At 39.3% G+C, this 72089-nt stretch overlaps 4 protein-coding genes and 2 long non-coding RNA genes across 28 annotated transcripts; 4 read left to right on the top strand and 2 right to left on the bottom strand.

Annotated features, from left to right (window-relative positions):
- The first annotated feature begins 18639 nt into the window (after positions 1-18639).
- Positions 18640-21947, top strand: LOC121975831 (receptor-like protein EIX2). The gene has a single exon (XM_042527718.1). The coding sequence runs from the start codon at positions 18665-18667 to the stop codon at positions 21755-21757; it is 3093 nt and encodes a 1030-aa protein (XP_042383652.1). The 5' UTR covers positions 18640-18664; the 3' UTR covers positions 21758-21947.
- Positions 21948-31838: 9891 nt separating this feature from the next.
- LOC121975829 (receptor-like protein 35) lies at positions 31839-33593 on the top strand. The gene is made up of 2 exons (XM_042527716.1): positions 31839-32160; positions 32764-33593. Exons 1-2 carry the CDS (start codon positions 31839-31841, stop codon positions 33591-33593), a joined length of 1152 nt encoding a protein of 383 aa, XP_042383650.1.
- A 244-nt stretch (positions 33594-33837) lies between these two features.
- LOC121975830 (putative receptor like protein 25) lies at positions 33838-35121 on the top strand. The gene has a single exon (XM_042527717.1). It carries the CDS (start codon positions 33973-33975, stop codon positions 34924-34926), a length of 954 nt encoding a protein of 317 aa, XP_042383651.1. The 5' UTR covers positions 33838-33972; the 3' UTR covers positions 34927-35121.
- A 3468-nt stretch (positions 35122-38589) lies between these two features.
- Positions 38590-40709, bottom strand: LOC121975827. 2 transcript variants are annotated; one of them, XR_006110443.1, is made up of 3 exons: positions 40412-40709; positions 39785-39928; positions 38590-38883 (listed from the first exon to the last, which is right to left on the bottom strand). It is a non-coding gene; the product is annotated as an uncharacterized LOC121975827 (long non-coding RNA). The 2 variants fall into 2 exon arrangements; XR_006110442.1 differs by having other exon boundaries at positions 40522-40709.
- A 225-nt stretch (positions 40710-40934) lies between these two features.
- LOC121975828 lies at positions 40935-46504 on the bottom strand. Its single transcript, XR_006110444.1, has 3 exons — positions 46250-46504; positions 45810-46179; positions 40935-45690 (listed from the first exon to the last, which is right to left on the bottom strand). It is a non-coding gene; the product is annotated as an uncharacterized LOC121975828 (long non-coding RNA).
- A 9284-nt stretch (positions 46505-55788) lies between these two features.
- On the top strand, positions 55789-65490 carry LOC121975826 (putative HVA22-like protein g). Of its 22 annotated transcripts, XR_006110440.1 has the most exons (11): positions 61722-62108; positions 62195-62252; positions 62498-62547; positions 62654-62726; positions 62797-62852; positions 62929-62992; positions 63354-63474; positions 63845-64045; positions 64140-64501; positions 64587-64796; positions 65220-65490. XR_006110440.1 is itself a non-coding variant. In XM_042527713.1 (9 exons), the coding sequence occupies exons 1-6, from the start codon at positions 55953-55955 to the stop codon at positions 63869-63871; spliced, it is 642 nt and encodes a 213-aa protein (XP_042383647.1). In that variant the 5' UTR covers positions 55789-55952; the 3' UTR covers positions 63872-64045; positions 64140-64501; positions 64599-64796; positions 65220-65490. The 22 variants fall into 22 exon arrangements, 3 of the variants coding, with proteins under 3 accessions (XP_042383647.1, XP_042383645.1, XP_042383646.1); XR_006110436.1 differs by lacking the exons at positions 61722-62108; positions 62195-62252 and adding an exon at positions 55790-56166; XR_006110439.1 differs by lacking the exons at positions 61722-62108; positions 62195-62252 and adding an exon at positions 55790-56171.
- Positions 65491-72089: the final 6599 nt, after the last annotated feature.

Genomic DNA, 72089 nt, shown 5'->3' with positions numbered 1-72089 from the left:
GGGGTGTTGTATTTTGGTGACAGACTCTGTATTCCAGATCAGGAGGAGCTACGGAGACAGATTTTAGATGAGGCTCACAGGACTCCCTATGCAATGCATCCAGGTTCCACCAAAATGTATCAAGACCTGAAGAAGCGTTTTTGGTGGCCCGGGATGAAGCGAGACATCGCCAGATATGTTAGCATCTGCCTCACTTGTCAGAGGGTCAAGGCAGAACATCAACGACCAGGAGGAGTTCTGCAGCCTATACAGATTCCAGAATGGAAGTGGGAGGATATCTCTATGGATTTCATAGTGGGACTGCCCAGAACCACGAATGGTTTTGATGCCATCTGGGTAATAGTCGACAGGTTAATTAAATCAGCCCACTTTTTAGTTATCAAGATATCCTACTCCATGGAGAAGCTAGCTCAGTTGTATCTCCGGGAGATCGTCAGACTTCATGGAATCCCACGTACCATTATTTCAGACAGAGATAGCAGATTCACATCACACTTCTGGGAGTGTGTACAGTCAGCGTTGGGCACTAAGCTAAAGTTCAGCACAGCATTCCATCCTCAGACAGATGGTCAGACGGAGTGAGTAAATCAGGTACTCGAAGATATGCTCCGAGCGTGTGCCTTAGACTTCAAGGGAAGTTGGTGCAAATATCTGAGCTTAGCAGAATTTGCATACAACAACAGCTATCAGGCCACTATCGGCATGACACCTTACGAGGCTCTCTATGGGCGGAGGTGTAGATCTCCAATCTGCTGGTATGAGAGTGGTGAACAGAAGGAACTAGAGCTCAGATGATCTAGTCGCAGATACCACCGCACCTATACTGAGATCCGAGAGGATAGAGACACTGAGCCTTGAGAAAAGCTATCTTGATACAGTGCAGACCCTTAGAGTTTTCACTTGGGGATGTGTTCCTCAGAGTAGCTCCCATGAAGGGAGTAATGCGTTTTGGGAAGAAGGGCAAGCTAAGTCCCAGATATGTGGGACCATACCTTATCAGCAGAAGAGTGGGCAAGGTAGCATATGAGCTAGAGCTACCCCAGGAAATGTCAGTTGTCCACAACGTATTTCATGTCTCTATGCTGAAGAAGCATACCCCAGATGCCACCCAGGTGATTGAGCCCCAGTCGGTACAAATTCGCGAAGACCTCAGCTATGATAGTCGGCCTATTCAGATAATAGACCGAGCAATTAAGAAATTGCGGAACAAGGAAGTACCATTAGTCAAAGTCATATGGCACAGTCACACAGCAGAAGAGGCAACTTGGGAGACAGAAGCCAGCATGAGACAGAAGTACCCAGAATTGTTCTAAATTCGAGGATGAACTTTTTATAAGGTATGGGGGATTGTAATGCCCGAAAATTCTCAAACTTGCATTATAAATATTCTATGATTTTTCTGGATTTTTTAGATATTTTTCCGGAATTTTCCGAGTAGCGGAAGTAGTAAAAATAATTAGAAGAATAAAAAGGCTTAAGCGAGAATCGAACCCGGGACCTCTCGGGTCCGCTAAACCTTTAGTTAGCCTTAGTAACCGGTGAACCCAGCAGGGCCGTGCTGAGAGAAAGGAGAATCAAATAAATTTATAATTTAGTTGGGCCGAAATACTCACTTAATATAAATAGGAAACTTAAAGAGGGTTTGGTTTATTTTAGATTTTGGTTCGGCAAAATCCCTCTCCACCGAAGCCCTCACGCCAACTCTTCTCCTCTTCCTCCTTCTTTCGGCGCCACACCAAGGAAACCCTAGGGTTCCTTCCCTAGGGCCCCAAGGATATTCTCCGGCGACGATTTCAGCACGAGGACGTTCCCTTCGCGAGTAGAGCACGTGGACGCGAGTAAATCGTCGAAAGGGTCATCTCCACCGGAATTTCAGCGACTAGAACCGTAAGGAAATTAGCGTACGAGGTAAGAAACCCCTCACCTGCAGTATAATAGCTTCCGTTTGAGTTTTTATGCTTTAGTTAGGATGTATGCGGATTTTTATCGATATCTAGGGTGTATTTAACTCTCTTCGCAGATTAGGGACTTAGTTGAGCACCTTTAGATGGGCCGGGCATGTCTTCCCTCTTCAGATAGGAGGTTAGACGTTGTCGGGTGCCTAGAGGTGGTCTCCCTAATAGGGAGAAGAGTTAGAGCATCCCAGGTGTTCGATAAAATAGCTAGTTTAGTAAAAATGCACCATAGGCATTTTTAACAGCTCAGTTGGATACTTTAGAGGTATCTATTCAGTATTCTCAGTTTATTACAGCTTATATGGATCAGATATCCAATGGGTGGACTCCCACAGTCGCCTCTAGGTTTAGATAACCTAGCTCTAGGTTCAGATAACCTAGAAACAATAGAATAAGCAGGTATTAGCTAATTCAGTATTTTATTTTCAGTGGCATTGTACTGGATCAGATATCTATTGGGTTGGACTCCCACAGTCGTCCCTAGGTTTAGATAACCTAGTTAACCCTACTAAATTCGGGACTTGCAAACCCGGGTCTAGCTAGGGATGCGCGCACAGCAAGTACAGTTGCCGGGCCCAAACAGCATGATTATGTATTTTCACTTATTATGAATTAGTTTTCAAAACTCAAAATTAATTATGTTAGTTGAGTTTGAATTCAGTATCAGTTTAGCTTCAGTTTAGCTTATTATATGTTCAGCCAGTTTTTCTATGATTGGGTATGATAGCTCTATGTTCAGTTCATGCTCACATGCTTTAGATGATAGTATGCCATGACTAGCTTTGATTGCTATGTATTGTATGATAGTATGCCATGTTTTAGTTCAATCAGTACATATTCCAAACAGCATGTTTTAAAAGCATATTGCATCGAATGCATGTTTTTGTGAGGTAGATGGTTTCTTACTAAGCTTTAAGCTTACAGATCCTACTTTTCCTTATACTGCAGATAAAGGTAAAGGAAAGATGGACTAACAGAGGAAGCTGGAGGGCAATGTAAAGATGGTGTGTGTGGCAGGAACTGGAATCAAAGATCTTTAGGGGATCTAAGACTTAAACATTCTAGCTTAGAAATATGAACTTATAGTATTTTGCTTTTTATGCATTTTAAGTTGTTCAATGCTAGAAATTAAAGAACCATGCACTATAACAAGTTAGATTGCTAGTCTTATGTTATTAGAATGTTTGTTATGCATTAGATAGTTGTAGTGTGAGATTTTGGCATGAACAAGTGCTGAAATCAGAGTTTCAGTGCGAAATCAGAAACTCCGATCGATCCATGGATCGATCTGGGGTCCTCGATCGATCCATGGATCGATTGAGGGCTGATTCCGCGAACAGAGGGCTCTGGATCGATCATCCGATCGATCCAGTCACATTCTGTCACGAACAGAAGGCCTCTGGATCGATCGGCCGATCGATCCAAGCTATCCCTAGCGAACAGAAAGATTTTTGATCGATCATGGGATCGATTGACTAAGTTTGATCGACCAGCCGATCGATCCAAATAAAGTCCCGTGCACAGAAGCACGCGGGATCGATCACGGGATCGATCCGTGATCCTGGATCTTTCAGCCGATCGATCCAGATTACTGCCCGAGCACAGTAGCGGTCGGGATCGATCCAATAGAGAGCAATCGATCCAGTTCGGTCTGGATCGATTGGGAAGTGCGGTTTCGACCAGGAAACTTAGCAGATCAGTTTCTAGTCCACAGGAAATGTTGGATACGCCTGGTATCCTTTAGATTATACCCTTCAGCACATGTAGAACCAAGAATAGTTATCAGATAGCAACCAAAATTTAAATTAGATCAGTTTTCCGCATAGTTAGCACAGCATAACTGTAGCGATCGGCCTTACAGCCTAGTAGTAGAAGGTGGGTCGTTACATTATAAACCTTATTATGATGTGTTGCAGTGAAATTTTTGCAGATATCATTATGGCAAAGCAGCAGCCTGTAGCACCCCATGGCTACAAGGTCCTTAGAGTTGTTGGAGACTTGTAAGTATTTTTTCTTATTAATAATTCAAGTTCATATATAATATATTTCTCATAACTTTATATTATTTTGTGCAGGTTTACTCCTGATGACCACCAAGTTACCACATATATCACAGGAAAATTCAAGGAATGAGTTTGTGCGTCTGGTACGATATGGAGGCATGTAGACCAGGAGATGAAACTATTTTATTATAATGAATTTGTGGTAAGCTAACTAAATTTAATATATTTGATATTCTATAATATAGTTTTCATTTAAAATAAATGTTTAACTTATAATTGCAGAAAAGATATACATGGGAGGACGGGCAAAAATAGCAATTTAAAGCTACATGGATTACTTACTGTGTCAAACTGTATAGAGAGGATATGTACTATATGAGAAAGAAGGGCACTAGGCCTTCGTATGTTTTTGAGACGATATGGAGTGCATGGACGACCACCTGGGCTGCAGAAAGGTGGCAAGCAAACGCTGAAAAGGCAAAAGTAAATAGAAATACAGAGCTAGGTGGCCCGAGCACTGGAACTGCTCGACATATGTTAGGATCTAGATCTATCGTTGAGCATACCATGAATCTGGTGAGTATAATTTATCCAAACTTTGTATTTATTACCAAACTTGTATAATTTTATCCAAAATTATTTTGAATGTAGGAATGTGAGCTTGCCCGACAGCCCACATATATGGAGGTCTTTCTCAAGATCCACAAGAAGAAGGATGAGTCATTTGTTGAATCTCGATCTCAGACTATATATGTAAGACTATTAACTTTATTACATTTGTTCATTTCTATCTTGGTTAGTATTTAGTAATACTAATTAAATTTGTTATTATATTTTTGTATACAACAACGAATGACAGAAAGGGTGGCTCAGGGATCTCAGCCATTAGTAGAGAGGGGAGAGTCACAGTCTTTATCCATCGACGCTCTAAATGAGATTTATTATGATGTTATCAGTGGAAGGACAAAAAACTCTACCCTCTATGGCCTTGGCTCTCAGGCCAAAGTTGCATTTGATTGTCTGAAAAATCTGGCAGACCGTACTAGTGCCTCTTCTTCTAGTGAGATGCAGTCTTTAAGACGTGAAAATCAAGAACTGCGCGCTCAATTGAAATCAATGGTTAGAGGATGACCAATATGGATTAGTGGAGAGCTGATGAGGAGAAGAAGAGAGCCGAACGTGACAAGAGTAATGAAGATCTTATGGCCCAGATGCGAGTGGTCGTGGCAAATTTCACCCAGGCATCACATGGTTTTGAGTCACAGGAGACTCAAGATCCATCCGGCGGTGATGATTAACTTTTTCTGAGACATGTTCAACTACATTGGTATGTTCAACTACTCTTTAGTTTTTTATTTATCATATATAGACCGTGGTAATATATTTATTCTGTTTTGATATTATAATAAACTCATTTCTAAATATTTTATTATTATGTGTTTCAGGAGTCACGTTCGGTTCTATTTACATATTGGCTCTTGACATCATCATATGCTCATTTTTTGTTGAAGTATCATTTTATTATAAATAAAATTCATTATACATTTATACAAAAATGTTTATTTATACATCAACATGATCATTTGATATTTGTCTTTTGACAGGATTTTCTCTATTATCTTGTTTCTTGTATTATTTGAGTACTTTCTATTACGGTATGTATTCTATAAACTTGGATTTATATATGGATATTTGTATTCTGCAGAATTGTTTAGTTTAGATGATTTGGATTGTATGTGTGATTGTTTGTATGTGTACGTCGATTATATTTTTGTATGTGTGGATTGTATGTAATAGATTATAATGCCATTGTCTGTGATGGTTTTGGATATTTGAAAATTGTAAATAGGGAAAACGAGAAAATATATATGTTTTGTAAAATTTTTTTCCCTTTATCGACGGATTACCGACGGAGACTCAACTTTCGTTGGAAATTATCAAAAAATCACCGACGATTTATTTTGATAAATTGCCCACGTAACTCATATTTCCGTCGGTATTTACCGACGGAAGTGCGTGTTCTGTAGACAAATACTGACGGAACTCGCATTTCCGTCTGTAATTTGCGGCGATTCGTTCCGGCGTTATTACCGACGAACTAATTTTCAATCGGTAGAATTTTACTGACAGAATAAACTATTCCGTCGGTAATCCCGTTCCGACAAATCAGCTACCGACAGCTATAATTCCGTCGGAAATCCGTCGGTGATTATATACCGACAGATAATTCTGTCGGTAATCTTGATTATTTTTGTAGTGTTGAATCGTCCAATAAGTGTTTCCACAACCAAGTGTAAATCAAGTAGATGCATTTGTTCCAAGTTTAAATTTTCAATTTTTTTAAGGGAAAAAAACACTGAATTCATCAGTAGCTATCATCACTCATAAGCCATATATATCACATGCCATAGAAGAATCAACTAGGAAGATGTCTCCTCCATATTCCACTGTATTTTAGTTCAACCTTAAGTGCCTAGAGCTCTCTAAGATCTTTTATAATAAGCATCCAAACAATTCTATTTTGGCCACTTTTAGTGTTCTAAAAAGCGCTAGATGATAGACAATAGGCGGGCAGACACCCGCCACCTAGTCACTAGGCGGTCCTAGGCGGCACTTTTTAAAATACTGTTTGCAAGTAGTGTTCAAAAAGCACTAGGTGGTAGGCGGACGGACATCCGCCGCCTGGTGCTTAGGCGACGCCTAGACGGTCCTAGACGAGGCCGTTTAGAACGCTGATTTTAATGGATCGATTGAATAATACATTTAGTTGATTGAAAGACCAAAAATAATTTCTAAAAGCTAATATGTCAATAGACTGATCTACCTTCACGTCGTTTGGAATCATATCTAATTGATTACTGTCAAAACAAAATGACTTTGCTCAAACCTACGCCTAACCAACTAATTAGTTAATTGACATATCCAGTTGACAACTTGAGCAATCCCTTCTTTAATTTACTAGCTAACACTCCAGCATAATCTTATGCAATGGTCTAGGATAGCTCTAGTCGACATGCTATAATTTGGGACCTGTCTTTTTTTTCCCTTAAATTGTTATCTTAGTTTGAAGATGTCAAGAATAAAAATAAAAATAATAATAAAATTGAAGAAGCTGAATCAACAACACTTTAGTATGTAATGCATCTCTATATATATTGTATATCTTATAGATAAATCAATCAAGAAGTTTATTTTATTATTTCTTCTCTCTCGTCTAGTCAATTTTAACAAAGGTGATCGTATACTCGTAGGGAGACCCGAAACATATCAAGGTGACTGAATACTTGTGGGAGGCCCAGAGCAAAGTCAAGATGATCGGATGATTGCAGAGAAGACCTAAAGCATGCTAAAAGTGACCTAATGCTCACGGGGAGGTCAGACCATGAGAATAATGATGATCCTTCATTTAAGGAGAGGATTGTTAGGATTCAATCAAAATCTCACGTTGGAAAGATTTGGAAAAAATCATGGGTTCAAAAGGATGTAAAATATCTCCATTAGTACGAGACATGTTGGATAAAATCCAAAAGTAAAGCCGTGAGAACTTAGCTCCAAAGTAAATAATATCATGTTATTATTGAGATATGTGAATATCCTTTGGGAATGACATCTTGATTAACCAATTGTGATAGTTGTGTTGTAATCTTTTGTTGCTTTGGAATCCCATAATGAGATGGTCTTCCTGGTCTCAGGTTCAAGTTGTTAGGACTTAGGGTCACCAAGAGCGTGCGTGAATGAGGCTTACTTTGCTCAGCTGAAATCTATACTACAGTTCATGACTTCTGTAAGTAACATCCTCCTCTTTTGCATATAGAGAATGGAACACAAACTATTATCTTTGATTTACGACCTTCCTTCGGATGCCATCAACTTGGCTGTTCGACGCAAGGTTTGTTCTAGCTCCCGAAATAGCTTGCATTTTGCTGCACCCTCTTCTAAATTTAAAAAAACTTTGGACCAAATGCTTAGTTATCAAACTCGAGAAGCTCTAAAATCATCACGCTAGTTGGATTCTTATTGTAGGTAAAGGAAAATACGAAAGGAAATCAGCTTGGCTGAATAGATGCTAATACGATGCACCAGATTGACATAAGAAGGTTAGGTTTAAGTCAAGCCCGTGAACCACCACACTTCTGGTCACGACCTCATGCGCGGTGATGAAAAGGAAGAAGAAAGTTTGGAATTTGCCCAAGAAGGAGGATGGAGACTTCCTGTTCACGCTGGGAGATGGAGACTTCCTGTTCACGCTGGCAGATGGAGACTTCCTGTTCACGCTGGCAGGGGATGTGCATCGAGTTAAGTACTAAGTTCTTCATCCGTCTATACGTTCAACCTCTACGCCGATACTCACCGCCGGCCTTCCAAACCCTTTCCTCTTCTCCATCCGCTTCTGTTCTCCCGCCTCTTCATCTACGGGTCTATTTGATAATTAAACTAAGGAAGATGAGCAAACAGAAAAATTGCAAAATCTGCCCAAGTGTTCATTCAAAAGTCTTGCAGTGTGTCGACATGCCCACTTAACCCCTCGACATTTGTAATTTATTGTCAAATCTAATATAGTTTAGGAAAGTAAGTGTTAAGGTCAAATATTCTCTATTTGTCTATCCCTACTCTCACTGTAATTTTTTTACTCCAATAAAAAAAATTAAAAAAAAAGTGCAATTGTTTGATATCTTGAAAACATAGATCCGTTTTTTAAATACTTTTTGCATTTTGGTGCATTTAATAATTATAATTTCTTTTTTTTTTAAGTGTCAACTTTTGAGTCTTCATATAAAATTTAAATTGAATTTATGTTATCTGATTATCTTAACTGATATATCCAATTGACAACTTGAATAATCCCTCCTTTATCGGCTAACGCTCCACCCTAATCTTTTGCAATGATCTAGGATTGAACTAGTCGACATGTTATAATTTTGGACCAGTTTTTTTCCCCCTAAATCGTTATCTTAATTTTAAAATGTCAAAATACTACTACTACTAATAAATAAATAAATAAATAAAGAAGTTATATCAACAAGTACTTAAGCAAAGCAAAAGCAAAATCATGATAGTAAGCAAATCATTTGAACAACACTTAATTATTAAGTGTTTAGTTATTTATTGTATTTTTATTTTTTTTAAATAAAATTTATTGGGAGTGAAATTTTCAGTGGAGATAAGATACATCTGATGTCACAGCATAAAGATGCACGATATAGTTTTTTTGGGACGGTCTAATAGTTAGCGCATGAGGTGTTGTCAGTATGAGGTTTGGGGTTTAAATCTCGATAAAATCGAGATAAAATTGTCTCCCTTATGTACTAGTTACTATTTTAAAGGCTAGTAGTCCGGCTAGTAGGCGTCCGTGATTTAACTCTTTCATGTTAGTTCTGAGACAGATTGACAGGATGCTGAGGACAAATATATTCACTTTTGTTTTTTGCCACCGTAAAGATGCACGATATAAAACATATTCAAAGTGGAATGGCGGTCGATTTCCACTCAAAGACTCGTAGTCTCCTTGTGAGGGAATAAAGCATGTTTGACAGATTTTGATGTAAAGACTTGTGATGATGACTTGCATTCTCATTTCACGAGGGAATAAAGCATGTTTGATAGATTTTGGTGCAAAGATTTGTGACGATGACATGAGAGAGGAGTTGCTTGTAACAACACCACTAGCCATGTCATTAGGAAAATTTCTTATGCATATCTATTAATTGTAAAAGTTGTGTGGAAGTTAAGCAAACCCCTTCTTCACCGTATTGTCAGCGTGTGTGTCATGGTCATAGCGACAAAGTCATACAATTCGTTTTTCAACAACAATAACAACAACAAAAACAAAATCTAACTTACTTTCATACAAATGAATGGACCTTGTGGGTACAGATTTGATATGCTGGGCGATGCTTTGTACACGATCGTGAGTAACGTGCAGACGTGACTTTGCCAGCTCGATTTCCCTACAAATAAAATATTACATTTATTCTCTCTTCCCTCCCGCCTGCTGTTCAAACTCACGTCGCTCTCCAAATTAAAATTAAAATCTCCCTCGCCGCTCTCCCACTCTCGCTCCGTCCCTCCGTCTCCGTCATCCGTCGTCCGACTGACGTCGGGCTCCCGCCGGGAAAGTTTAATATTAAAATCTCTCCCTTGCCGCTCTCTCTCTCTCCCTCGCTCGCTGCCTCCATCAACGTCCTCCGTCATCTGTCGGTCGTCGTCCCTCGTCCCTCGCGCTCCCGGCGGGAAAGTCTCACCGGCGTCTTCAATCGCACAGCTGCTGCGAGAGCATACCACCTCTCTCCATTCGCAATGGTAAGTCGTTTCATTTTAATTTGATAACCACACCGTTATGACCTATAAATATTAGAAGGATTATTGCTATAACGTTCAAGGACGACGCCGACTACAAACGGTTGCAGGCTACAACTATGTGGGCTGCAGCGTAGCTGCTACATGTTGGAGTAGTCACTTGGTAAGTCATTTTGTTGGCAGCTACAATTTCTAGCATATATTACCCCTAGAAATATATCAGCTTGGTAAAAAAATAGTTGACATTATTGTTTAAAGATGCAACGTCTTTGCTTCGCTTATAAACGTTTCATCAACTATTGCGCAGGAAACCATCCTTGTAGCTGCTACAACTTGTAGCAGCAAACTTGGATTGGTCGTCGTCGAAGGTCAGATGGATTTATGCTACGACGTGGAAGGCCAACGGCTGCAACAAGCGCCTGCAACCACTTGGGCTTTCCTTTACTGCGACAAGTTGTAGCAACTACATAGAGAGGTAGCTGCTACAACGTGTACTGTTAACTGCTACACCTTGTAGCAGCTAACTCTCCATATAGCTACAGCACCTTGTAGCAACTAACTGGAAAAGACGTTTTTCTAGTAGCCCTATTGTCTCGCAGAGATTAATCCAGTAGACATATTTTTGATATGATGTATATCAACTTGCTAAAAAAATAAATTAAAAATATTTCCACTGCTGCAGCACCCATGGTTTGCTTTGCTGGTACATGTTGAAGCAGCTACTTCGACTAACAACTGTTACACCTTGTTGCAGCAAACTCTACATGTAGTTGCCACAACTTGTCGCAGCTAACTATGTAAGTCCTTTACTTAGTAGCTATATTTTTGTACAAAAAATAACCCTAAAAATATTTAATTGTCTCTCTATATCAACTTGCTAAACAAATGATTATAAATTATTTCCGCCGCTGCAACGCCTCAGCCTTGATTTGTTGCAACGCGTTGTAGCAGCTACTTCGACTAAAAACTGCTACACCTTGTAGCAGCTATCTCTACAAATAGCTGCCAAAACCTGTGGCTGCTAACTCCGTAAGTCCTTTTTTTAGTAGCCATATTTTTGTTCAAATAGTAACCCTAAAAATATTTAATTGTCTTTCTATATTAACTTGCTAAAAAAATGATTATAAATTATGTCCGCTGCTGCAGCGCCTTTGTTTTGGTTTGTTGCGACGCATTGTAGCAGCTACTTCGACTAATCACTGCTACACCTTGTAGCAACAAACCCTACATGTCGCTGGCACAACCTGTGGCAGCTAACTAGGTAAGTCCTTTTTTTAGTAGCTATATTTTTGTAAAAAGATTTACCCTAAAACTATTTAATTGTCTCTCTATATCAACTTGCTAAAAAAATGATTATAAATTATTTCTGCTGCTGCAGCACCTTTGACACCTTGTAGCAGCTACCTCTACATGTAGCTGTCACAACCTGTGGCAGCTAACTCGGTAAGTCCTTTTTTTAGTAGCCAAATTTTTGTAACTGTATATCAACATACTAAAAAAATGATTTAAAATTATTTCCTTTGCTGCAGCGCCTTTGCTTTGCTTTGCTCCTACATGTTGAAGCAGCTACTTCGACTCATAACTGCTACACTTTGTAGTAGCTACTTTGACTCATAACTGCTACACCTTGTAGTAGCTAACTCCCCATGTAGCTGCCACAACTTGGGGCAGCTAACTCATTCAGTCTTTTTTTAGTAGACATAATTTGATATGTCGTATATCAACTTGCTAAAAAATTATTTAAAATTATATCCGCTGCTGTAGTGCCTTTGCTTTAACCCCTAAACTCACCAGCCAAAGTTTTAACCCCTAAACTCGCCGTGTGACAAATATTTCAAAGGAATTTCATTGATAGTTGATCGGTGCCCCACGGAGTCTTCCTCAATCAAACTCACCGCGACGATTTGTTTCTCATCCAATGTTGTGCCTCCATCATAAGTATTGTGGTAGGGTTTCTCATCCAAATCTTCGCCTCTATTGATAGGTTGAATCTTTAGGGTTTTGATTCGTCTCCTAGCTGCTACAATGGGGTTTAATGTTGTTAGGTCTTAATGATTGAGTGTTTACTTTGAGCGAATCAAGGGTTTAAAAAATATGTTTATCTTTGCTGTCGCAGCTACTGTAGTTGAACTGCTACAACGTTGGTAAACCCTATTGATTGATACGTTGTGGTTAAATCCCACACTCCCGATTGGCTTCTCATTATTGTAGCAGCTATTTGACCCTAACTGCTACAACGTGATTAGTACCAATGTTGTATAATCTACTAATTGCGTTGTAATACCTAAGAGAAATTATAGACATTGTATTGTATCTAATTATGGTATAAAAATAACAGTTCCATGTATTTGGTTGACAGAACTAAATGGTGACCCAAAGAACTGTTGCTTTCCGTGCATATCACAAGAAAGTGCATTGGAAAAGTAACTACCTTCACTTCAAGGGGTTTATATCATCACTACATATAAACGACCGGTAGATGGAGATGATCAATGGAAGCCCATTTGCTTGGGCAGTAGTCATGGCTGAAATTGTAAATATTCGAAGCCTTATACAAAATATGTTTGACAATTGGGGCGTGCAAGCCAGATGCTTTATCTTTCATAATAAGGAGATTAGCTTCACTAGGAAAGATGCTTCATTGATTTTGGGACTCCTAGACCAAGGCGATGAAGTAAATTTACAACAATATGTAGCCACTGCCCCACTATTTTTTCAACACTTCAATAATGTGGAGTGTACATAGAAGGAGCTAGAGAACAAGATGATTATCCTCATCAAACAACCTCTAACTGCTGAATTCGATACTCTATTTTGCCAATTTTTAATATTGTATTTCTTTGTTTCTATGTTATTTACTACTACTAACAGTATATCTAGATTACTAGTACAATCACTAATAAATTGTGTAGATGATTTTGCTAATTTAGGTAGGTATAATTGGTGTAAGGCTGTATATGACTATATCAGCCCACAGCTGGGGGGCATTCGTCCGATGCTTTCATAGAGGCCGAAACCAGAGGGCCTTGTCGGAAATCAAGCTCCCATGCTCAAAGGGTTCGCACATCTCCTTGCTGTAAGTACCTAAATATAATGATTGTCTCATAAGATTTTTTGCAGAAAGTATTATATTTTAACAATTTTATTGTATTGTAGGTCTGGATGTGTGAACATGTCAGAATAATAGATCCTTACAGACAACATGTGCTTCCAAGAATATGCAGATGGAAGTGGTCAGGCTCCTGGGTGGAGACAATAAAGTCTAGGATCGCTGAATTACCTTCTGCAAAAATAATTGTTGATTTAAGTCCATCGGACCTAGAGACACATCTGCTCTCAAATGATTCCCTAGAAGATCTTGTAGAGCATATAGATCAATAAATTGCAGAGGGGGTTTTTACAATTAGCTGCTGAGGGAAATTATGAACAAATTCCAGAGCAATTTACTGAATAGGCAGCCGATGTTTAGGAAATTCCCCACCAAGTGCCTGAACAGGCAACCGAAGCTCTGGAAAATCTTGAACAAGATCCTGAGCAATTAACTCTAGAATTTATTCAGGAGAAAGAGGCTTGTAAAAATCGTAGAGTAAGGGAGTGCAAAATTTCTCATTTGGAGGCTGTGGTTGAGGGCAAGGACCAGATCATTGCCCAGATGGAGGCCACAATTAGTGAGTTAATTGTTGAGAATAAAATAGTTGTCAGTGATTCAGAAACTTCAATAGATTGCAAGGATAAAATGATTGAGGAAAAGAACATAATTATAATTGTAAAAGATAAAATTATAGCAGAGCAAGAGAGAAAAATCAAAGATCTTCAAAGTTAGTTGCTTGCTAAGGATATAGTGGCATTATTTGCCAAACGACCAATAACATGGCCAAAAAGGAGTGCTACAAAGAGAATCACACCCCCAACTACAAAATCCATTAAGGTAGTGCCCTTGGCCAAAAGAATTTAAAAAGTCACTTTCTAAGATGAGCATGAGCTAGAGATAGGCAAGGGCGACAGAGAGGAAAATATTGAAGTTCCTGTTAAAGTTCAAGAGGCCCGTGACTCATCTACCGATGTAGCGGCCACATCTTCATCATCTAAACGCTTGCATACGCTTGTCAAACACAATTATAAAATCATGAAGGTACGATTTAGGTTGGTTTAATCTTTTAGCTTTTATTCCTATATTACATATAATTAGTCTTTCGCTGAAAAATATTCTGCATGTATTTGTTCAGCAAGCGAAGTCATATTTTAAGAAAAATAAAGATGATATGGTGGTAGAGGCATTGTTGAAACTGAGTTAACTCAAGTGAGCTGAAAGTTTTTGAGTTATACATTTACCGTAATGCAATTATACGATGGATTATATGTGTATACTTATATTGGTAACACAAGGATAAATTACTTTGGAAGTGTATTCTTATTGAATAGGAAAAGAAACATTTCATTTTGTTGAATAAAATCAACCATGGTAGATATAGAAGTTGGTATAACACATATAATTTCCGTAACTGCTCCAATTGTAGCAGCAATAGACACTATTGTTGTAAAACATAATTTATGGACATGTTTTATTTTTTGTTTATGTAGGGCTATGACAAAGGCAATATGGTCCAACGGAACGATTTCATTGGATATGTCATCTTTCCTGTGTGTTTTTTATTGGACTATAGGCACAGATGACGATTGCATCAACGCATATTTTGCAATCATTACAGAGGAAGCCAAAACCTTTGGCATACTATATTGGTCATCTATATTTTGTGCTGCTGGTTTTGTTGTGAGTATAATGCCAACTCCTACTACCCAGTTTTTTATTCTCCATATATTCCTCTAACAATATTTGTTTGGATACACAGAAATTGTTTGAAATGTTATCTTATGAGGCATTTATTCTATCAGCAAGCACTGACAATGACAAACCTATCAGATATATATTCTGTCCATTAAATAATACAGATGGTCACTGGCACCTATTGATCATAGACCTCCAAGAATCTTGCTATATGCATTATAACTCCCTTGGAGCCTCAGAACTCTACACATTTAAGTTTTAAAGTTTTGTATGTGCCTGCCATATTCTAGAAATCATAAGGTATTGTAGTTATGTGTGTATTGGTAACAAACCTCATCCTAATACAGGTGGATTTTTTTTTAAAAATATGGACCCATCTTACTACAAAATATGGTATCCAGGGCTACATTCCTTAATGTCAAGAGACTTTGAGGTATCTACGATCTCGAGTCCAACACAAGTAAAATCGTAAGTACATATATTTATTCATAATTTTTATACATCTTCATACTTCCGCTAGCAATTATAATATTAATAGAGTGAAATCAACTCTATCTTTCAGGTTAGATTGTACATTTTTTGTGATGTGATACGTCGAGAGTTTAATGTACTGAAGGCCAATAGATTTTAGACAAGTTGGAATGAGATAATTTAATTTTCATGTTGGTCATAAAATTTTTAATAGCAAACACTAGACTAATGACAAGGTTGGGGTGTAAACATATTGCTAAACTGATTGTAAAGGTATTCTAAATCCCATAAAATTAGCCTAGGTGGTGTAAATGTTTTGTAATACTGCTGTCAATGCCTTGCGAAGCTAATAGGGTATAACAGCTAAAGATTAAGTATCTGCTCACACATATTATGTATATCAACTTGGTATAAATTAATTGTATCTTTTTTTATTGGCAGTAGGTACTACTACAACGTGTAGCAGCTAAGCTACAGTAATTGATACACGTTGTAGCAGCTAGTAAATAAAATAGCTACTATAGAGGAAATGTTACATGTTGTAGCAGCTAATATTCATAAGCTGCTATACGTTGTAGTATAAGTCTCAAGAAGCTGCTACAATTTGTAGCAGCTAATCCGATCTAGCTGCTACAGAGTGTAGCATCTATTCTTGAGAAGCTGCTACAATTTGTAGGAGATCACTTTAATATTGTATCTTGATAAATTATAATTATATTTCACCACCCAATCCGGTTGCCTTTAATGTGGTATATGGAAATGATGGTTCAGTTACTACAAGGGTGTAGCAGTTACTATATGTATTGTGAAGCTAGCGAGTCCACTTTGTAGTAGTACATCTAGAGTTGGTAAAAATAATATTGTTATGTATATTAACTTGGTAATAAAAATGTCAAATTATTTTAATCAGCAGTAGCTACTACAACGCTGTAGCAGGTATTGCACTAGTTGTCGCATGTTGTAGCAGCTACATTATAAAGTATAACACTAGAGTAAATGCTACATGTTGTAACAACTAATCCTAAGTAGCTACTACAATGTGTAGTAGTTTACCGCCAGTAACTACTACACGTTGTAGCAGCTAGTCTTTTGTTGCTTCTATCTGTCCTTGCAGCACTACTGCTGCATGATGGCGCAGCTAGTCAGTATGTACAGAATGTAGGTCTATTAAAATTTTCAATTTAAACATTTTAAGTTGCGACATGTTGTAGCAGCTTTTGTACATTAAATGCACGGTAGAATTCAATACCCGACGGTTGGTTAATCCTTGTCTTTACTACCTGTCTTATGATCTTTATCTTTTCCCAGGTCATAATGGGTTGTAGTGAGTCTTTTGATGACCCATGGACTCAAAAAGACGCGTCCATTTGATTTGTCTTTATCAAGCGGTAGGATTTGCTAGCGCCTTTTTTCCTATAAATAGGCGATTAACATAACTGACGCTTTCACGTTGCCTTGCCTTTAGTCCACATTATAGCTCTTTCATGATCATGTCTTGCTTTAGCAGGAAGACGAAACCCAATCTGGGTGGTATTAAAGAACCCCATATCGAAGAGGATTCAAACTCTACGTCTTCTTCACTTGAAAGATCATCTGTATTAGTACACTAGTCTTCTTCCCGATTTATATTATTCATTCTTTTAGTATTTTATATATATCTTTCTTTCCTTGGAATCATGAATTTTCTAAAATATTCGTAACAAGTATCTCAGTCTAGCAATGGAACATCATGTTGTTTGTGGCTATATTAAGATTTTCACAAAAAAACGGAACCAGGCAAGGAAGGATTTAGAAGTTGCCCTTTTCGAGAGAACAAGAATCAAACTAAACTTGTGCAGCTACAACAACTACTGTCCCAAGTCAATGGGGCATTAGAGGATGCTATAAATCAGAAGCATGAGTGAAATATCAGTCTTTGTGAAGCTCAGTCTCACATCTCCCTAGCGATGATTTTTTTCTACGAGAGAAAAAAATAAAACTATATTTGTCCAAGTGCGATGATATCTATGTCAATTTAATGTATCATTGGAGAATGCTATAAAGCAAATGATTTAAGCAGTAGTATTTGTATTAACTATTTGGTTTAAGATATTGTTTGTCTTATGTTATTATCAAATCCAACTATAGTCTCCAAGTGTTCTTTTTTTACGCTAAACAAGAGTTGTAGTCCCTCAATCTCAGTTTTGTATTTAGGTCACATAATTGAGCTTCTATACGTTTTATCAATTTGGCTATAAATAGGCAGAAGCTGCTACATGTTGTAGCAGCTACTACAACACATTGTTGCATTAACATCTATTTGTTTGAAGATGCACAACGTGTAGCAACTTCTAAAGAGTAGCTGCTACACTGTGTAGCAGTTACTAGGGATTAGCTACTACACATTTGCTGCGAAACTCCAGACACGTAGCTCCCACATCGTGTAGCAGCACATTGTAGCATTAGCATCTAGTTGTCCGACGATACTACCACATGTAGCAGCTTCTAACGAGTATAATTAGCTTTGGTATTACACGTTCAAAATGAATATATTTATCCTATTTAAAATTTAAATTCATCCATTTATTATAAGGTTGCTCGTCGGTTTCCAAATCAATATATTTATCCTATTTAAAATTTAAATTCATCCACTTATTATAAGGTTGCTGGTAGGTTTCCAAATCAATAAATAACATCTATATTTTTAATTTCCTTGGAATAAATCTTACAAAAAGACTTGACTAAACAAAGGACTCAAGGAGACTTTGACTACACATTTCTGGGCTTTGTAGACCAAGACAACGGCATGTCCTATTCATACTTAAATGTGCTATAGAGAAATATTAAATTATAAATCAAATGAATAATTATAGCAAAATATATTTTTAATCCCTACCAAAATCATAATTAAGACATTTGAATTAAAGTTTGTTATGCATATCTGATATCTACCAATTTATATATATTTCGTGGAAGTTAAAGCAAACCCCTTCTTCACGGTATAATCAACCTATCATGGTCATATCAACAAAGTCATCTAATTCATTTAAAAAAAAAAAAATCTAACTTAGTCCACACACAATTGAAAGGACCTTGTGTGTGTATATATATATATGCTAGGTACGTTTTTTTTTGTTCAACTTATGATTCAATCTAGCTACTCGTCCATAACTATGTCTATTAGTTGCGGTTGTAAGGGCAGCTATGATTCCTCTAAGCATGCTACTCTCTTCCTAGTCATCTTATTATTTAGCACGAGAGCATGCTGTGATGATCATCCACATGCATCTAAGAGGATCAGTTGCTTGGAGAGTGAAAGGAGTGCTTTACTTGCCATCAAGTCTGATTTGTATAACTCTGACCACTGGCTTTCTTCTTGGAGCGGTTATGACTGTTGCAACTGGAGTGGAGTAGCCTGTGACAACACCACTAGCCATGTCATTAGGCTTGATGTTCACTACCCATTGGACCCATATGTTTCATATCCAGAGAAAAGTAAGGTAAATCCTTCTTTGTTTGAACTGAAGCATTTAAAATACCTGGATTTAAGCTTCAACAACTTCGACTCAACTCACATGCCTAGTATGATTTCCTCGCTTGTCCATTTGGAGCATCTTAACCTTTCCAATGCCAACTTTAATGGATTAATTCCACAACAACTGGGGAATCTTTCTAACCTACGCTACCTCAACCTTAGTTGTTGTGATTATTGGTATTCTCCACTATGGTCAAATGACCTGAGTTGGCTTTTCCACTTAACTTCTCTAGAATATCTAGACATGAGTTGTGTCAATCTCTCTACGACAACTAATTGGCTTCACCAAATTAATTATAATAGCCTAGAACAACTTGCTTTATCAAATTGTGGGCTACAAGATGCAACAGGAGGAGCTGGCACAGATAATTTATCAAGTAATCAAATAGAAGGAAATATTTCAGTGAATGCCACTGGAAAGTTGAAGCATTTGAAATTAGATGGTAATTCTTTAACAAAAGTTCCACTAAATATGGGAAGTCTTTTTCATCTTGAGTATCTAGATTTATCTTTGAATCATATAACTGATATGATACTTTTGAGCATGGTCAACCTTAGTTGCTTGGAGCATTTAGATTTGCAGGGTAATCATATCACTGGAGAGATACTTCTGAGCTTGGGCAATTTTATCCACTTAAAGTATTTAGATTTGTCTCATAATCGAATCACTGGAGAGATACCTCTGAGCATGGGCAACCTCACTAGCTTGATACATTTGGATGTGTCATCTAATGAGTTTTATGGATGTATACCAGATGTTTTGGGTAATCTCATCAATTTGGAGGAATTAGTTCTATCTGATAATAATATATCTTGTCAAATACCTGGAAACATGGGCAAACTTCACAACTTAAGGTATTTTAATGCATCAATGAATTACTTGATGGGGCAAATTCCAATGAGCTTGGGTGATCTATGCAACTTGGAGGATTTGGATTTGTCAAAGAATAATATTGGTGGAGAACTAACAAATCTACTTGATGGTTTGTCTAAATGTCCACAAGGATCCAAGTTACAGTCCTTTGTAGTGAGTCACAATAACTTCACTGGGTCAATCTCTACCGGTCTTGGACAATTAACTCAACTGCAAGACTTGTATGTCTCATCAAATTCATTACAAGGCAACATGACAGATGCTCACTTTTCCCAGCTCACCAACTTATGGGGTTTGGATATATCTTATAACTCCTTGAATTTGATTTTATTAGATGATTGGCTTCCTCCTTTTCATGCTTACAAGATTGATATGAGCTATTGTCATTTGGGAACTAGATTTCCTTCTTGGATTCGAACGCAAACAACTTTGCAAGAATTATCTTTATCTGGAGTTGGACTTTATGGAAATATTCCAAGTTGGTTCTCAGATTTCATTTTCAATAATTCACAACTTCACCTTGACATAAGCTCAAATTTTTTGAATGGTCAATTACCTTCTAGTTTATCTACCTATATGGATCTATCAAATAACTCTTTTGAAGGAACAATTCCATCGAATTATAGAAATCCGGAAGCTGTTCAAATATTATTGTTGTCTAATAACCAAATCAATGGTTGTTTGCCTGCCTTCTTTTGCAATTTTAATATATTAATGGTACTGCACCTATCCAACAATTACTTGTCGGGTGAGGTCCCAAATTGCAATGGCTCATATCCAATTAGTTTGAACTTCCTTCATTTGAATAATAATAATTTGTCAGGACCATTTCCTTCTGCCTTAAGAAATTCTGATGAATTAGTAAGTCTTGATCTTGGTGGGAATAAATTTTTCGGTGAAATACCAAATTGGGTGGGAAGGAGCTTTCCGTTATTAAAGTTTCTTCGTTTGAGCTCAAACTCATTCGATCATGCTATTCCTGCAAGTATAGGAAATCTTACTTCGCTCCAAGTTTTGGATCTTTCGTTCAACAATCTTATTGGCAGTATACCTTCCTCTATCTCAAATTTCAGTTCTATGGTTGTGAAGCAAAACTATACTGATCTATTGTATGCTAGGAGCGACCACCAAGCAATTTGTGAATCTTATGCAAATCAGTTATATCGGTGTGAGGCTGTGGTAAATAGCTTCAAGGATAACATTATAATAACTGCAAAAGGGTTAACCAATGAATACACTAATGCTCTTAGTGCAGTGGCAAGCATAGACTTATCAAACAATAATATTTCTGGTGAGATTCCGAAAGAAATCACGAAGCTGCATGGATTGGACTTCCTTAACTTATCCAACAACCATTTGATAGGAAGGATTCCAGAAAATCTTGGTGCCATGAAGGAATTGGAGTCTCTTGATTTGTCAATGAACTATCTCATGGGAGAAATTCCTGTCGAACTATCTGCTTTAAGCTTTTTAGGATCCTTGAATCTCTCTCACAACAATTTGTCAGGAAGAATCCCAACAGGCGGTCAATTGTCAACCTTCAATGACTCGATCTATGTTGGCAATGAGGGCCTTTGTGGTGTGCCACTTCCAGAATGTCCCGGTGATGAAGCTAATCATTCACCATATCAAGCAGAAGATGATGACAAGCTTGAAAGAGTTCTAGATTATGCTATTATTGTTATAGGATTTATAGTTGGATTCTGGACATATTTGGGCGTAATATTCATTAAAAAGACCGCAAGGATTACTCTCTTTCGGATGGTGGACGATATGTATGACTGGATGTATGTGCATCTCTCATTGACCTTTACAAAGCTGAAGTTGAAATGGCAAGAAAAGAGTTTAAGCACTTGAATTTTCGAGGAGTGAAGAGGGATTGCTTCCCAATATAGTTTGTCATATTGAGTTGTGAATGTTATTGTGTACGATGAAAGTGTGGTGCGAAATTGTGGTGCAGGTCACATGGTGGGGTGATGTTATCCTATATATGATGTAATTTAAGATTTTGAACATCTTTATGTAAGGGTCATTTTGGTAATCAACAATCAGGCAACATATTATGTATTATATACAGTACCTTGGTCTGATTCCAAAGGGTAACCCAGAAATCTGGTCTGATTCCATTGGAAAAACTGAGGATCTATGTAGCAAATAAAACCCAGACTTCAAAAGATCCAGTCCTATTACATGAGTTCAATTTGAATACTGACGTAGCTTAAGACATGGGAAAATGTTCAGTTCTTTATCCCTTTGCAGAATATACACATCCAAATAATTTATTATAACAACCAGATGCCCATAAATTTAACTACAGCAAAAGCAAACAAGAAATACAACAAAAGTTGCATAAAAGCCCAGAAAGAACTGCATCCATTCATCACTTTGTTGCCTCAAACTCTATATCGACCATTGGTCTTCAAGAAACAAGCCCAAGGTTCTGCATTACTAAAAACGCATTGCATAAGATACAACAATACTAAAACAAACTGGATTTTTAGAAAAAACCTTAAAAGGAACAACAACACCGGAACCATCAACCTGGAGTGTCGGAGTGTCGGTGCTTGAATTTGTGTTAAAAGGGTTATGTCTCACACGCAACTCAATTTTGCCCATAGAATCATCACAAGAATTTTGAAGAAGTATCAATATCTTATATATAAAGCACTTACCTTAAATCTACGTGGTTAGTGACAAATTTATTAATTATCAGCACATTGTTAACATGGAGTTATTAATATTTGTACTGTGCGGAAACCATGTTGGAGACCACATTCTAGAATTATATACAATATTAGTAGAATGAATAACATTTCCGAAGCTAACATCAATGTGTATACAAAGTAGTGAACCCTCCTTTTTGTGCAATTGATGCTTAATTTTAGCCACAAAAGAAAAAGAACTATATGTCAATCCTTTATTGTTTTTGTCCAATATGTTGATCCATCCATTATATTATCATTTGGCCATCAACCAATTAAGGGAGCACAAACAACACTTAGGCCACATCATGAATACGTATTTGCTCTTAGGCCAAACTAATGTGTCATCTTTGTTCAGTTTTTCGCTACCACATATAGAATAGTATACTACTGATGGAGAATGGCTTAAAAAAAAACAGAAGCCAAATATGTACTCCATATTCACTTTATCTTAGACAAATAACAAAGCTTTCAAGAACAGATGGCAGTAACTGAACAACTGTTGGTTACTACTCGAAAAATCTAATGGTTTCACTATATAAATATTTTGTACATGATCTGAACCTTTCCTATCTACCGTGTGTTCTTTTAAGTTAAACTTGTATCGCCTGCGGAACTTAACACGTTTGATTTCAAGTTTAACTTATATGTTCTTTTATGTTTAGATTAGGATCTCATGCGGAACTTAACACGTTCGACCCAAATCACCTAGGTCACAAAGTCGATTAAATATCTATTTCCAAAAATTGACTTCCAGTACTGCATAGCGAGGCACTTGGCCTTCTTGGATATGGGAGCAACTACCACCTACTAGATAAAGCCTTTTAGGGAAATTGGATATTTAACCTTCCCATAGTAACCCTAGGCTAACCACAAAGAACAATCGAATCACAAGGAAAAAGAAAAAGAACACAACATCTAAAACTAATTCGAAAAACAAGAATAGCATGCCTCCTGTATTTGGTATTTATACAAAGGAAAAATAACTAGCATGATGTGGAAATTAAATACTACTTATACCTCTTCCTTGTATGCTAATAACCTCGAGATCTTCTGTCGGATCCCTCGCCTCACCTTGGATGTCGTGTGGGCGACGATCCTCCAAGATGAACTCCACCCAAAGAGCTTCTCCTCCTTCTCTAAGTTTCGACCACCACCACCACAAAGGAATCAGAGAGAGCAAAGGGAAAAGAGAGGGAGAGGGGGTCGGCCACAATAGAGGTCTCCAACAAAACAATATGAATTGTTATCACATGAGGCCTCAACTCCCCTTCTTTTATATTACTTGCTCGAAGAAAATAAGGAAAGACTTTTAAAATTTTCCTCTTGATTTTCCTTTTCCCTTTTATTTTTCCTTTTTCTTTCATCTTGATTAAATCAATCAATCCTTGATTGACTAATTGATTGAATCATCAATCAATTAAGACATTGATTGGTCGGCCCCTTGCTTGGGCACCAAGCAAGGGTGGCCGACCCTTAATAAGAGAAAAAAAAAACTTTGTAAAATAAATTTACAAGCTCTCCCTTAATTTCCTAATGTGGATGTTAAAAAGGAAGGTTTTAAAATTTAAAACCAAGTTTTTAAAATTTAAAACATCTCTTTATAAAATTTCCTTTTTAACATTATTACATAAAAGATAGTTTTATAAATTTTATAACTCTCTTTTAAAACCATGATGGTTACTAAAAAAGAAAGTTTAATAAAATTTACAACTCTCTTTTAAAACATGTGATCTAATTCAAATAAGGAAAGTTTTTGTAAATTTTAAAATCTCTTTTTTACAAATTGTAAATATCTGAGAAGATTTTAAAAATTCAAAAACACCCCTCCCAATTTGAAATTGTGGTCAGCCCCCTTGCACAAAGCAAGGGTCGCCCACCTTAAGGAGTAATGTGGTCGGCCCTAGGCTTGGTCACCAAGCCTTGGGTCGGCCCCCTCTTGGACACCAAGATGGACTTTTCCTTTGGGTAGACTTAAGGCTATAATGAGGCTACAACAGGGACCTAGAGAAGAAATTGATTTTAGTCTCCCGACGAACTTAAGTATCCCGTGTTCGTCCCGAATACACAACTTAAGTTCATCAATAATAACTCATTCCACTAGAGAGTTATTATTGCACTACCGCACCAATCCCCTATTACATTTTTGGGCTCCTACTTATCATAAGTGTGTTAGTCTCCCTGTCTTTAAGATATCAGATGTCCATTAATTAAATGAGTTACTGACAACTCACTTAATTAATATCTAGTTCCAAGAGTAGTACCATTCATCCTTATCGTCATGCCGAACTAAGTCCACCTGCAGGGTTTACATGATAATCTTTATGAGCTCCTCTTGGGGACATTATCAACCTATGTCACTAGGACACAGTTTCCTTCTATAATCAACAACACACACTATAAGTAATATCATTTCCCAATTTATCGGGCATATTGATTTATCGAACTAAATCTCACCCTTTGATAAATTAAAGAAATAAATATTAAACATATGTGCTTGTTATTATAGAAGGATTAAGAGCACACACTTCCATAATAACTGAGGTCATATTCTTTTATTTAATCAGTATAAAAAGAAAATATCTCAATGGTCCTGCTCAATATAGTACTCTAAGTATATTAGTGTAATTATTTAGTCAAGATAAACTAATACCTAATTACACTACGATTGTTCTGATGGTTTGTTCCTTTCCATCTTAGTCGTGAGCAACTGTTTATAATTTATAAAGAACTGATAACATGATATTCTGTGTGTGACACCACACACCATGTTATTTTCAATATAAATTAAGTGAACAACTACATTTATCATAAATGTAGTCATTTGACCAACGTGATTCTTATTTCTAAATAAATACTTATACCAAAAGCTAGACTTTTAGTATACATCCTAACAACAACTACATTTCTTACACCAATATGACAAACAAACTTAACATAGCACAAGATGAATTCTTCAAAGCTTGGCATTCTACTGAGAAGGTAGTAGATTGCATTTACCTTGTTTAGTTTATCTCCCTGAACCGCAAAGAAGTCTAGCAATTCACAGCAACTCCACCATGTCGTCGGACGAACTACCACCGGAGAGTAAGCTACACGTAACAACAAGCCATTCGCTCCTAATCAGATACTAATTAAGAGGGTGTAATAACTTATTCTATGATGTATTCTTGCTCTACCATAAAATAAAAGATGAACATACTTTAATATTAACACGTAGAATGGTTTGGTATGTCATCAATTAATTACTTGTGAAATTTATTATTATTTTCGTACTCACAAGAATATAAATATTATTATTTGTTTTTCTTAAAAGAAAAAAAAAGAAGACAAACGGTAGGAGACACTCCTACCATAATATTATTACATTAAGTCTAGTCCAAATTACAAAGTATCAAACGAAAATAAGAAGCTGAACTTAAAACAGGAACAATGGAAAGAGTATTTCTGACCATTACCAACTTGAATCGTCTGATAAGTGTTTCCACAACCAAGTGTAAATCAATTAGATGCATTTGTTCCAAGTTTAAATTTTCAATTTTTTTAAGGAAAAAAAAAACACTGAATTCATTAGCAGCCATCATCACTGTTAAGCCATATATATCACATGCAATAGAAGAATCAACTAGGAAGATGTCTCCTCCATATTACACTGTATTTTAGTTCAACCTTAAGTGCCTAGAGCTCTCTAAGATCTTATATAATAAGCATCCAAAAAATTATATTTTGGCCACTTTTAATGGATAGATTGAATAATACATTTAGTTGATTGAAAGATCAAATATAATTACTGAAAGGTAACATGTCAATAGACTAATCTACCTTCATGTCGTTTGGAATCATATCTAATTGATTACTGTCAAAACAAAATGACTTTGTTTGCTCAAACCCTATGCCTAATCAACTAATTAGTTAATTAACATGTCCAATTGACAACTTGAGCAATCCCTTCTTTACTGGCTAGCACTCCTCCATAATCTTATGCAATAGTCTAGTATAGATTGTTGGTCCCTTGTCGACCAGTTAGAAGTGGTGAATAGTCTACACAATAAAAACAAACAAAACACCTTTCTCGATCTTTACAGCTTGATTAAAATTAATACTTGCATAAAAGAATTAAGAAGCTAAAAAAAATGGCACAAAAAGATTTACTTGGTTTACGGCAGATTGCTAATCCAAGGAAATTAAAGTTCACTAAAGTTTCCTTTAGGCGGAGAAGCCTCTTACAGCAGTCAAAGCTTACAATTATAAAGCAAAACTCAAATGGAATCAATTACAAGTGTTGTTTTTAGCTTCTGGGATTAGGGTTGTATTTATAGCCCTGATCGGAGCGCCTGGAAGGGTTCCAAGCGCCTAGGTGAGGATAAAGTTTTATCCTCATTGCAATGGATCGCGACAGCTACATTTTCGATAACTTTTCTGGTCCTGCGGTCCGACAGTCTGGGCGCTCGGAGCACAGTCAACCTCCGGTTGACTTTTCCTCTAGGTCTTCCGCTTCAGCTCCGCTTGGGTTATTTCGGCCATCCGGAATAGGACTCACCTGAACGCATTTTCCGACCTTCTCTAACAACCTTCCACTCCAGCTTCTCGTCCCTCGTAAACGTTGTGCGCCTCATTCTCGTCCGCCAACGTACTCTTCCGCAGCACCTCGTCCCTCGAACACACCGAGCCTGTCGAGTTTCTCCTGTGTCGTTCTTCTCGCTAGCTGCGTCTTTCGCTTGATTTCCTGTGCTCCTAAGTCCCTGCACACTTAGACACGGGGCATCAAAACATAACAGGATCTAACTTGACTTGGTTGATTACATCAAAACTACCACGGGGTACTTACAATTTCCTCCTTTTAATATGAGCAACTCAAGTTAAGTTAGGATAAATCAAGAAATAGATAAACAGTAAGGTAATAAATTTTGCAAGTACAAAATGTACAAAAAATATGATAATTAGATAACATACCCTCCCCTAGACTTAATCTCCACTTTGGAATTGCAACTACAAAATGTGCAAAAAAATGATAATTAGATAAAGTACCCTCCCCCTATACTTAATCTCTACTTCTCTACTTTGGTCACATTAAAAATAGGGGTTGTTCAGGAAAATAACTTGAAATAAATGTAAAATAGAGTCTAAGGGTTAAAAAAAACTGACAACATAAAAATTAGGAAGTTTAAGTTTCGATAATCTGGATTTTTCAATTTATAAATTTATATTATTTTAAGCAGAAATAAATTCTTTTCGGCATAAATACATATTTTCCAAAAAAAATAGTTATTAACTTCAAAAAATCTTGAAATATTTTCTGAGAATGTATATAGTAAGTGATTTTTCAGAAAAAATAAATTTTAAAGAATAGAATTTTCAAAAAAATTTAATGTTAAAAATTTGCATTTGGATAAATAATTTATAGAAAATTCACCAACAGTAAAAAATTTCAAGAAAATTGTCTTAGATAGAGAAAAGGATAAAGTTTCACAAAAAAATAAACTTTACAAAAAATAACACTACAAGATATTTTTATATCGAAGAATACAAATTTTGTTAAAAAATTCATAGAAAAATAATACAACAGTCAAAAAATTTGGAAATTTTCCTATTAATGAGTAGTGAAATTTTCTTTCTCGGAAAAATTTAATTTTAATTAATTTCTAACAGAAATTATGCAGAATAATTTATTTGATAATTCTAAGCAAGAATATGAAATCAAATTAAAAATAAAATATGCATAATGATTTTTTAATTTAAATATGATTTTAAAACCCAATATAGATTCCTTCCAACTGGGTTAATCAAAACTTTCTTAGGAATATATTTTGTTGACAATTTTCTGATCTGGCCTTTGTGATATCTAAAGTGTCAGTTTAGTCCTTGATAATTTTTGAAATTAGAAATAGCTATATTCGAACATGCAGAATTTTTTAGATTCTCTATTTCTATTTTTAATTTCTCATTTTTAATTTTTATCTTGTCGAAATCCTCTAGTCGACAAGATGTTGCTAAGGTTAATTTTAACTCTTCATTTTATTTTTCTAATTTACAGACATTTTTTGATAATATTTTTATAAACTGAAATAACTTATGAGGAGGTAGAGACCGTACCTGATTTACCTTATCGATTCTGTAATCTGAAGCTCCCCCTTAAATGCTACTTACTTCTGATGTTGCTCCCTCTTCATCAATGCTCTCGATACTCATTTCAGATGAGCTTGCTTCGTCTTGCTCCGTCTTCATCTTCTTGGTGACTTGCCACTAGCACAAGTCCGACGATGGCTTCGATCTCTGACTCGGATGATGTTTCGTCCGACGTCACCTTTAGATTTCGATGCTTTGTCTGGACTGATCTTTTGTCCTTGCTCTTGTTCTTGTCCTTGTCCTTGTCCTTGCTCTTTAATTTAGGGTAATTATCTTTCACATGCTATTCTTCATTGCAATGGTAGCATCTTACCTTTCCTCTTCTTCTTTTATCCTGCACTTGATTAAATTTATTAGTTTTAAATAAATTTTTAAATTCTCTTACCATGAATGTCGTTTCGTCATTGTCGAGGGATGTTTCAGAATCTGGTTCATCCATTTTTTCCTTTAGGGCAATGTTGTGCTTGGGTTCCTTCTTCAGATCTACATATCTAGTTTCATGAACTATGTAGAAAATAACTCATCTAAAGTACTTACCTCTAGATCCTTAGAAATGTAATATGCATCTACTAAGGATACCCATTTAGACATTCTAGGAAAGGCGTTAAGTGTGCACCTTAGCGAATCTCGGTTGGTTACCTTTTCTTCGAGATTCGTGAGTCCAGTGATGAGTTTCTTGATCCTTGAGTGAAGGTGTGCAACGATTTCGCCTTCTTCTAATCGGAAGTTGCTGATGAGGTGGTAAAACGTTAAGCAGATGAAACTCTGCTTTGTCGTTTGTCACGAAGTCGGCTTGCTCCTTTTTGTCCATTGGTATTCTTCTTTGCCCTCTGGTGCTACAAAACCAAATTTCATAATTAGTAATAAATCAAAATCTGTCTTAAAGAATACCTCCATCTTTTTCTTCCAGTTCACGAATTCTCCCTCGAACTTCGATGGATAGATGCTTGTTTCGATCATTCTTGTGCTTCGATCGGCGATTAGTCCTCTTCAAGCGTCCTGACTCTGATACCAATTATTGGTCCCTTGTCGGCCAGCTAGAGGAGGTGAATAGTCTGCATAATAAAAACAAACAAAACACTTTTCTCGATCTTTACGACTTGATTAAAATTAACACTTGCATAAAAGAATTAAGAAGCTAAAAAAAAAAAAGGGGCACAAAAAAAGTTACTTGGTTTGCAATCAGCGGATTCCTAATCCAAGGAAATTAAAACTCACTAAAGTCTCCTTTGGACAGAGAAGCCTTTTACAACAGTCAAAGCACACAATATACAAAGCTAAACTCAAATGGAATAGATTACAAGTGTTGTTTTTAGCTTCTGGGATCAGGGTTGTATTTATAGCCCTGATCGGGGCTCCTAGAAGGATTCCAGACACCTGGGTGAGGATAAAATTTTATTCTCGTCGCAACGGATAGCGACAGCTGCATTTTCGATAACCTTTCTGGTCTGAGCGCCCGGTGGGTCCGGGCTGGTTTAACCCACGACTAGGGTGCTCGCTTAGGGCGCCCATTCGGGCGCCCGGAGCACAGTCAACCTCCAATTGACTTTTCCTCCGGGTCTTCCGCTCCAGCTCCGCTTCGGGTGATTTCGGCCATCCGGAATAGGGCTCACACGAACCTATTTTCCGACCTTCTCGAGCAACCTTCCGCTCCGGCTTCTCGTCCCTTGGAAACGCTATGTGCCTCCTTCTCATCCGCCAGCGTACTCTTCCACAGCACCTCGTCCCTCGGATGCACCGAGCTTGTTGACTCTCTCCCGTGTCGTCCTTCTCGCTAGCTGCATCTTTTGCTCGACTTCCTGTGACACATAGCATCAAAACATAATAGGACCTAATTTGACTTGATTGATCACATCAAAATTACCACGGGGTACTTACATAGATCTAGCCAACATGCTATAATTTGAGACCTGCCTTTTTTCCTCCTAAATCGTTATCTTAGTTTGAAAATGTCAAAAGAAAAATTAAAGAAGCTGAATCAACAATACTTAAGTAAAGCAAAATCATGATAGTAAACAGATCATTTAAACAACACTTAATTATTAAGTGTTTAGTAATTTATTTCTTCTGCAGTCTTTTATTTTTATTTTTAAAAAAATAAAATTTATTGGGAATGAAATTCTAGGTGGAGATAAGATACAACTAACGTCACTGCATCAAGATGCACAATATAAAGCATATTCAAAGTGGAATGGTGGTAGATTTCCACTTGAAGACTTGCAGTTTCATTGTGAGGGAATAAAGCATGTTTGATAGATTTTGGTGCAGATTTGTGATGATAGCTTGCATTCTTTTCCTAAGGGCTGACTTCGAGTCAATGGCGCAGTCAACGGGGTGCCACTTTTACTCAACCATATGGCTGAGTTTTGTGAAAGAAGACAAAGATATGTCCAATTCATATTTATATGTACTACAGAAAATTATTAAATTATAAATCAAATCAATAATTATAATCAAACATAATGAAGATTATTTCTATTTCCAATAACAACCCAAGTTACTCATTTGAAAAAATTTTATGCATATCTATTAATTTGTAAATATTTGTGGAAGTTAAAGCAAACCCCTACGAATCAATAAAGTTATCCAATTAATTTTTCAACAAAAGAAGGAATCCAACTTCCGCTAACAATTGAAAGGACCTTGTGTGTATATACGTTTTTTTTCTTTCAACTTATGATTCAATCTAGCTACTCTTCCCTTAAATCACTCTATGACCATCAATTGCTTGGAAAGTGAAAGGAGAGCACTTCTTGCCATCAATTCTGACTTGTATAATTCTGATCGCTGACTTTGGACCGGTTATGACTGTTGCAAGTGGAGAGGAATTGCTTGTGACAACACCACTAGCCATGTCATTAGGAAAATTTCTTATGCATATCTATTAATTGTAAAAATTGTGTAGAAGTTAAGCAAACCCCTTCTTCATGGTATAATCATGGTGTGTGTCATGGTCATACCGACAAAGTCATCCAATTCATTTTCCAACAAAAAAAAAAGAATCTTACTTTCGTGCAAGTGAATGGACCTTGTGTGTGTATATAAAGAAGCTAAGTATGGTCTTTCCTTCAACTTATGAGTCAATCTAGCTAATCTTCCGTAATCACTCTATGACTATCAGTTGTGGTTGCAAGGGCTGCTCTAATTTCTCAAAGCATGTTATTCTCTTCCTAATCATTTTATTGTTTAGCACTAGAGAATGCTGTGAGGATCATCCACATGCGTCTAAGAGGATCAATCGCTTGGAGAGCAAAAGGAGAGCTCTACTTTCCATCAAGTCTGACTTGTATAAATCTGACTACTGGCTTTCTTCTTGGACTGGTTACGACTGCTGCAAGTGGCGAGGAGTTTCTTGTGACAACACCACCAACCATGTCATTAAACTTGATCTTCACTACCCACTTGATCAATATCTTGATCTTCCTAAAAAAAGTAAGGTAAATCCTTCTTTGTTTGAACTGAAGCATTTAAAATATCTTGACTTAAGCTTCAACAACTTCTCAACCCTGGTGCCTAGTATGATTTCCTCACTTGTCCATTTGGAACATCTTAATCTATCTTGTGTCAACTTTGATGGATTAATTCCTCAACAATTGGGCAATCTTCATAATCTACGCTTCCTCGACCTTAGTTGTTACGATTGCTATTCTTCACTATGGTCAAATAATCTAAGTTGGCTCTTCCACCTGACTTCTCTAGAATATCTAGATATGAGTTTTGTCAATCTCTCTTTAGCAAATAGCTGGATTCACCAAATAAATTATAATAGCCTAAAACATCTTGCTCTATCAAATTGTTTGCTACAAGATGCACTAGGAGCTAATGCAGATACAATGAAACTCAATTCGTTAAGTAATATTTCTATGAAGGTAAATAGGAAGTTGAAGCATTTGGATTTTGCTTGTAATTCTTTAACAAAAATTCCATTTGATATGGAAAGTTTTATCCATCTGGAGTATCTAGATTTATCTTGGAATTATATAATTGGAGAGATACCTTTGAGCATGAGCAATTTTATCCACTTGATGCATTTAGATTTGTCTCGGAATCATATCACTGGAGAGATACCTCTGAGCATGGCCAACCTCACTAGCTTATTATATTTGGATTTGTCGTCTAATGGATATTTTGGACGTATACCAGATTTTCTGGGCAATCACTCTAGCTTGTTACTTATGGATTTGTCATCTAATGAATTTTCTGGACGCATACCGGATGCTTTCTGCAATCTCATCTATTTGGAGGATTTATTACTATTTGATAATAATATTTCTGGTCAAATACCAGAAAACATGGGTAATCTTCACAACTTAAGGTATTTTGATGCATCAATGAATAACTTGATGGGGCAGATACCATTGAGTTTGGGTGATCTATGCAACTTGGAAACTCTTGATTTGTCTTTGAATAATATTGGTGGAGAACTAACAAATCTACTTGATGGTTTGTCTAAATGTCCACAAGGATCTCAGTTATGGAACTTTAACATTCATGGCAATAAGTTAAGTGGGTCAATCCCTTTCAGTCTTGGGCAATTATCTCAACTGCAATTCTTGGATATCTCATGGAATTTATTACAGGGCAACATGACTGAGGCTCACTTCTCCAAGCTCACTGACTTGAGTGATTTGGATATATCTTATAACTCCTTGAATTTGATTTTATCAGATGATTGGGTTCCTCCTTTTCATGCTGAGAAGATCCATATGAGCTATTGTCATTTGGGAACTAGATTTCCTTCCTGGATTCAAACACAAACAACTTTGGAAGACTTATCTTTATCTGGAGTGTTGGACTTTATGGAAATATTCCAAGTTGGTTCTTGGATTTCATTTTCAATAATTCACAATTTCAACTTGATATAAGCTCAAACAATTTGAATGGCCAGTTACCTTCTAGTTTATCCAACATTATGGATCTATCAAATAACTCCTTTGAAGGAACAATTCCATCAAGCTATGCAAAATTTGAATATGCTAAGGTATTAAAGTTGTCCAATAACCATATCCATGGTAGTTTACCGGCCTTCTTTTGCAATTTCACTAATTTATATATGTTGCATCTATCCAATAATTACTTATCCGGCGAAGTCCCAAATTGTCATGGCTCATATCCAATTAATTTGAACTCCTTGCACCTGAACAATAACAATTTGTCTGGACCATTTCCATCTATCTTAAGGAATTCTAAAAAATTAATTGTTCTTGATCTTGGCGGGAATAGATTTTCTGGTGAAATACCAAAATGGGTGGGAAGGAGCTTTCCATTGCTAAAGATTCTTCGTTTGAGCTCAAACTCATTCCATCATTCTATTCCGGCAAATATAGGAAATTTTACTTTCCTCCAAGTTTTGGATCTTTCATCCAACAGTCTTATTGGCAGAATGGCAGTATACCATCAACTATTGAAAATTTAAGTTTTATGGGTGTGAAACAAAACTACACTCATAATCTATTGCGTTTTAGTGGTGACTCTTCTGGTTTTCATGGATGTGAATCTTGTGGCTATTTTTCTAATGGTGACATGGGCTATATCCTTGATGATAACATTAAAATTACTGCAAAAGGGTCAACCAATGAATACACTAAAGCGCTTAGTGCGGTGGCAAGCATAGACTTGTCAAACAATGAGCTTTCTGGAGAAATTCCAAAAGAGATTATTAAGCTGCATGGATTGTGCTTCCTCAACTTATCCAACAATCATTTGACAGGAAGGATTCCAGAAAATATTAGTGCCATAACAGAATTGGAGTCTCTTGACTTATCGATGAACCATCTTACAGGAGAAATTCCTTCCAAACTGTCTTCTTTGAACTTTCTCAGTTTCTTGAATATCTCCTACAACAACTTGTCAGGAAGAATCCCAATAGGCGGTCAATTTTCAACCTTCAATGACTCCATCTACGACGGCAACAAGGGCCTTTGTGGTGTGCCACTTCCAGAGTGTCCCAATGATGACGTTAATCATTCACCATCTCAAATAGAAGAAAATGAAAAAGGTGACAAGCTTGAAACAATTTTGAATTATACCTTCATTGTGATGGGGTTCATAGTTGGTTTTTGGGCATATTTTGGCATGGTTATCATGAAAAAGTCCATAAAGGTTACTCTCTTTCAATTGGCGGACAAGATGTATGATTGGATATACGTACAACTCTCGCTGAGGATTGCAAAGCTGAATATGAAGTGGCAAAAATGAACTTAAGCCCTTGAACTTTCAAGTAGTGAAGAGGGATTGCTTCCTTTTATATATAGTTGGTCATATTTAGTTGTGAATGCTTTTGTGTATTAAGAAAGTTGTGGTGTGAATGTTATTGTGTATGATGAAAGTGCGCTGCTAAAGTTGAAACTATAAAAGCTGAAACTCGCATGGTTTAATGATGTTATTCTATCATATTTTTGTTCTAACAAAAAAAAAGAAAGGAAAATAGATGTAATTTAATATTTTAAACATATCTTTATGTTATTGTCATTTTAGTAATCAGCAATCACTCAACATATTATGTATTACGTAGTGTAATACAATTACAGGTTTACTAGCATGGAAGATAGTAACAGAATATTATGCGTACAAGAATTACTGACACCTATATATATATTGTGTTATAGTTTAATCATATCAAATATAAAAAATAATGCAACTATAGTCTTGGCAATGGAGCACAATTTTTACTCTATTATATTTTATAAACAAGTTTAATTGTTGTTCTTCGTTCTTCAATTTTCTGAATAAGATTAAAGCAATATATGGAATGTTAGTTTAGGTAGAATGTTGTACAATGATTTTTTTTTTTCTCTCTCAATATATATGTACATATAGTTAAAATTATAAGGCAGAAAGTAAAATGATTTATCCGTCGATTCCACGGTAAGATATAAATTACTGGGTTATATATTTTGCCCTATCACAGTGACTTAACTAGGCATTTTGCACCATCATCTTACCCTTAGATATTTGCCCAAGCACAACCTGATAACCAGAGTCATTTATTCCTGAGCATGACACAAAACACATGCTTCTTCGCTATTCATGGTGCTAGTGAAACCCCAAAAGCCAACAAACAATAAATCCAATTGCAATGCTTCTATTGTATTCTGTCACCAATCCAACCTTATTGTCTGTCTGCCTGCCTTGTTCAGCTGATGGACCCTCACGAGCTGCATGACTTGGGCACTTCGGCAATGGTGGTCCGCATAGGGGATGGCAACGGGGCGGGGCGGGGCCGGGTTTGCCATTCCCATCCCCGTCCCGTTTCTATTTTTTCGGGTTCGGGGATTTCCCGAACCCGAACCCACGGGTTCGGAGATTCCCCATCCCGCCCCATTTCTAAATTAATTTATATTATTATTATTATTATTTAATAATAATTATTAATGATAATATTAATATTAATATCAATATTAATAATATTATTATTAATAATATTTTCAAAAATTTTAATATTAACATTAACACTATTAATAATATTTTCAAAAATTTTAATATTAATATTAACACTATTATTAATATTTTTTTAAAAAATCATATTATTATTTATTAATATTAATAATAATAATATTCGGGGCGGGTTCGGGGATGGGGATAGTATTCCCATACCCGCCCCATCCCCGAAAAATCGGGGATCCCCATCCCCATTTCAGGTTTTCCCCGCGGGGCCCCAAACCCGCGGGGAAAATTGTCATCCCTACGCATAGGCCTTCCTTTCCAGCATAGATGGAGGCATTGAGAGCTGACAATTGAGTACTTTCTAAGATTCTTCCTGACAAGTTATTATAAGAAGATTCGAGTGCTCCAAGAAAGAGAGATCAGATATAAGTTTGTAGGGATTTGAATTCTAATCCTCTTGTTGTTCCTATGAGTGTTTAACTATTGTATCACGTCTGTGAAGGCAAAATATGTTCTTTTATTTGCAGAGGATGAGGTCGTTTCCAGGTTTCTAAATCAATAATATATATATATATCCAATTTCAGGAATAAATGTTACAAAATAAGACTTGACTGAACAAAGAAGTCAAGGAGACTTTGACTTGTACAACTCCGATCACTCGCTTTCTTCTTGGACGGTTATGACTTTTGCAAGTGGAGAGGAGTTGCCTGTGACAACAGAACCAGCCATGTCATTATGCTTGATCTTCACTATCCACGTGATCAATATAATTCATTTCCAAAGAAAAGTAAGGTCAATCCTTCCCACTTAACTTCTCTAGAATATCTAGACCTGAGTTGTGTCAATTTCTCTTTAGCAAATAGTTGGGTTCACCAAATTAATTATAATAGCCTAGAACATCTTTCTTTGTCAAATTGTTGGCTACAAGATGCAGCAGGAGTTGGCACAAGTATGACAGAACTTAATTCATCAAGTAATCAAATAGAAGGAAACATTTCTGTGAATGCCACTAGAAAATTGAAGCACTTGGATTTAACTGGTAATTCTTTAACAAAAATTCTACTCATTATGGGAAGTCTTATCCATTTGGAGTATTTAGATTTGTCTTGGAATCATATAACTGGAGGGATACCTTTGAGCATGGGCAATCTTATTTGCATGGAGTATTTAAATTTGTATGGTAATAATATTACTGGAGACATACCTCTGAGCATGGACAATCTTATTCACTTGGAGTATTTGTATTTGTATGATAATAATATTATTGGAGAGATAGCTTCGAGCATAGGCAGCCTCGCTAGCTCGATATGTTTAGATGTGTCACTGAATGGTTTTTATGGACGTATACAGGATGCTTTGGGCAACCTCACTAGCTTGACACGTTTGGATATGTCATTTGATCCTGTCCGAAAGTCGATGAGATGGATGCTGAGGATGTGGTATTCCTGTTGACCTCTTGCGGACTTCGCTCCGATCCTGCAACACAAGCAGCGTCAGTGTCGAGCCAGGGAAGGTGTCTCCGGTGATGACCCTCCGACGCTCAAACCAGTCTTCGACGAAGAAGTAGAAGCAGTAAGCGGAGCAACAAGAACTGTAGCGTCACAGTAAAATATCGCATACCTCTGTCAATACTTGGACCCCCTTTATATAGAGGTTCTGTAGCGCGCGTGCATGCTTCCCAAGGTGGACACACGTTTCAAAGTTTTCCCTAAAAAGACCTGTCAGTAAAGTGTCTCTGACACAGTACCTCAACGGGCCGAGAATATCTCTGAAGTGACAGTAGAAGTTTCCGTCGTACGATCCCCTGTTTGATCATGTCGTCCGCCGTACGATCTTCTGTCTGATCATGCCGTCCGTCGTACAATCTTCTGTCTAACCATGTCATCTGTCAGCGGCACTAGCTCCCAAGAGGATATCGAAAGATAGCCTGCTGTGTTTGTTGCTTGGCCGAGCGAAATAGCCGCTCGGTCGGAATTCCCCCATTCGCGTGTTGTTTGTTACTGGGCCGAGTGGGATAGCCGATCAGCCGGAAGTCCACTGTCCGCGTGTTGTCTGTTGCTGGACCGAGCGGAATAACCGCTCGGCTAGAAGTCCACTGTCCGTGTGCCCTGTTGTTGGGTCGAGCGGGATAGTCGCTTGGCCGGAAGTCCACTGTCCGCATGCTTGGCTAATGTCAAGTATGCTGCTAGGCCGAGCGGAAGAGTCGCTCGGCTCGATTTCTGCATATTGCTCCCTTTGTCGTCCTCATATTTGAGCGTCAGACGCTCGGCTCATGGCTGAGTCAAAGGTGATATCGGATCGGGCCTTTCTCTTCCTGATCGGGCTACGATCGTCCGGTTGGGAGATGACCTCTAAGCGTTGATCGCCTTGACTTTAACCTCCTTTGACCTCCACCGTGGTAGAAGGGTAGGGCCCCTCATCATCACATCATCACATCATCACAAGTCTTCCCCTCAAGTCTAGTCGAAGGAGGCTGTATGAAATGACCCAATTTCTTTTTTACATATCCAATAAAAATAAGAAGTATTGTCTGCAATTTATAAACCATACTCCTACACTCAAATCCATTACAGGTACCATGAAAGAAAGAAAAGTTCGTAAACTTTGACAACCATCTTATAACAGCTATACTTGATACTACTTTATTCCTTCTTGATCATAATCACTGTTTATTCATTCTTAAAGTAGAATTGTAAGGTCCTTGGAAATGTACTATCCAACCCGGTCCGATCAAGAGCCCGAGCCTCCTACATCGTCAGTTCCTTCACCTGCCACAAAATCAAACCTCGTGAGTCTAACTAAGCACGTCTAAACCGCAATAGCGTAAATTCCACATACAATCACATGCATCCCTAAATCTTCCCTTACTTGAAGTTTCTTATCGAAGTGCAAGTAAATTAACCAAAGAGAAAAAAGAATAATAAATAAAGGCATCTACTATGGAGCATCAGCTTTTAATATAACAATTCATATATTACTTTAAAGAAAATCAGCCTATTATGCAGCATTATCTTTTTTTCCATTATATATCCTTCATCCTTTTTCCGATTGATCAATTTGTATAGCCATGGTACCAGGTGGCGGGACGTCAGCAACTCTCGTCACTAAGCCGTGGCCAGATATGGAAATCTGGTATTGGGATCCCTTTGGAGCCTTGTCCTGTAAACGGGGTCCCTTTGGGGCCTTGGCCCTCACAGAATTCCCATTAGTCCTCATCATTATTGTTGTTTTTTTTCCCATCATTAAACAAGCCTACATACCATTCAATTAATTCAGGCTCACATAGGCATGTATATTGTAACTACATGAGCCCGTTAAGCATGGCTATCATTAACTAGATAAAACTAAACGAACATGAATTATCATTTACTACCCAACTTAGCTAAACATTTATTTCATCACCTGCATGAGTTCGGTAAACATGAATTTCATTGATTAAATAAAGCTAATAAGCATGACTATCGTTTACTATATAAAACTAATTAAACATTCATACCAGAGTGTAACCCTAACACATGCATATAAAGATGTCCATAGAACTACAATAGTGCAAACACGGTCTTTGCACAAGAAAACCCTAAATGTGCATATAAAGACATACCCAAAACTGTCCTGAAATTCCAGTAAACACAAGAAAACCAACACAGTCTCAAAATCAATTCGTCATACCCATAACTGTTCTGAAATTCCAGCAACACAGGAAAACCAGCACAACCTCAAAAATCAATTCGACATGCCCAACACTGTTCTGAAATTCCAGTGAACACAAGAAACCAACACAGCTTCACTCACCCGCAAAATAACCCAACTTCCCTGTTACATGAAGGAGCAAATAAGAGCATCATCTATCCACAATCTGTCCAGGATTATTCGACAGAAATAAAGGAAAAAAAAAACAAAATGCTTCATCAATCAAAACTTGGTCCACCAAAACTCAGTCCAAAATCTCGAAATCAATAATAAGGAGCACTACATCTTCATTTCATAGTCTAATTCCATTAGTAATCTCTCCATTAATCCAGAAGTGATAGGATAGAGCGAAAACATCTCCCAACAACCTTAATCTATCGACAATTCGTCCAAAACTTCCGGAAGTAGTAGGAAGAAGCAAAACATCATAGATTTCTACCTAAATCATCAAATCTGGATCTCTCCGGTAAAATAAAAAAAACAATAGAAATTCCAATCGCATCAGAAAAATTCTCTTGAAGGACAATGCAATAAACCAAAAGGAACCGATTATTCCATGAATAAAAATCTAACAAGGAGGCATAACAAATCACAAAATCCGATTACCATCTCTCGGATTCAAAGCAAAACAAGGAAAACGAGCAGAAATCCCCTGCACCAAACAGTCAGCTTTTGGACCTTGCACCAATCATCCAAAGGAAACCCTAACCCCATACCTACAAAGGAAGCAGTACTTGCTACTATTAACCTGCAAATCCCTCTCCAAAACCTGTTGTGGATGACTTAGAAATCCCTCAAAATCTGCTGCATCTACGGGCTCCAAAGAGCCAAAAGAAATTCTAGGGATAAAGAAAAAAACTATTGCGAAATAGACCAAAACGAGTGGAAAGGAAAGGGTTTTAAGAGGTGCCTTGGTGCTCAGAGACTTGGTGTTGGCTCGTTCTTCCCTCCAAGGTCGAAGTCCCCTCTCCCTTGTCACCACGAGACTCCTCCCTTCCCTTTCTTGCGCCGTTTTTTCCTGCCACCCCTCCTTATAACAACTAAATCCTAGGGTTTTAATCCATGCATTGGGTTGAGCCCATGAGTCCCTTAATTGCTAAATAACGATTTGCCCCCCTTACTTTCATAATTTTCCCAAGAAAAGTTTATTAACATCCCCCCCTTGAATTCCCCCCCTTTTTTTTGTTTAAAAAAAGAAAAATCGGACCTTACAAATCCTCCCCCCCTAGACGAATTTCATCCTCGAAATTTAAAACTTACCAATCAACCTCGGGTAGCGGTCCCTCATGTCAGCTTTCGTCTCCCAGGTGGCTTCCTCGTCAGCATGATTCAGCCACTTAACCTTGACCATCTTGACCATCCTACTCCGCAGCTTCCTCTCTTGCTGGTCCAGTATCTGTATGGGTCTCTCCTCATAGGACAAATTTGGGGTAAGTTGTAATGGTTTGAAATTCAACACATGAGAGGGATTCGACATGTACTTGCGCAACATCGAGATGTGGAACACATTATGCACCCCTGCAAGATTATGTGGCAAGGCCACTCGGTAAGCCATTGCTCCACCATGTCCAAGATCTCCAAGGGCCCAATGAACCTCGGACTGAGTTTACCTTTCTTGCCAAATCTCATAACACCCCTCATCGGTGCTATTTTTACAAAAACGTGATCCCCAACTGCAAACACTAAGTCCCTTCTTCTTTTGTCGACATAACTCTTCTGTCGACTTTGAGCAGTTTTCATTCTGTCCCGGATTCTAGCAACTAGGTCTGCCGTATGCCTCACGATTTATGGGCCCACCTCTGCCCTTTCTCCCACTTCATCCCAATGGATAGGGGATCTGCATTTCCTTCCATAAAGTGCCTCATAAGGAGTCATGCCTATGGATGATTGATAGCTGTTGTTATAGGTGAACTCCACAAGTGGTAGCTTCTGTTCCCAACTTCCTTGGAAATTAATCACACACGCTCGTAATAAGTCTTCCAAAATATGTATCATCCTTTTCGACTGACCATCTATCTGGGGATGAAATGTTGTATTAAATAGTAGTTTAGTTCCCAAAGCCGAATGCAAACCTTTCCAGAAAGTCGAGGTAAACCTTGGATCTCTGTCTGATACTGTGGAGACGGGAATCCCATGCAATCTGACTATCTCCCAAATGTACAACTCTGCATACTGAGTCACGGAGAAGGTCGTCTTCACTGGTAGGAAGTGCGCTGACTCAGTGAGGCGATCAACTATTACCCATATGGCATTAAAGTCTTTCACCGTCTTTGGCAAGCCCACAACAAAATCCATGGTGATATTCTCCTATTTCCACTCCGGAATTGGAAGTGGTTTAAGCATCCCTGCTGGCCTCTAATGTTCTTCTTTGACCTGTTGACAAGTTAAGCATTCAGAAACAAAACGCGCAATGTCACGTTTCATACCTGGCCACCAATAATGTAACTACAGGTTCTTGTACATCTTCGTACTCCCTGGATGTACAGAATATGGAGTATTATGGGCATCAGTCAAAATCCCTGAATTTCTAACATAGTAGTTAAGCTAGGAGCCTGACCTCTAACATACATCTCGAAATTAAATCCCTGAATTTCTATCTACAGAGGTCTCTGTATTGATAGTTGTGCAATGACTACCATTTTCCTACTCAAAGCATCAGCAACCACATTAGCTTTTCCGGGGTGGTAGCTAATATCACAATCGTAGTCCTTTACAAGCTCTAGCCATCTTCTCTGTCTCATATTCAACTCTTTCTGGGTAAAGAAATACTTTAGGCTTTTGTGATCAGTAAAGATTTTGCACTTTTCCCATACAAGTAGTGTCTCCAAATCTTCAGAGCAAACACCACCAATGCTAGTTCGAGATCATGGGTCGGATAATCTTTTCATGCACTTTTAATTGTCGGGATGCATATGCAATGACTTGATTGCGCTGCATAGGAACCGCTCCCAAACCTAGCTTTGAAGCATTCGTATATAACACATATTCTCCCTGTCCTGATGGCATGGATAAAACTGGCGCCATGGTAAGTGCTTGTTTCAACCGCTCAAAACTGTCTTGACAATCAGCTCCCCATGTAAACTTGGCATTCTTCTTCATCAGAGCAGTCAAGGGCACTGCAATGGAAGAAAAGCCCTTGATGAATTTTCGATAGTAGCGCGCCAACCCAAGGAAACTACGTATCTCAATTATATTTTTAGGCACTGACCATCCTTTGACTGCCTCAACTTTAGTAGGATCTACTTTCACCCCATCCTTTGAGATAATGTGACATAGGAATGCCACCTTCTCTAACCAGAACTCGCACTTGCTAAACTTTGCAAACAGTTTTCGGTCTTGCAATATCTGCAAAGTTGTCCTCAAGTGTTGACTATGCTTCTCCCTGCTCCTCGAATAAATCAAAATGTCATCTATGAATACAATAATGAACGGATCAAGATATGGCTAAAACACGTGATTCATGAGATCCATGAAGATTGTCGGGGCATTTGTCACTCCGAATGGCATCACCCTAAACTCATAATGTCCATATCGAGTCCTGAAAGCTGTCTTATGTACGTCAGTTTCCTTTACGCTCAGCTGATGATATCCTGATCGGAGATCTATCTTCGAGAATACCGACGCCCTTGCAACTGATCAAATAAATCTTCGATCCTGGGCAAAGGATACTTGTTCTTCACTGTCACTCTATTCAATTCTTGATAATCGATACAGAGCCTCATACTTTCATCTTTTTTCTTCACGAATAGTACCGGTGTGCCCCATGGCGAAAAGCTTAGGCGAATGAATCCTTTATCTAGTAGTTCTTGAATCTTCTCCTTTAGATCTTTCATTTCTGCCGAAGCGAGACGATACGGTGCCTTAGAGATTCACACCGTACCCGACATCAGCTTGATGGAAAATTCCCCCTCCCTTTCCGGAGGAATGCCAGAGACATCCTCAGGAAATATGCTAGGAAATTCTCGCACGACTTCGACGTCCTCCACCTTTTGGTTAACTGCATCTGGCATCGAAACAACATTGTCGAAGCGAGACGATACGGTGCCTTAGAGATTGGCACCGTACCCGACATCAGCTTGATGGAAAATTCCACCTCCCTTTCCGGAGGAATGCCAGAGACATCCTTAGGAAATATGCTAGGAAATTCTCGCACGACTTCGACGTCCTCCACCTTTTGGTTAACTGCATCTGGCATCGAAACAACATTGGCTAGAAATCCTTGGCAGCCCCTCCTCATAAGCTTCCTCGCACTGATGCAAGAAATGAGGTGCGGCCTCTGTCTATTCCTGGCTGCCTCAAAAATGAACGACTCGTTGTGGGGTGGTCGAACGGATACTGACCTTTGTCGGAAGTCGATTGAAGCTCCATTCTGCGATAACTAATCCATTCCCAGAATAATATTGAACTCCGGCATTGGCAACACTATGCGGTCCGCCTGAACCACATGCTTCTATAGTATAAGCTCCGTGTCCATTACCATCCTGGTGGAAAACATCTGCTCGTCGGAGGGTCCGGTGACTCTGAATCCATTCCCCATGTCCCTCGGTAAGATCCCCAGTCGATTTTCGAAGGTCTTCGATATAAATGAGTGTGTAGCTCCCAAATCTAGCAAGGCATATGTAGTTACACCCGCGATAGATATCCTACCTATAGCAACCATACCATTATATCCATTTAAGCTTACAATTCCCGAAAACCCATTACCCCTTTTAAAAGTTTCGAATACTTCCATTTATGTTTGGTACCCTATATCTCTTCTCACGAGACATGCAATTCTAATCACTCATGCTTAACATTTACACGCTAGGCAATAAGTACATGAAATTAGTCAGGTTACCTATGACAAGCATAGTGTCTGGCTCTGCTTCCTTGGCATGCATCACAAAGACCCGTCTTGTCACCGGTTCTTGCAGTTTCGGACATTCCTTAGCTTTGTGCTCATCCCCTCCGCATTTGAAGCACTTGTAGGTACCCCACAGACATTGACCGTAGTGTTGGCGATTACACTCCCTGCACGATGGTTTTTCCTCTGTCTTTGAGGTAGCTGCTCCCTGTGGTTGTTGCTTTGTGCTCCCTTGAGGCTTCAATCGTCCCTGTCCTTTCTGAGGTCCGGTGTATAACTTCTTATTCTGTTGTTGTTGCTGCTGTGGAGGGGGTCTCTTCCTCTACACCTCCCATTCGATATCCTTTAAAGATTGCTCAGCTCTATAAGCTCTAGTGACAACATCATTATATTCAGTTGGATCAGCTAGCAGAACGTCCCGACGGATGGGCCTGAGACCATCCAAAAAGTGCCTCAATATTTCTTTAGCATCATTTGCGATTAAGGGCACAAAATGACATCCTCTATCAAACTTTTTGACAAACTCAGCAACAGACAGGTCTCCCTGTCGGAGACTCATAAACTCCCTCTTCAACCTCGATCTCACGTCATCAGTGAAGTACTTTTCATAGAAGATCCTCTTGAACTCCTCCCAGGTCAGCGTATCCTAATTAACCCCCTTTTCAGCTCCCTCCCACCATAGAGAAGCATCATCCTTCAGCAGATATATAGCACATCGGACTCTGTCTTTCTCAGCCATATCCATGTATCGGAATATCACCTCCAAGGATCGGATCCACCCCCTTAGCTACAAAGGGATCGGTAGTGCCAACGAAATCCTTAGGGTCCATCCTCCTAAACTGCACGTACACATCTTCCTGTCGCCCCATATGGGCATTACCGGTATGTTGCTCCAAGAGTCGAGCCATTCCTTCCAGTATACGAGTAGTAGCATCTGGTAGCGGGCATGGGGGATCGGGCGCTGCATGTCTCTCCTCCTCAGTTTCTCCCCCATCACGACCATTCTCCCTACGCCTTTGATAGACTCGTCTTGGCGACATACCTGTACATATCATCCTATTCATAACCATTGTGCACCTATTTATAATATTTAAAAGCCTAACTTTTATATCATGAAAGCATATAATCCAGCATATATATTTTAAAACAGTAATAACTCACAGAGTTGAGGCTTGGCTCGTGAACCTCCCAGAACTGGCAGTACACATCCCTTACAAGACCTTGGCTCTGATACCAACTGAAACGACCCAATTTTTTTTTTTTTACATATCCAATAAAAATAAGAAATATTGTCTGCAATTAACAAACCATACTCCTACACTCAAATCCATTACAGGTACCATGAAAGAAAGAAAAGTTAGTAAACTTTGACAACCATCTTATAACAGCTATAGTCGATACTACTTTATTCCTTCTTGATCATAATCACTGTTTATTCATTCTTAAAGCGGAATTGTAAGGTCCTTGGGAATGTACTGTCCAGCCCAGTTCGATCAAGAGCCTGAGCCTCCAACATCGTTAGTTCCTTCACCTGCCACAAAATCAAACCTCGTGAGTCTAACTCAGCACCTCTAAACCGCAATAGCATAAATTCCACATACCATCACATGCATCCCTAAATCTTCCCTTACTTGAAATTTCTTGTCGAAGTGCAAGTAAATTAACTAAAGAGAAAGAAGAATAATAAATAAAGGCATCTACTATGGAGCATCAGCTTTTAATACAACAATTTGTTAGGATCCTTCGTACTTGGCTAGAGAGGGGGGGTGTGAATAGCCGACCCCAAATTCGCTTTCTTTCTACAAATCGAGTTAGCACAGCGGAAAATACAAAGAAACGAAAGAGAAGAAAACCAAACCTTAACACAAGGATGTAACGAGGTTCGGAGATTAGGGCTCCTACTCCTCGGCGTGTCCGTAAGGTGGACGAGTCCAGTCAATCCGTCGGTGGATGAGCCCCCGAAAAACCGGCTAATAGATACTCCTTGTGGGTGGAGAAACCTCGCCACAATAACTCGCAACAGCAAGATAGAATACAAGGAATACAAGAAGTAAATACAATGAATGTAACAATACAAGCTTGCCTTCTTGTTGTCGACTGAAGTCCTGGAAGCAACAACTTCACGGACGAATGCCAACAAGCAGCTCGGTAGAAAGAAGCTCACGGGGCTTGAGTGAGCTCAACAAAGCTCGATCGAGCTGAAACTCAGCAGCGAAGTTCTAAGGAGGAAAAGAAAGAGACCCGCACGGAAGATGCCTCGTCTCCTTATACCGCGAAGAAAAATGAAGAAACCAGGCCGTTGCACGGCTAGAACCTGATCGGCGTGGACCGATCGAGCCTATCTGATCGGCGGACCGATCGAAGAAGCCTTCGCCGTTTCGTCCCCGATCGGTCCATGGACCGATCAGAAACTCTCTGATCGGTCCACGCCGATCGAGAACCTTCCGATCGGCCGATCGAAGCTCTCTTCTTCTGCTAGTTTACCACTAATCTCCTTCGATCGGTCTGGACCGATCGAGATAACCATCGATATCTTGACGGTCCGATCGGTCACCGGATCGATCGGATGAGCATATCATCGGTCTGCGGCCGATCAAACTTCGACCTAAACCTAAGGCTTCCACACAACATCCGGTCAACCTCGACTGTTGGTACATCATGCCTAGCATCCGGTCCCTTGACCTGCTAGCACTTCCCGCTAAGTGTCCGGTCAATCCTCTGACCCACTTAGACTTCTACGTCCTGGTCAACCTTGATCCATCGGATTTTCCTGCCTGACTTCACTCACCTCCACACCGCCTAACATCCCGGTTAGGACTTTCCGCTCGGCTTCACTCACGGGACTTTCCAACCGCCTAACATCCCGCTAGGACTTTCCCATTGCCTAACATCCAGTTAGGACTTTTCCTAGCTTCATTCACTGGGACTTCCACACGCCTAACATCCCGATTAGGACTTTCTCTCGCCTGACTTCACTCACCAGACTTTCCAACCGCCTAACATCCCGTTAGGACTTTCCGTGCCAAGTCTCCATACTTGGACTTTTCCATGCAAGTCTCCATACTTGGACTTTTCCGTGCCAAGTCTCCATACTTGGACTTTTCGCGCGCCAAGCTCCCTGGACTTTTCCATGGCAAGTCTCCATACTTGGACTTTTCGAGTGCCAAGCTCCTGCTTGGACTTTTCCGCCAAGTCTCCATACTTGGACTTTTCGTGCCAAGCTCCCTGCTTTCCAGTGCCAAGTCTCCATACTTGGACTTTTTCCCGAATCAGGTCAACCAAGTCAACCTTGACCTACGGTTGCACCAATAATCTCCCAAACATCTATTCTTGTCCCATATCAAGAATACAACTCTTCCACGAGTGTCAAACATCAAAATACAACTCAACTAGGTCAACCTTGACCTAAGGTTGCACCAACAATCTTCCTAAGTCAAACATCAAAATATAACTCGAATCAGGTCAACCAGGTCAACCTTGACCTAAGGTTGCACCAACACAATTCACGTATTACTTTAAAGAAAATCATCCTATTATGCATCATTATCTTTTTTCATTATATATCCTTCATCCTTTTTCCGATTGATCAATCTGTATAACCATGGTACTAGGTGGCGGGGCGTCAGCAACTCTCGTCACTGAGCCGTGGCCAGATATGGAAATCTGGTATTGGGATACCTCTAGGGCCTTGTCCCGTAAACGGTGCCGCTCTGGGACTTGGCCCTCATAGAATTACCATTAGTCCTCATTATTATTGTTGTTGTTTTTTTTTCCATCATTAAACAAGCCTACATACCATTCAATTAATTCAGGCTCACATAGGCATGTATATTGTAACTACATGAGCCCGTTAAGCATGGCTATCATTAACTAGATAAAATTAAATGAACATGAATTATCATTTACTACCCAACTTAGCTAAACATTTATTCCATCACCTGCATGAGTTCGGTAAGCATGAATATCATTGATTAAATAAAGCTAAATAAGCATGACTATCGTTTACTATATAAAACTAATTAAACATTTATACCAGAGCATAATCCTAACACATGCATATAAAGATGTGCATAGAACTACAATAGTGCAAACACGTTCCTTGAATCCTAAGAAATCCCTGGAAGTACATCAACCCAAACCACCCTAAGTTCCATTTTCCTACAACTCGTTCTCCAAATTCCAACAACGCAAGGCAAACAAATCCATCAATAAATCGAATTCAAAACATCGTATCCAAAACTGTCCTTAATTCCAGCGTCACAAGCATATCATCACAGCTTAAGAATCAACTCAACATTCCCAAAATTGTCTTGAAATACCAGCAACACAAGAAACCCAACTCAGCTTCGAAATCAGCTCGACATACCCTAAATCATCCCGAAATTCGAGTAAACACAAGAAAACCAACACAGTCTCAAAATCAATTCACCATACCGATAACTGTTCCGAAATTCCAGCAACACAGGAAAACCAGCACAACCTCAAAATCAATTCGACATACCCAACATTGTTCTGAAATTCCAGTGAACACAAGAAACCAACACAGCTTCACTCACCCGCAAAATAACCCAACTTCCCGGTTACATGAAGGAGCAAATAAGAGCATCATCTATCCACAATCTGTCCAGGATTATTCGACAGAAATAAAGGAAAAACAAAAACAAAATGCTTCATCAATCAAAACTTGGTCCACCAAAACTCAGTCTAAAATCTCGAAATCAATAATAAGGAGCACTACATCTTCATTTCATAGTCTAATTCCATTAACAATCTGTCCATTAATCCAGAAGCAATAGGATAGAGCGAAAACATCTCCCAACAACCTTAATCTATCGACAATCCGTCGAAAACTTTCGGAAGTAGTAGGAAGAAGCAAAACATCATAGATTTGTACCTAAATCATCAAATCTGGATCTCTCCGGTAAAATAAAAAAAACAATAGAAATTCCAATCGCATCGGAAAAATTCTCTTGAAGGACAATGCAAGAAACCAAAAGGAACCGATTTTTCCATGAATCAAAATCTAACAAGGAGGCATAACAAATCACAAAATCCGATCACCATCTCTCGGATTCAAAGCGAAACAAGGAAAACGAGCAGAAATCCCCTGCGCCGAATAGTCAGCTTTCAGACCTTGCACCAGTCATCCAAAGGAAACCCTAACCCCATACCTACAAAGGAAGCAGTACTTGCTACTCTTAACCTGCAAATCCCTCTCCAATACCTACTGTGGATGACCTAGAAATTCCTCAAAATTTGCTGCATATACGGGCTCCAAAGAGGCGAGTGGAAAGGAAAGGGCTTTAAGAGGTGCCTTGGTGCTCGGAGACTTGGTGTTGGCTCGTTCTTCCCTCCAAGGTCGAAGTCCCCTCTCCCTTGCTGCTGCCGAGACTCCTCCCTTCCCTTCTTGCGCCATTTTTTTTTCCTACTGCCCCTCCTTATAATAACTAAATCATAGGATTTTAATCCATGCATTGGGTTGAGCCCATGGATCCCTTAATTACTAAATAACGATTTACCCCCTTACTTTCATAATTTTCCCAAGAAAAGTTTATTATCATTCCCCCCCCACCCCCCACCCTTGAATTTTCCCCCTTACTATAGAATTAAAAAATTCCGCCAATCAATATATTTGGTCAAAAAAAAATTCTAGATATATTTACAATCAGGACAATGATATGAACGCACAGAGACTTATTTCACAAAATTCTGATATCTCTAGGTAGATATTTTAGAAAACATATATAGGTTGCTATTAACTAAAAATGTGTTGTACAGAATGGTTGTAAATAAGTGACCGAAACCTTAAATATTGACCTAGAGACATCAGAATTTCATGAAACAAGTTTTTATGTGTTCGTATCGTTGTCCTGATCGTAAATATACCATCATCCATAATTTTGAATTATTATTTTGAGTGATTCAAATTTTTAACACCAAAAATGGGTCAAATTGGGATTAAAAAATTCTAAAAATCAATATATTTGGTAAAAAATATTTTTATGGATATATTTACGTTCAGGACAACGATACAAACGTATAAAAACTTGTTTCATCAAATTTCGATATCTGTAGGTACGTATTTATTCCTTCTGAATTTTTTCCTCTTTTATTTAAAAAAAATAAATTCTGGGACGAATCCCTGAATTCGTCGTAGATTTTGGGATGAATCCAGGATTCATCCCAAAATTTGGGATGAATCCAGGGATTCGTCCCAAATTTAGGGACGAAATTGAGAAAAAAAAATATTTGATGGTAAAAACCCTAGATCTATACCTCATCACGCTTCTTATTTTCTTCCCCATTTCTTTCTTCTCTCCCCCGTTCCCCCTTCCAACCTGCGATTTCCAGCAGGGTTTCGGCCACATCTCCGACCGACGACTGCATGATCTGCGATGATCGCGTGATCTCCGGCGGTGGAAGCTTTTCGATTGGTAAGCCCATCTCTCTACGCTGCTCTCGGATCTCCCTCTCTCGGTGACGACGTGATCTCCAGGGTGGTCGCAGGCTGGCCGCCGCCGCCGGCTGGACGCGGGATGGCCGCCGGCTGGACGCGGGATGGCCGCCGCCACAGGCTGGCCGTGGGCTGGCCGCTGCCAGGCGCTGGCTGGCCGGCGTCTGGCCGCCGGCGTGGGCCTAGCCGTGGCTGGCCACCGTCGTGTGGCTGGCCAACTTTGCCCCGCGTCGCCCTGGCCTCGATTGGATGTGGGTGGCCAGGGTTGGCTGCCGGTGCCATCGGTGGCCACGTTTGGCCGCGGGTGGCCGCGTGGCAGTGCCTGTCAAGATGAGGTTGATTATTGTTTCATTTTTTATTTAATATTTGGAAGTTACTGCCTGAATTGATCATGTTGTTTGTGCAGGTCTCAATTTGGCATGATCTCAGTGTAGTTGAAGAAAACTGTATTTGTTCACCTCTTTTCGGTATTCCTAAGTTCATTAATATGCATTTATTGATCTGTATATAAAGTTAGCTTTAAATAATTATGTTATAGAGATATGCGTCGACAACAAGAATTAATCATGCGACACCTTCAGTTGAGCTCCGCTCTAAGTCAGAATCCTCCCAATGCTGATGATGATGATGACTACGATGATAACGATGATGGTGGTGATGGTTTTTGATGATTTTAATTATGTATGATGATTATTTGTCTCATGTTTACTGTTTTACACATTAATAAATGGCTTGTTAACTTTTCTAATTTTTATTTTAATTAATATATTCAATTTGTTTTTAACAGGGTTGGTGAGGCGAACTAAAGGTCGGAGAAAAAAGTAAGTATTAAGTAACATGTTAAACTTTTAATTTTATTTATTTATTTTCTAATTGCTTTTAATTTATTGAAATTTGTTACTACTGCATTATTAGTTCAAATTCCAAATTATAATTAGAGTTTACCTAGCAACCAAGTAACCATGAGTACTAAAAGACTAGTATCACCAAATTAAGCTTAACTAGTTTGTGTTTTCTTCATTTGAGCTATTGTCATATGTTAGGAAATTTTAAGAATACCTTTCTTGCTCTCCATGTCACATGGACATAGAATATTTGTAGCTATTGATTGATATGGTGAAATAGATATTATCATAACAATTTGATGTGCCAATTATATTAGGTTGTATCATATTTACGATACTTGTACTTAGCTTCAAGATACTTCTTATAATTTTATTTACCGTTGCTATGACATGGATGGTTCATATCGTTGGTAAATAGGGCATTTATTTGAATGTTTAAGGAATTTCACAATTATGTCTTGTTTCCAATCTTTCTTGTTACATGGGCATATCGTATCATATTTACAATCTTTCTTGTTACACATGATCTGGTTTATTTGTTTGTTGTTATGTAGGCAAAGGAGATTTGAGGGGGATCAAAGCTTTTGTGGCAGACGAAGATGACTTGATGTATTCTTAGATTATTTTACCTTCTTGGATGGATGATGGACTTATATAACATTTGGTTGTTGAACTTGTATAATATTTTCTAGAAGCTTGAACAAGATAGATCTTGTAAAATTTGCTGAGATCTTTATATTTGTTGAATTATGAGTTGAATTCAATTATTAATATTGTATGTGAAATTAGGATGTGTTAAATATATATAATATGTTATTTGAATTGGGTGTTTATGTATTTATGGATTGAATTGCAGAAATAAATTGAATTTGGAAAAAAAATTTAATATAGGGACGAATTTGGCGACGAAAACGATTTGTCCTCATTCTATCGTAACTACTATACCTCGATAATTTTACGACAAATTTATTTTCGTCCCAGAATCTGGAACGAATCCACAAAATTCGTCCCAGATTCTGGGACGAAGTCTGGGACGAAAATTTATTTATTAATTGAATTAGTATTTTCGTTGCCAAATTCGTCGCAAATGCTTATGAAAATTATCAACGAATTTGGCAACGAAAATTTAAGTCGTTGCCAAATTTTGTTGCCAAATTCGTTGTCAATTTTGCAACAAATTTATTATTCGTTGCAAAATTAGGGACAAAATTGGCAGCAAAAAAAAAAATTGTCACTGAATTCGTCCCCAAATTAGTTGCAATATTAGGGACAAACTTGGCAACAAAAAATAATTTGTCACCGAATTCGTCCCTAAATTTGTTGCAAAAATAGAGACAAATTTGGCAAAAAAAAATTATGTGAATTCGTCCCCAAATTCGTTGCTAAGTTTGCAATAAAAAAATTATTCGTTACAAATTTGTATGCTTTTTTGCGACAAATTTGGGGACGAAAATTTTATTCGTCGACAATTTCGTCTCGAAATTCGTTGTCAAATTTGCAACAAACCATAATTCGTTCCAAAAGTTGGCATCAAACATTTTGGGACGAAAAAAATTTCGTCCCTGAATTCGTCCCAAAAAATTTTGCAACGAATTTTTTTTTAAAATTCGTCCCAAAATTCGTGCCAGAAAGCCTTATTTTTTGTAGTGTGGGTGACGATAAAATTTTATTCTCGTCGCAACGGATTGCGACAGCTACATTTTCAATAACTTTTCTGGTTCGAGCACCCAGTGGGTCCGGGCGCCCGGTGTAACAACCCGGCCCCTTGGGTGGCCCAATTGGCGGCCCATTTGACGACCCCTTGGCGGTCCCTTGGGTGGCCCCTTGGGCGGCCCAACTGGTGACCCCTTATATCGTCGATCGACGATCCTTCTGTCGTGCCATTACTCACTAGGTTTTTCCACCCCTGACCAGTGGATTTTAGCCTTCCCCAGGATTCGAACTCTAGACCTCCAGGCTAAGTACTAAAGCTTATGAATCCTGGTAGCCAAGTGAGCGCCTTTTTATTGTACTTAGCCTGGAGGTCTAGAGTTCGAATCCTGGGGAAGGCAAAAATCCACTGGCCAGGGGTGGGAAGACCTTGTGAGTAACGACACAACCGAGGGTCGTCGGTCGACGACATAAGCGGTCGTCAAATGGGCCGCTAGTTGGGTCGCCCAAGGGACCGCCAAATGGGCCGCCAGTTGGGCCGCCCAAGGGGCCGAGGGTCGGGTCGTTACACTCGGGGTGCTCTCCTGGGGTGCCCATCCAGGCGGTCCGAGCGCCCGGAATAGCTCCAGGCACCCGGAGCACAATCAACCTCCGATTGACTTTTCCTCCGAGTCTTCTACTCCAGCTCCGCTTCGGGTGATTTCGGTCATTCGGAACAGGGCTCACCTGAACCCATTTTCCGACCTTCTCGAGCAACCTTCCGCTCCGGCTTCTCGTCCCTCGGAAATGCTGCGTGCCTCCTTCTCGTCCGCCAGCTACTTTTTCGCAGCACCTCGTCTCTTAGATGGACCGAGATCGTTGACTCTCTCCCATGTCGTCCTTCTTGCTAGCTGCGTCTTTCGCTCGACTTCCTGTGCTCCTAAGTTCCTGCACACTTAGACATAGGGCATCAAAACATAACAGGACCTAACTTGACTTGGTTGATCATATCAAAACTACCACAGGGTACTTACATAGATCTAGTCAACATGCTATAATTTGAGACCTTCCTTTTTCCCCCCTAAATCGTTATCTTAGTTTGAAAATGTCAAAAAAAAAAATTTGAAGAAGCTAATCAACAACACTTAAGAAAGCAAAATCATGAAAGGAAACAGATCATTTGAACAACACTTAATTATTAAGTGTTTAGTAATTTATTTCTTCCGCAATCTTTTATTTTTATTTTTTAAAATAATAAAATTTATTGGGAATGAAATTCTAGGTGGAGATAAGATACAACTAATGTCACTGCATCAAGATGCACAATATAAAGCATATTCAAAGTGGAATGGTGGTAGATTTCCACTTGAAGACTTGCAGTTTCATTGTGAGGGAATAAAGCATGTTTGATAGATTTTGGTGAAGATTTGTGACGATAGCTTGCATTCTTTTCCTAAGGGCTGACTTCGAGTCAATGCCGCAGTCAACGGGGTGCCACTTTTACTCAACCATATGGCTGAGTTTTGTGAAAGAAGACAAAGATATGTCCAATTCATATTTATATGTACTACAGAAAATTATTAAATTATAAATCAAATCAATAATTATAACCAAACATAATGAAGATTATTTCTATTTCCAATAACAACCCAAGTTACTCATTTGAAAATTTTTTATGCATATCTATTAATTTGTAAATATTTGTGGAAGTTAAAGCAAACCCCTACGAATCAATAAAGTTATCCAATTAATTTTTCAACAAAAGAAGGAATCCAACTTCCGCTAACAATTGAAAGGACCTTGTGTGTATATACGTTTTTTTTCTTTCAACTTATGATTCAATCTAGCTACTCTTCCCTTAAATCACTCTATGACCATCAATTGCTTGGAAAGTGAAAGGAGAGCACTTCTTGCCATCAATTCTGACTTGTATAATTCTGATCGCTGACTTTGGACCGGTTATGACTGTTGCAAGTGGAGAGGAATTGCTTGTGACAACACCACTAGCCATGTCATTAGGAAAATTTCTTATGCATATCTATTAATTGTAAAAATTGTGTAGAAGTTAAGCAAACCCCTTCTTCATGGTATAATCATGGTGTGTGTCATGGTCATACCGACAAAGTCATCCAATTCATTTTCCAACAAAAAAAAAAGAATCTTACTTTCGTGCAAGTGAATGGACCTTGTGTGTGTATATAAAGAAGCTAAGTATGGTCTTTCCTTCAACTTATGAGTCAATCTAGCTAATCTTCCGTAATCACTCTATGACTATCAGTTGTGGTTGCAAGGGCTGCTCTAATTTCTCAAAGCATGTTATTCTCTTCCTAATCATTTTATTGTTTAGCACTAGAGAATGCTGTGAGGATCATCCACATGCGTCTAAGAGGATCAATCGCTTGGGGAGCGAAAGGAGAGCTCTACTTTCCATCAAGTCTGACTTGTATAAATCTGACTACTGGCTTTCTTCTTGGACTGGTTACGACTGCTGCAAGTGGCGAGGAGTTTCTTGTGACAACACCACCAACCATGTCATTAGGCTTGATCTTCACTACCCACTTGATCAATATCTTGATCTTCCTAAAAAAAAGTAAGGTAAATCCTTCTTTGTTTGAACTGAAGCATTTAAAATAACTTAAGCTTCAACAACTTCTCAACCTTGGTGCCTAGTATGATTTCCTCGCTTGTCCAAGTGGAACATCTTAATCTATCTTGTGCCAACTTTGATGGATTAATTCCTCAACAATTGGGCAAACTTTCTAATCTACGCTTCCTCAACCTTAGTTGTCATGATTGCTATTCTTCACTATGGTCAAATAATCTAAGTTGGCTCTCCCACCTTACTTCTCTAGAATATCTAGATATGAGTTGTGTCAATCTCTTTTCAGCAAATAGCTGGATTCACCAAATTAATTATAATAGCTTAGAGCATCTTGCTCTGTCAAATTGTTTGCTACAAGATGAAGTAGGAGCTAATGCAAATACAATGAAACTCAAAAATTCGTTAAGTAATATTTCTATGAAGGTAAATAAGAAGTTGAAGCATTTGGATTTTGCTTGTAATTCTTTAACAAAAATTCCATTTGATATGGAAAGTTTTATCCATCTGGAGTATCTAGATTTATCTTGGAATTATATAATTGGAGAGATACCTTTGAGCATGAGCAATTTTATCCACTTGATGCATTTAGATTTGTCTCGGAATCATATCACAGGAGAGATACCTCTGAGCATGGGCAACCTCACTAGCTTATTATATTTGGATTTGTCATCTAATCGATATTTTGAACGTATACCAGAATTTTTGGACAACCACTCTAGCTTGTTACTTATGGATTTGTCATCTAATGAATTTTCTGGACGCATACCTGATGCTTTCTGCAATCTCATCTATTTGGAGGAGTTATTACTATCTGATAATAATATTTCTGGTCAAATACCAGAAAACATGGGTAATCTTCTCAACTTAAGGTATTTTGATGCATCAATGAATAACTTGATGGGGCAGATATATACCATTGAGTTTGGGTGATCTATGCAACTTGGAGACTCTCGATTTGTCTTTGAATAATATTGGTGGAGAACTAACAAATCTACTTGATGGTTTGTCTAAATGTCCACAAGGATCTCAGTTATGGAACTTTAGCATTCGTGGCAATAAGTTAAGTGGGGCAATCCCTTTCAGTCTTGGGCAATTATCTCAACTGTAATTCTTGGATGTCTCATGGAATTTATTATAAGGCAACATGACTGATGCTCACTTCTCCAAGCTCACTTACTTAAGTGATTTGGATATATCATATAACTCCTTGAATTTGATTTTATCAGATGATTGAGTTCCTCCTTTTCATGCTGAGAAGATCCATATGAGCTATTGTCATTTGGGAACTACATTTCCTTCCTGGATTCAAACACAAACAACTTTGGAAGACTTATCTTTGGGACTTTATGGAAATATTCCAAGTTGGTTCTTGGATTTCATTTTCAATAATTCACAATTTCAACTTGACATTAGCTCAAACAATTTGAATGGTCAGTTATCTTCTAGTTTATCCAACATTATGAATCTATCAAATAACTCCTTTGAAGGAACAATTCCATTAAGCTATGCAAAATTTGAATATGCTGAAGTATTAAAGTTGTCCAATAACCATATCCATGGTAGTTTGCCTGCCTTCTTTTGCAATTTCACTAATTTATATATGCTACACCTATCCAACAATTACTTATCGGGCGATGTCCCAAATTGCCATGGCTCATATCCAATTAATTTGAACTCCCTGCACAAGGGCAATAACAATTTGTCTGGACCATTTCCTCCTGCCTTAAGCAATTCTAAAAAATTAATTGTCCTTGATCTTGGTGGGAATAAATTTTCTGGCGAAATACCAAATTGGGTGGGAAGGAGCTTTCCGTTGCTAAATTTTGGTTTTATGGGTGTGAAACAAAACTACACTCGTGATCTATTGTGTTTTAGTGGCGACTTTTCTGGTTTTCATGGATGTGAAACCTGTGGCTACTTTCCTAATGGTGACATGGGCTATATCCTTGATGATAACATTATAATAACTGCAAAAGGGTCAACCAATGAATACACTAATGTTGGTGCAATATTCCCCTGGTCAAGATTGACTGTGTTGACTGAGCTTGAATTGAGTCAAGTTCGAGTCTTAATGTTGTGGTTTCGATATTTGACAATACATGTAGTCAATACATGAAGATTGCAGGTGCAATTGTTCATGTGTGAAGGAGAGTCAAGTAGGTCAAGGTTGACTGGATACTTGACGGGAAAGTCTTGGTGAGTAAAGCCAGGTGAAAGTCCTAACTGGGAAGCTAGGCAGATTGAAAGTCCTAGTGAGTGAAACCAGGCAGATTGGAAATCCTGGTGAGTGAAGCCAGGTGAAAGACCTAGTGAGTGAAGCTAGGCAGATTGGAAATCCTGGTGAGGCAGATTGGAAATCCTGGTGAGTGAAGCCAGGTGAAAGACCTAGTGAGTGAAGCTGGGCAGAAGGAAATCCTGGTGAGTGAAGCTAGGTGAAAGACCTAGTGAGTGAAGCTAGGCAGAAGGAAGTCCTGGTGAGTGAAGCCAGGCACGAGGAAACCTATGTCACACCCCGGAGGAGTCCCTGTCCGAAGAAATTTCGGCAGCATCTCCCCTGTACGACGGATAATCTGAAACTTTCTACAAACACTATATACCTCAGCCACATGCGGCTGGAATAATAACAATAATAAAACATAACACACAGACATTCCACGCAGTTTAATAGATAACAAACTGAAACAGAAATAGGACTCAAAAACAACCCTACTCAACTACACTCGTAAAATTCAAATCCGACAATAAGATCAACTTACCTCTTCTGCCCTCCAGGCAGGCATGTAGTAAAACATACCCAAACACCAAAACCATCGACACATACATTCATACCAGATCCATAGTATCAAAAATCCATAGTATCAAAACCAGAATAAGTCGGACATAGTCAAAACAATAAAACTAAAAGATCATCCAGCATTTTCGTGGTCTGCAGGGGACTAGCAACTGGAACTCTCTCCTGACAGCATCAACCTGAAAAATATCAACAATGGAGGCGGGGTGAGTCCAACGCTTAGCAGGTACAACTGATATACATAGTAAGGAATTAACATCTAGCACTAATCATGCGTACAGTCTTCTGACGAAATAAAGGTAAATGCAAACTGTAGTAAACAGGAGAAAACTATACTAACCAGGATATGGTACTAGGATAAACAGTCCGAGAGGCATAGAAATCCTGTATGCATGTCAAGCATAGGTATCCAAACAATATGCAGCATATAAATGCAGCAAACACAAACACAAGCAATAAATGCATCATGCATATGATGCCAATGTCATGGTCACCCCTGACGCAAGTCAGCCAACTCACAATAAAAGTGGGACCGAGTGGGTAGGGCTGTGACGACCGTGCACCCTATATCACTACTCCTGATGAGTGACCAAGAGGACGGGATGCTGTCGGAGTACACACATACTCCTATCCAAAATCATGATTGGGGGAGCGCAATGCTCTCATCTCCCGGTACAAAATGACGGGGAGGGGTCTCGACGTGATATCACGCTACAATCACACTACCCATGAGCGGACCAATGGAGCATCGAATGAGCAAACTGACGTGCTACCACGCTGCATCACGCTACCACGCTGCGTCACGCTACCTATGAGCGTCAACAATGGAGCACCGAACAGTGATGAAACTGGCGATGTGCTCGACAATAATGGAGCAATCTATCACACAGCATGCAATCATGCGAATGGTGCATGACACTAAGCATGGTAATATACTGAACCAAATCTATATACATACATGATGTGCACCATAATCAATAAATCATATCAAGATTTCACAGATCAGATAGGGTATCACACCTAGGTCCTGAACATGGTGAAGCATGGTTATATCACTACCCCTAAGCATGTGTAATCAGGTAAGTAATAACATGAGATGCCAAAACAAACAAACAACCAAACATGTAACAGGTATCGGGTAGTGATTAACCGAAACAAATAAGAAACATAATCTTTGCTATTTGTTAAACTCATTACTATGCATATCAAATGACATAAGTCAAAAGTACCCGCCTCCAATAAGAAAGGATCGTATCCGGTCCAATTTCCGACGTCGAGATACTCGTCTCGCGTCACAACCCTGAGTCACATACAAATAAATATATTTTATTTAGCTACAATTTACATAAATAGCTAAACAAAAATTATTAAAACTATTTAGGGCAAAACCCTAAACCAACCTTCTCGACCTGCCTAAATTAGGGCAATACCCTGAAAACGAAATCAAGAGAGCCACCAGTAAAGCCACAACTTAGCCTGATCCAATTAAACCCAACCTCACCAAATGCAGTATTTAACGTAACACAAACCTTACCCAAATTTTTCGATGCCTCAACCCTGCTCAAATCTTGAAGAACTTACTGCCGAGATCCGGAGAAGCTGCTGTGAGAAATCAGTGACAAATACCACTGTTATCAGCCAACAAATCCAACATAAGATCCCAAAACAACAATCCAAATACCTAACATGCCTTACCTACTCGTCACCCCCTGTTTCCTCTCTGCTGGCGACTGGTGGCGAAGAAGGAAGACCCGCCGGTGGAGTCTAAAGCACGACAGAAGGTTGCTGGACCTTGGCGTCGGCAGTGGACGTTGGGGCAGAAGGTAGAGGAAGAAAGGAAGGCTCGGCAGAACCCAAGGCAGAAGAAAGGGTCGGCTCTCAGCGGTGTGCGGAGGTGGAGAGGCTAGGGCATGGGGCGGCTCGGGAAGAAAGTGAAGATGAGGCCGGTGTTAGGGCACAGTTGACGGCGGCCGACGCTGGGGTTTGTCTAGGGCAGAGGAAGAAAGGCGCTGCGCGGTGATCGGCGCTAGGGCATCGGGGGTGCGGTGATGCTCCGTGCGTCGTCGGCGGCTAGGGCGCAGGTTGCAGTGGCTTGGTATCGCACAAGAGGGCAGCGCCAGAGGAGGAAAAGATCAAGAGGGTGGCTCGACCGGCAGTGGCTCGCGCTCGCCGGCGCTTGGGTAGGGACGGAGGAGAAGAGAAGGGCGGCGTCGGCGCTCGCCGGCGCTTAAAGCATGCAGAAGGAGAAGAAACTGCCGCGGGTAGGGGACGCGGTAGTTCAGTAGAGAAAGAAGAGGGGCATGCGTGGGTTCGGCGAGGAAGAAAAAGAAAGAAAATAAAGAAAAGAAAATAGAAAAGGAATTAAGAAAATAACATTTCCTCGCTTAAATGGGTAGCCTAAACAGGCTTTCCCGGGGCCCCGTTTTTATCCCCGTGAACTAGTCCATACGGCACTACAAGAAATTTGGGATTCTACAACACTTAAACGACAACGCTTTTTATAAAAAACGTTGTCTATTGTTTTTTAACAACGCTTTTAGTGAAAAGCGTTGTCTATTTCATTATTTTCTTATTAATAGACAACGCTTTTATAAAAACCGTTGTCTATTAGTGATTTTTATGGGTCAAAGACAACGCTTCGTAAAAAGCGTTGTCTATTAGCATTTTTTTTAGTGTCTACGACAACGTTTTTAAAAAAGTGTTGTCTATTGTGAAGCTCTCATCTAAATCTTGATTAATACAAACCGTTGGATCTAAGTAAGGAGTAGAAAACCCAAACCCTTCTCCCAACTCCTATCTTCCGATCGTTTTTGATCCCGAACCCTTCTCCCAACTCCTCTTCTCACGCGGCCTTCTCCATCCAACTCCTCTCCGGCAAACCCCCCTCTGGTGAACCCCTCTCCGCGAACCACTCCTCCGAACTCCTCTCCGTCAAGAACACGGGATTAATCTCTTCACCTTCGTCGCCTCATTCACGCTTCCTTCACACTGCCCAATCTCTTTGACCACACCTTATTCAAGCGACAGATCCCGGAACTGGTCGAGTTCCGGGTCATCGAAGACCTTGCGACGGCAGCTCAGCCGCGACTCCAGCTCCCGAGCTAACCCCTTTCCAGTCGAGCGAAGGAGAAAGTAAGGAGTAAGCCTCCTTCGTCCTCTCTCTCTCTCTCTTTCTCTGGGAGTTTATTCCGCTTTCAGGCGTCTCACCCTTCCTTCGATTACCAGCGTAAAGGTAAGCGATCTGCTTTGCTTGTCCATGGAAGAACGACGAGGTCATCTCTAGGTTACATTTTTTTCCCTCTCCCTTGCTTTCTTCTTGAACCTTTTGTGTCGATTCATGACGAAGCATTTGATCTCAGTTCTGAATTAGAAGTTCCAGTATGTAAATGGGCAACCTTTTGTCTCTAACTATTTAGTTTTCAGAATCCGACATTTGGGGATAGAAATGTTTCATCTTTTCTCTCTCTCTCTCTCTAGGGCTACTAGACTGTAGCCTTCTGGATTAACTTGTGTTTATCTTGTTATTAGGTTCTCGGTGGAGTGATCATGCTAACTTCATTCATTTTTAGGGTTTTGATGTAAGACACCAAAAAACTTTGTTGCTTTGGACTGGGCGATGTTTACAGTGAGAAACTGGTGTGTTGATTATACTTTACAGACTGATTTTTGTCTATGCTTATCCAGCTTCCGAGTGTTACAAGACCCTAGAATTGAATAAGCAAGAGATTGAGCAGTTGCGTTTCTGGTGCCAATATTGGTCAGTCAAGCAAAATTCGTCTATATGTTCTCATAAACAAACATGATGAATTATTTGTTCCCTTTTTAAGATTCTATTTGGATTGTTGAGAGAATTGGGAGTATTTGCTGATATTCTCTTCTCATGGTGAGCATGGAATTTTTTTCTTTTTATAATTGTTGCAATATCTACACCTCTTATCATTTTCCTTTTCTCCATGTAGGTTACCATTCTATTATGGAGCAAAGCTTGGCGCCTTCCTGTATTTGTGGCATCCCCGGACAAAAGTATGATACTCCTTTCTACAACTTAACTAATTCTAAGAACTTTTGTATTGTCAGAATTTGTTTGTGGTTCATTTTGTGAAATTTCTTTTTTACTTCATTTAACTAGCTTAACAATGAATAATGATTGGAGTTATGTAAAGTGGGTAATCTCAGTTGGATATATCCAGTGATACTGAAAGTAATAAGTGTTTTTATATTTTTCCTATCTAGACTAGCTTTTTCATGTCTACCTTACAACTTGGTCTAACTAGTATTACAAATCTAAATCATTTTAGGGAGCAACATTTGTCTATGAGACATTCCTAGCGCCTTTTATCGCAGAGCATGAGTCTGAGATTGATCCGTCTTTGTTTGAGTTTAGAGCTAGGGCAGCAGATTGGGGATTGATAGCTTGGCAGATGGCTGTTAGCTACTTGCAGACAAGTGTTCCTGAGATGAAGAAATATGCTATTTCATTGATGCCAACAATGAACTCTATAGAGGTATGGTTATAGCAAAGAATAGGAGTTTTTTTATGTCTTCAATCATATTAGCACTCTGTTTTTAGTTTTCCTTGTAGTTGATCCCAAATAAGTAGGGAGAAAAAAATTATATTTATTTCTTTTTTACTTCTATATATGTGGTAAATGACGAACCACATCGAAGAGGTACATAGCTCAACAAGGTGAAACCAATCAATCGAAAGCTCAATTAGCTACATGCTCAATCTAATAAAGTATGTTTCATGTACTTAATTAGCATCCTTAAATTCTCTCATAGACACACTGTTAAGTCATAATTTTCTTTCTTAATATATATATATATATTTCCATGTTGTTGTTAAATTAATTATAGGGGTTTAAATCTATTTAGGAACCACTAGCAACGCCAGTGCACTGAGCAACATGACCCTGGAAGAGTGCCAAAGTTTGTGTTGGACGAACTGTTCTTGCGTGGCATTTTCTATGATCAGAGACAACATGTGCCTATCTTGGCCTGCTGACCTGATGGATATTAGGGTTTTTGCACAAGGCAGCAATGATCTATACGTTCGGCTTGCAGCTTCTGAATTAGGTAACAACTTCCTGTGCAGAACTATGCATTCAGCTTTCAGTTTCTAGTTTTATGAACTAAAATGTAGCAGAACTAAAATCAACTTCATGTGCAGATTCAATAAGGAGTTCAGGAAAGCAGAAATCATTAGTGATAAACTGTTCCAGTGCTGAGCTTTCTATTGTTACTATGTGTTGGTTCAGTTTTATGGTTGGAGCGAAGAAGCAAGCTCGGAATGTTTGCTACTATTCATTGTTCATACGAGCAACAGAAATTAAACAATTGTTGCTTGTGATATCTAAAAGCTATTACCTTGTATAACTTGTTCATTTTTTAATAGTTAAACCAGACATAGTAGACCCCTCCACTCCCAAAGAAACAGAGCTCGACTTGAGTATGGTTTCGATAAGAGCTGCCACAAATGAATTTTCAAGAGACAATATAGTTGGAATGGGTGGATTTGGCTTTATTTACAAGGTGAAGATGCTACATTTTTTTTTATTTGTAAGTTAATATATGCACTTAATTTTGACAACTAACATTCACTCTCTAAGATATCAAGGTAAATTAGCAGATGGACAAGAGGTTGCTGTGAAAAGATTGTCCAAAGCTTCTGAACAAGGTACAGATGAGTTCAAGACTGAGGTTTCGATCATTGCCAAACTACAACACCGAAATCTTGTTCGTCTACTGGGTTACTGCATCAAGGATGAGGAAAGAATCCTTATCTACGAGTACATGACAAATAAAAGCTTGGACACTTTCATATTTGGTTAGCACTGAAACTGACTACTCTATACCTTCTTAAATGCATCTCATGCACCATGTCCTGTTTGTATAGAATCAATACATATGCAATAATGCAATTATGACAAAACTCGAATTATTTTAAAGCTTCGAACATTTCTGTATGTGCACACACAAATCTATCAAGACAAGCTTAAGAGGATCTTAGTATAATGACTAACCTAGACTGAACATTCAACAGATAGAAGAAAGAGTGAAGAAACGTTTCATTTCTGCAAGCTTTCTTTCTGCAGTTTGAAGAAACGTTGCATTTCTGCAAGCTTTCTTTCTTTCTTTCTGCAAGCATTTCATTTCTGAGTATTGAGTTTTGGTTCATTTATAGAAAATAGCTAGTAGAAGTAATTTTTTGGTTCAAACTATTGATTGTAATTTTTTGTTTATATTTCAGGTCATGTTCAATCTGTTTAAAGCTCACAAAGATCCTAGACAAAATCCAATTGCTTATTCCTGTAATAGATTGAGAGACAAGCTACTTCTTCAGTATTGTGGTAGTAATTACTGTACTGTATCTCTTTCTCAAGCCGATAATAATTTTTTAGTGTAGCTAGTAGAAGTAAACAGATTGTTGGCTTCGAGGTCGGCTAATTAGTTTGTGCTCTTTTGTTTTATATGTGAATATCACTATCTACTTTGAAACAGAATTAGTGTTAATTTTGATATTTACTAGCTTCTCATGTAATTAAATACTAATATTACTTCAATTTCAAAATTCTATTATTTTGGTATGAGTTTAAAATCATTAGCTGAGTTGATTATATATAAAATTCGAATCTGGACATGGTAAATGAAAAATAATAGTTTCGTAAATATAAAAATAAGGATTTTTAAATATATTTTTTTATTATTTTTTTCTTTAAAATGACAACGCTTTTAAAGCGTTGCAAAAAGTGTTGTCTTTATAAAAAAGCAACAACGCTTTTAAAGCGTTGTAATAGTGTTGTCTTTGCAAATTATGACTACGCTTTTAAAGCGTTGCAAAAGCGTTGTCTTTGCTACAAACGACAACGCTTTAAAAGCGTTGTCGTTGAGCAGACTTTTAACAACAGTGCCTTTAACAACGCTTTTTCAGGTACAAAGACAACGCTTTAAAAGCGTTGTCTATTAGCTTTTTTCTTGTAGTGCGGTCTCCGAAAAATTCCCGAAAAATTTCCAAAAATTCTGGAAAATTCCCTTATTAATATTCACCTATTTTCGGTATTTTACATTCTCCCCCACTAATAAAAATTTGGTCCCCAAATTTCGTTATCTACCATCAACAAGTACTAACAACATATATAAAGTATAAATGCTGAACAGTAAACTGAACCACATACCTCAAGGAAAAAGATGGGGATATCGAGCTCGGATCGTATCCTCAAGCTCCCAAGTAGCCTCCTCGTCCGAATGATGCTGCCATCCGACTTTAACCAGCCGGATAGTCTTGTTCCGCAACTGACGCTCTTTCCGGTCCAAAATCCGTACCGGAACCTCCTCATAAGTAATGTCAGGCTGAACTGGAACTGGGATATCTGCCAGCACATGTGTCGGGTCAGGTACGTATCGTGGAATACATCGTGCACGCCTGACAGGGATGGTGGTAGTGCCAGTCGGTAAGCTACCGCTCCGATCCTCTCCAAGATCTCGAAAGGGCCAATGTATCGCGGAGCTAACTTACCTCTGAGGCCAAATCTCTTCACCCCTTTCGTGGGTGAAACTCGCAGAAATACATGGTCGCCAACAGAGAACTCTAGTGGTCTGCGTCTACGATCAACATAACTCTTCTGGCGGTCCTGCGCCTCTGACATCCTCCGTCTGATAGTACAGACCAACTCTGCATCCTGCTGAACTCTATGAGGTCCCAACAACTGGGCCTCTCTAACCTCATCCTAGAGGACGAGTGTCCGACAAGGTCTACCATACAACGCCTCAAACAGTGCCATTTGGATAGCCGAATGAAAGCTGTTGTTGTAAGCAAACTCTACCAACGGCAGATGATCCTCCCAACTGCCTCCGAAATCCATAACACATGACCTCAGCAGGTCCTCTAAAGTCTGAATGGTCCGCTTTGACTGTCCATCTGTCTGTGGATGGAAAGATGTACTGAAACGGAGCTGTGTACCCAAGGCCTGCTGCAGACTCTGCCAGAAACGTGACGTGAACCGTGGATCTCTATCCGAAATGATACTCAACGGAACACCATGTAGTCTGATAATCTCCTGACAATACAGATCTGTCAATCGGTCCAGGGAATCAGTCCTCCGGATCGCTAAGAAGTGTGCGGATTTGGTTAATCGATCAACGATTACCCAAATCGCGTCATGACCTCGTCGTGTCCTCGGCAATCCCACTACAAAATCCATAGTGATATGTTCCCATTTCCACTCAGGAATAGGAATCCGCTGAAGTAACTCGGCAGGTCGCTGATGCTCAGCCTTCACCTGCTGACAGACAAGACATCTAGCTACAAAATTCGCGATGTCTTTCTTCATACCGTTCCACCAGTAGGAACGCCTCAAATCTCGATACATACGGGTCCCGCCTGGATGGATTGCAAATCGAGAGCAATGAGCCTCCTGAAGTAGCTCCTGTAAGACCGGATGAGACTGAGGTACACACAATCTGTCTCGGAAGTATATAATACCCTCCTCGTCTCGTGTAAACTCGGTCTGTTGCCCGGAAGCTATCTGACTGCTAATGAACTGCAAATGCTGATCACTAGCCTGGGCCTCTCGGATCCTCGTCCTAATCGACGACTGAGCAACCATGGTAACAAGAATACCCTGCTCTGTCTGTCCCTGCTCCTCAAGATCTAACTCAGAGAAACCCCTGAACCAAGTCTGTAACTGAAACTCGGTGGCAAGCCAAAGTCCCTCTGGACTTCCTGCTGAGTGCATCTGCAACCACATTAGCTTTTCCCGGGTGATAGCTAATGGTACAATCGTAATCCTTCAGGAACTCCATCCATCTCCTTTGTCGGAGATTAAGCTCCTTCTGAGTGAAAATGTATTTGAGACTCTTATGATCAGTGAGAATCTCAAATGTAATGCCGTACAGATGATGACGCCAAATCTTCAAAGCATATATGATGGCGGCTAACTCCAGGTCATGAACTGGGTAGTTCTTCTCATGCTCATTCAGCTGACGAGAAGCATAAGAGACTACTCTGCCGTGCTGCATCAGAACAGCACCCAAACCCTGTAGAGAAGCGTCGGTGTAGAGTACAAATCCGTCCTCTCCAGAAGGTAAAACCAAAACTGGAGCCGACACTAATCTCCGCTTCAGCTCCTGAAAGCTGGTCTCGCAATCCTCTATCCATGTAAACTTCACGCCTTTCCTGGTAAGACGTGTCAGCGGCATAGCAATACGCGAGAAACCCTCGACAAAACGTCAGTAATGTCCGCCCAATCCCAGAAAACTGCGGATCTCCTGAACTGACTTCGGCTGCTCCCAACCGGTGACAGCCTCGATCTTCTGAGGATCAACTGAAATACCTCTGCTAGAAACCACGTGTCCTAGAAAACCGACTGAGGATAACCAGAATGCACACTTGTTGAATTTCGCGTACAGCTGATGTCGTCTAAGAGTCTCCAAGACTATATGAAGATGCTGTGCATGCTCCTCCTCGGAATGCGAGTAGATCAATATGTCATCAATGAAAACGATAACAAACTGATCCAGATACTCAAGAAAAATGTGGTTCATCAAGTCCATAAACACCGCTGGAGCATTGGTAAGCCCAAATGACATTACCAAAAACTCATAATGACCGTATCTCGTACGAAAAGCTGTCTTCCGGATATCTGAGTCTCTGACCCTTAACTGATGATATCCGGATCGCAGATCAATCTTAGAATACACTGATGTACCTCTGAGCTGATCAAACAAATCCTCGATCCGTGGTAGAGGATATTTATTTCTGACGGTCATTGCATTCAGCTGTCTGTAGTCAATACATAACCTCATGGTGCCGTCCTTTTTCTTGGCAAATAATACTGGAGAACCCCATGGAGAAACACTAGGGCGTATAAATCCCCTATCCAAAAGCTCCTGGAGTTGAACCTTCAACTCGTTCAACTCTTTTGGTGTCATACGATAAGGAGCTTTCGATGCCGGTGCGGTCCCCGGAATCAGCTCAATAGCGAACTCCACTTGCCGTCTGGGAGGCAGACCTGGCAGCTCCTCTGGAAATACATCTGGGTACTCCCGAACTACAGGAACGTCGGAGAGCTACGAACTACTGCTGTCCTCAGTACTAATTAATCATAGATAACAGAAAACCCTGACAGCCATGTGACAACATCTTTTGAGCCTGAATCACCGAAATGATCGATATGCCGTCATCTCTGATGCCAGTGAAATCCCACGAGGGTTGGTTCGGAGGCTGGAATGTGACCACCCTCGTCTGGAAATCAACTGTGGCATGATATGCTGACAAATAGTCCATGCCAAGAATGATATCAAACTCGACCATCTCCAATACTAGAAGATCTACTGTAAGTATCATGTTGCCAAAGTCTAACGGGCAACCTCTGACCTCCTGAGTGACGTCTAAAGTATCACCGGACGGTAGGGAGACGGTCAATCGCTGCAGTCTAAAAGTAGGTAATCTACCAATCTCCCGCATAAAGGTACGGGATATAAAAGAGTGCGAGCTACCAGTATCAATCAATATATCAGCGAAAAATGCATAAATGGAAATCATACCGCGGAAAATGGATCCGTCGGCTCGCTATGCATCCTCCGTGGTAATCGCATGAACACGTCCAGTCTCTGGCGGAGGAGGAGGTGGTAACGCTGCCAGCGGCTGCTGCGGCTGGACGATGGCTGGGACTGAGTCTAGTACTGGCCTAGAGGCTGAGGCTGCATCTGATACTGCCCCTGCATCGGATAATAAGGTCCCGGAACAGAACTCTGGGGTGCTATGGAAGCACTGGAGTACTCATGTCCGTGCATGCCAAATGCTGCTGCAGGTGAAGCTGTCCCCTGCTGATGATGTAAGGGCTGGAATCTCCGCCCTCCTCGTCGAGACCCTGACTGACTGTGCTGTCCTCCCTGAGCAGTAACTCCGGGAGCAGTATGCTGAGCCTTCAGCTGGCAATCTCGACTCTGGTGTCCAGGCAGTTTGCAATAAAAGCAAACTGGTTGTCCCATAGTATAGGCTGTGGTGATGTGATCTCGGGACCCACATCTGAAACACCGAATGTCGTTAGCGGGTTGTTTCCGGTTCTGCTGTGGAGACCGGAAATGTCCTGCAGAATACTGCCCTGATTTCTGAGGCCTATGAGATACCCCAGAAGTACCCTGATCTGACCGACTGTGCCTGCTCTGCTGTGGTGTAGCCTGTGACTGCTGGATCTGTCCAGATGTCTGACTCGGCTGCTTCCTTTTCCTATCCGGAAAAACTCTCTGCTGAGCTGACTCAATAATGAGGGCTCTGTCCAACATCTCCGCATAAGATGTGATACCAAGACCAACAAGTCTTAGTTGCAAATGTCCATCCAGCCCCTGAATGAACTGCTGCATACGTGAACTATCCTCAGCAACTAGCTCTGGACAAAATCCGGCCAATCTGTCAAACTCTGCATTATACTCAGTCACTGTCCGATTGTTCTATCGCAGACTCAGGAAATCCTGCCGGCGGGCCATCTGATAAGCTCGTGGAAAGAAACGGCTCTCGAAAGCCTCTCTGAATCTGGCCCAAGTGAGGTTCTGCTCATCGATAATGGAACGCTGGGTAAGCCACCAAGTGTCAGCCGCGTCCCATAAGTGAAAAGCAGCCAGCTCTGCTTTCTCCCACTCGGAGCAAGCCATATAGAAGAAAGTCCGCTCCATAGTCTCAATCCAAGACAGGGCCAAACTCGGATCACGGTCTCCTCGGAAGAGTGTAAATCGACTCTTCATCGACTCTACCAACACTGGAATCCTGGCTCGTGCCGCAAAAATGTCAGTGAGGTGTGTCGGAATGGCTGTCGAGACTGGCGGAACCACTGAAGCTGGTGCTACAGGTGGTACCGGTGCATAAACCGGAGGAGGTACTCCCAGTGCTGCTGGGTAAACTGGAGCATATGCCGTCGGTGGCACTGTAGGGTGAACATAGGTGGCCGCGGCTGAATGTACGGTAGGCAATGGTACCGGACCGCTGGTGTCGGGTACACTGTAGGCCCAGGTGGCGGTGGTGCCGAATACGCCAGAGGCTGGGCTGGAGCTGGTGTCGGGAATGCCAATGGTACCCCTGGTGGTACCGGAAATACAGTAGGAGTGAATACTGTCAGTGCAGCTGAGGTAGGTACCTCTAAGGGAGCCATCGGGGTTTGAGAGCCCGACGCACTCGCAGTACCCTGAGTCTGTCCCTGGCTGACAGGCTCATCAACAGAAGGCATCTCTGGCATATCCAGAGATCCCGCAGTCCTCGTACGTGGTCATCCAGCGCCACGTCTCACAGCAATACGCGTAGATCGCCTCATATCTGTTAAATTATATTACAGATACTACCAGTATCAACAATTACCAAAATAATTTCATACCTAATTGCTGTCTGGAGATGTTCCGTCGCTGTCCAATCCCCAAATTGATTTCGGAATTCCATACGGGAAAATCATCGGAAATCCATAATAAAATCCGAAACGAAAGTCCAAAACATATACGTAATGGAAAACCTGTGCAACCAAAATAACTACCCAGTTTGACTCGCAAACTAGGGCTAGCACAACATATCCAGAATACTAAAAGCAAGTATCACAGCTTGCTCTGATACCAAATAAATTGGTATCAGATAAATCTAGAAAATCCAACACACGGAAACCAAACAAGTATCGCCAAACTTTGACGCTCTAATACCATATAAATTGGTATCAGGTTATCCCAAATATCCAAAATACGAAAACAACGATCGTAATACTTAAGCTCTGATACCACTAAATTGTCACGCCCTGGAGGAGTCCCTGTCCGAAGAAATTTCGGCAGCATCTCCCCTGTACAACGGACAATCTGAAACTTTCTACAAACACTATATACCTCAGCCACATACGGCTGGAATAATAATAATAATAAAACATAACACACACACATTCCACGCAGTTTAATAGATAACAAACTGAAACAGAAATAGGACTCAAAAATAACCCTACTCAACTACACTCGTAAAACTCAAATCCGACAATAAGATCAACTTACCTCTTCTACCGTCCAGGCAGGCATGTAGTAAAACATACCCAAACACCAAAATCATCGACACATACATTCATACCAGATCCATAGTATCAAAACCAGAATAAGTCGG

The sequence above is a fragment of the Zingiber officinale genome, chromosome 4B, assembly GCF_018446385.1.
Source record: "Zingiber officinale cultivar Zhangliang chromosome 4B, Zo_v1.1, whole genome shotgun sequence".
NCBI classification, from domain to species: Eukaryota; Viridiplantae; Streptophyta; class Magnoliopsida; order Zingiberales; family Zingiberaceae; genus Zingiber; species Zingiber officinale.
Note: the sequence above shows the minus strand (reverse complement) of the source record. Positions and strands in the feature narration are given on the sequence as shown.

Excerpts from the sequence above, each read along its gene's own strand:
- LOC121975826 (XM_042527713.1), top strand. The coding sequence starts at position 55,953 with ATGCGTCTAAGAGGATCAATCGCTTGGGGAGCGAAAGGAGAGCTCTAC. Across the intron at positions 56,167-62,653 it reads CTTGATCTTCCTAAAAAAAA|CTTCCGAGTGTTACAAGACC; the intron begins GTAAGGTAAATC and ends ATGCTTATCCAG. Across the intron at positions 62,993-63,267 it reads TGTGGCATCCCCGGACAAAA|GGAGCAACATTTGTCTATGA; the intron begins GTATGATACTCC and ends AAATCATTTTAG.
- LOC121975829 (XM_042527716.1), top strand. The coding sequence starts at position 31,839 with ATGACTATCAGTTGTGGTTGCAAGGGCTGCTCTAATTTCTCAAAGCAT. Across the intron at positions 32,161-32,763 it reads TCTTGATCTTCCTAAAAAAA|ATTTGTCTCGGAATCATATC; the intron begins GTAAGGTAAATC and ends TGATGCATTTAG.
- LOC121975831 (XM_042527718.1), top strand. The coding sequence starts at position 18,665 with ATGTCTATTAGTTGCGGTTGTAAGGGCAGCTATGATTCCTCTAAGCAT.
- LOC121975830 (XM_042527717.1), top strand. The coding sequence starts at position 33,973 with ATGGGTGGGAAGGAGCTTTCCATTGCTAAAGATTCTTCGTTTGAGCTC.